This window comes from Anabrus simplex, chromosome 10 (assembly GCF_040414725.1).
Source record: "Anabrus simplex isolate iqAnaSimp1 chromosome 10, ASM4041472v1, whole genome shotgun sequence".
Taxonomy (NCBI): domain Eukaryota; kingdom Metazoa; phylum Arthropoda; class Insecta; order Orthoptera; family Tettigoniidae; genus Anabrus; species Anabrus simplex.
The window spans coordinates 94,071,643-94,143,731 of record NC_090274.1 but is presented as its reverse complement, the minus strand read 5'-3'; the positions used below and the strand labels follow the sequence as shown (position 1 = coordinate 94,143,731).

At 39.9% G+C, this 72,089-nt stretch overlaps 1 protein-coding gene across 1 annotated transcript; it reads right to left on the bottom strand.

Moving 5' to 3' along the window:
* Positions 1–43,827: 43,827 nt before the first annotated feature.
* Positions 43,828–69,629, bottom strand: LOC137502401 (oocyte zinc finger protein XlCOF6-like). Its single transcript, XM_068229472.1, has 2 exons — positions 69,553–69,629; positions 43,828–45,730 (listed from the first exon to the last, which is right to left on the bottom strand). Exon 2 carries the CDS (start codon positions 45,709–45,711, stop codon positions 44,236–44,238), a length of 1,476 nt encoding a protein of 491 aa, XP_068085573.1. The 5' UTR covers positions 45,712–45,730; positions 69,553–69,629; the 3' UTR covers positions 43,828–44,235.
* Between the last annotated feature and the right edge of the window lie 2,460 nt (positions 69,630–72,089).

The following is a 72,089-nucleotide window of genomic DNA, read 5'->3' as shown; positions in this document are numbered from 1 at the left end:
TGAAAACATGTGTAATGCTGGCAGGAAACTTATGAAATTAAAAGAAGCTTAACACGGGATATGGGGGTGGCTATATTCTTACTTTAAAATTGTATATGACCCTGGCTGAATTTCATATGGAATGGCCATTTATAAACTTAGATTGTAAATTAATGTACGTACAGAAAGTACTATTGTTTTACTTCAGCACGAATGCTGACTCAAATAGTTACCAGAGTTGGGAAGAAAATTCATTGTCATAATATTTTCAGCCCACATTGTCATGAAATTAACATATGAGTTACATATGAAAACTGGTAGAATATTTCAAACTTCTGAGTTTGATTTTGGTTCTCAACTCTGCTTTTGTTCCCTTTATTTTGGTGTACCTTTCTCCTGTGTTCTTAATGCCTTTCATAAAGGATTGTTGGCAGTAATTATTTTAATATTTTCAAAAACAGTAAATTATTACCTTCTTCACACATCCCACTTCGCTGTCAGGGTCATCAACTGTAGTGTATTTAACATAAACGACTTCACTCATGGAAATATATATGAACTAATACAGCGGTTATTTCACGTTGTTCTTCAATAGGACCGAGGAGAAAAGTAGGACAATGGAAAACTCAAGTAAGGTGGTAAGTTATTTGTGTTATCTCATGTAGTAACAAATGTGAAGGAAGTGTATTGTATGAAATAAATTTAATTAATTGATCTAATCAGTATATTTCAAATTACTTAAAAAGTAAAATTTTCAATCATGAAGAATTGTGGTGATTATTTGATTAAAATATAAATATCTAGAGACACCTCTCAATCCTCAAATTATCTGTTTATTTCCTCTGCATTTTCACGACGATTACTTCTTTTCCCGTCGCTCACGATTCGTAATATAGCTGGCCATATATGATGCAGAGATTACTGTTACAGTGTACGAATCCTTGTAAAACAAAGAAGGCCAGTCCAAGGATAATTCAAATAAGCTCAGTTGTTCGGCAAAAACTGTACGGGCCATGTGACTTCGCTCGTTCGTGAGCGCGCCCGCGCCAGTCTTTCTTGTTGTCCTTGGGCCGCCCCACCCCGCTAAAGAAAGGTTTCCTGAAACTAGAGAGAGGATTAGCCGTTGGTTTACGTATGGTACGAACAAATTAAGAACTTACGGCGAAATGTTAAAATTAACGTAGCGACAAAGAATCTGCCAGCAAGGCTCAGTAGGGCTATACGTGGTACTCCATATCTGTATTTCTTGAAGAAGCTTGAATGAAAGAAAAGTAGGATTATGATGCGCGGGAATATTTACTTGGAGGCCTCAGTATTCGGAATATAACCTTGTGTTCACAAATGCCAACAGATGAGGCGAAGGTCAATTAGCAAGCGATTACGCTGTAGGGGCCGGTACGTGACCACGGGACAATGGTAGGAAACAGTTGCAAGCTTACAACGTCGCGTAAGCTTTTATACATCGGTTCCAAGAAACAAAAACATCCAAGGGACACTTGCACAGCGCGGTCGCGATTGCCGGTTTGTACCGTGGTTGAGAAAATCATCTGCTGTGTTTGAGTTGCAATGTTGGGAAGACTGTGACAGAATTGTCAGCTGCACGTTAGTTCCTCATTTTGTGCCATGTTGGTGACTTTTGTAATTTGGACCATTTTGTCATAAAGAATTCAAAGCTATATCCTCGGTAAGTTATTCTAACAGCAGCACTAGCATGTATTAGTAATAAATGATCGCGGACGAGTGCCTAGGTTGTATAGATAGGCCAGTTCGTTTTCTCAAATGCCCGGGGACTAATTGGAACCTGAAATTGAACCATCAAAAGTGCGGGTAACTATTTTGTAATTGGCGGGCCTGATAACTCAGTTCCAGTGGTTCCATTGTCTCATCAAGACGGCGGAGGCTTGAATCCCAGCCGATGCATGCAAACATTTTTAAAATGGGATTTCACGTTCTATTGATTCTGATTCTACTTAAAACCGCAGATCCCGTCATTTCCCTTTCTTTAGTACTTTTGAACCATATCCACATCATTTATGGCTGTGTATATTGAGTATCCAACCATTCTTCGGGCTTACCTTGTACCTTAAATAGTGAGATGATGCAGTGGCGTACCCAGAAAATAACTTCAGTCGGTCCAGGCCAATAGGGTTGATACGACTTTTCCTTGGGAGGGAGTATAAAAAGAAAGCCGGTCCTACCGAGTGCGGTGACGGATCTTCAGTAGATATTGATGGTTTTGCTTGTTACCATGTGTGACGGCCATTCAAAAGGGAATGACTCGGAGACTATAAAATGAAAACCGATGTAAGGATCGCAATTCAATTCCCTGCAGAAAATGTGGGAACCCCATAAGAGTGCTGAGGTCCTAAACTGGCTGCTGGAGGGACGTGGGTTCACAAGAGCGAGCACGCGCACTACACACAGTCGTTCTGGAAACATTGAAATAGAGGCTTCAATAGAAGAGCAAAGGGGTGCAGAGGGTTTCCTGACAGCAGAAGGAGTGAGGGAACGAATATTCATTGAATAGTTGCACAAATGTACGGAGAACACTGAATGTCCGTTGAAAGGTTCAAGCGATTCAGGGAAGGACGGATGTCGTTGGCCGATGACGTACGATCTGGAACGCCACATCGCATTACCGATGCCATTGTCCAGCATGTGGATACCCTCACTATGCATGACTGGCAAGTTACGGTAGCAGCCATTGCCGCAGAGTTCGGAATGAGCATCACAATTGTTCACACCGTCATTAAGGACAGATTGAAATTTCGCCAGAAGTGCGCCCAATTGGTGTCTCACAGTATTCAACCAGCGCACGAAGCATGTCGAATGGATCTCTCTCTGGAACATCTGCTGCGCTATGCAAGGAAGGGAATGAGTTCCTGGCACGAATGGTCGCTGGGGATGAGACATGGTGCTATCACTTCGAACTCGACTCACAACGACAAAGCCTCCAGTGGAAACATGCCAGGTCGCCGCCAACGAAAAAATCCAAGGTGAGCTAAAGAATGCTCCGTCTGAACTGTTTCACAACGCAGCCGCAATGATTTCACGAGACGACAATTCACCGCCTTGTGTCGCAGTGGGTTGTCTCAACAGTGCGGGACAATACTTTTGAAATGACGGTACAAGGGCCTGTTTCATCAACGAACTTTTCAATTATTGCAAAGTGCAAAGTCTCTCTGTTCCACCATGATCTAGGCGTTGCTTTACAATGTCTTCGCAAAGTGAAAAGTCTTTGCGTAAGTGTTTAGTCCGTAATCATGGGCCTGCTCCACGAACCAACTTTGCAACTTTTCATTTTTCACTTTACACTTTTCAATTCATGCTTTTTTCCACCATCATTTTTCATATTTGTATTACAAAGTGAAAAGTTAGGAATATTTTCACTTTTCAAGCCTGTTATGTTCCTCCATCGGTACAAAGTGCAATGAAATGAAGTAAACATTTTTCAGAAATCTCGCATAGAATCGATTGCCTTTTCAGCTGTTAATTAACAAGTATCTACACGAGTTTCTTGGCGTAGAATTTGATTTTGTGGTAAAAACGTGTTACGACGAGAGATTGTTTTACCGTCAAGTGAGGAAAGTGATTAGGAATCCTAAAAGAGAATCTACAAAAAACAGGATAAATTTTCATAACATCACTTCGACGGAATTTCGCGAGTATTTTCGTCTCACACCAATACAAGCTGATTATATTCCTTAAATGTTTGGTCCTTTATTGAAACCTGCAGCAGAAGGAAGTCAATCCCTTTCGGAAAAATAAAAAAATAATTGTATGCTTACATTGGTGAGGAAATGGTGCCCGGCTCTACGGTGTAGCAACAAAAAATTGCAGGACTATTACTAAAATCGGAGATGCTATACTAAATGTTATATTTCCTACCATAGTACGTAGTCCTGATAATCAACATAAAATAGCGAAGGAATTTCTAATGAATGGTGGCTTATGTGTCAATTTTATGCTCCTACTGAGCACACACAAGTTTATATTGATAGACATGGGCATAATTTTCAAAATTTTATTCTTAAAGTTGCCGGAAAGGATGTCCCGTTTCTCGTTAACAACTTCTATCTTGCACAGCCAGCTTCTTGCAATTATCCTTCTTTCCCATTTTCAAAAATTAAAACTTTCAAACCACTGGTACCACAATTATTTCGCCTTCACTGTAAAAATGAAACATAACCATGGAATATAATAACGTTTGTTCATGGAATAAACTTCATCGAGTCTTTCTTACGAAAAGACTTTTATCTTTGTGAAGAAATTGAAAAGTAATACCTAGATCAGGGTAGAACAGAAAGACTTTGCACTTTGCAATAATTGAAAAGTGCAAAGTTCTAAGTTGAAAAGTTGCGAAATTCTTTCGTGGAACAGGCCCCCAGGCTTTATAATACTCCACGATGTTATTTTATTTTTTTACGGTGAAGACGATATAATAGTTTTAAAGCATTGATTTTAGATAATGGGAAAGACCGATAATTACAAGATGCTGGCTCTTTTAGAAGTCGTAAAGGAGAAAGGGACATTATTTTCGGCAACTTAAAAAATAACATTGAGAGAATGATGCCCATGTCTATCAACATCTTCTATCGTCATGCTCAGTAGGAGCACATAAACTATCGAGAATACCGTCAACATATCCACACACGGAAGGAAAGCCACTCTTAATTAGAAATTCTTCCGCTGGGAGTATGAGCTATGTATGTTCTAAAACGATGGGTGCCGAGACAGCAGTTTCCCACGAAGTCATTGACCCCTAGTTGAGTAGTAAGGCTATGTCGATTCTAACATGAGGTCATTGATCCCTAGTTGAGTAGTAAGGCTATGTAGGTCATAGACCACTGAACGCGGAATAACGTCATAACTTTGCGTACGAGAGCAAGCCTAACTTCACAGGTTCCATTGGAGGGGCCTAATTGGTCAGGGAATGTATGGTGTGCTTTCGACCCCTAGGTGAGGTTATCATGTCATATGCATACGTACGAGCGCATTTCTAACTTCATTGGAAAACCTGGAGTGGTTTTGACCGCTAGGTGAGGTTATGACGTCATACCATTACGTAAGAGGGCAATGCTAACCTCACGGGCCAATTTGGAGGAGACGAATCGGGCGTGCCCACATTGGGGGAGCTGAGTTGGAGAGGTCACGGGCTCCTTTGGAGGAGCCGAATCAATCGAGCGCCCGTAGAGGGGCCATAAATCGGTTAGGTGATCTGCAGGTGAGGTTAAGATGTCGTTATGGCGTGTTAACCTAACCTTGCACACGAACGCTAACCTAACGTCACACACAGGCTCTCCTTGAAGGAGTCCAATCGGTTAGGTGACTGGTAGTTGAGGTTTTGAGGTGTTATCCTAACATCGCTACGAGGAACGCTAACCTAACCTCAGACGTGTTCCATTTGGCGGAGTCAAACTAGTAAGGTGACGTGTAGGTGTGGTCAACACGTATGTTAGTGTTAACCGAACCTTGGCCTAACCTCACACAGACACTTTGTCGTCTCCCCCTTGGAGTAGTGGCGGAGCTGTGACGTAATAACTGCGGGAGATTTAAAAATGCCTGCTTACCTTTACATAACCGAACGCGCATGTCTCCTGCTGACAGAGCTGTGATATCACAGCATGACAAATGACTATCAGATCCCGCTACAGACATAACAGTGCGCTCTCGCTGCGACTTGGAAAAGCAAGGCTCTTTAGTCTCCAGCTAGTTCTTCCGTCCGGTCTCGTGCATTTAGGGCAGTTGCAAAATTCTCCTCATAAAACATTTGTAAAAATACGAACTGCCTATATTTGTAACAATCAGTATAAATGCATCTTTTTGATGCGTTCTGAGTCCGAGTTCGCAGATTCAAATCCCGGATTGGGAAGATAGCCCTTAAAAGGGCGTTGTCATGGCAACAGCTCCGTGTCGTTGGTTTCTGGCAGCTCGCGAACCCCGTACTTTCTACTTACAAACATCCCGCATGCACTATTGATGCATGGGATGCCTAATCACTTGCAGCATTTTCGAAGGAGTGCTACAACGTGCTGAATTTCGGACGTTGTGCAAGGAACAGCTGTCATTTAACCGCACATGTTCCATAACAGGGGTGCATTTGTAAATACACTAAAGATGCAGAAAAGGAAATTTTATAACTACTTTTACACGAGCAGACATTCCATTATATAAAGAGTTGTTTATATGAAACTAATACTGTTTGGCGAAATACGATTGCAGAAGGCGGACGTCTGTATGGAAACTCCTATGCATATCGTCTGGGAGCTTCGGCTGCATTCCGACCAGATTCTCCATAAATAAAAATGATGTCTGTGTATTCGTCGTTGCTAAACAAACTAGCCACGCAGACAGTAAGTGTAGTGCCGCTGTACCATACACCAGCCTAGTACTGTGCGGTAAAAACGAGATTTATTACTGCAAGGGTTATATGTATTAGACGACTAGCGCTGAGGAACATGTTGCGACGACCGTCCGTTTGTTAGCTCTTCATATTCTGACTTAAGCTGCCTCCTGGAAGTAGCGCCCCTGTGAAAATGAGTTAGTAGAATCCCATTCATCATTAGTTTAATGCGGGACATTTATAAGTAGAAAGTACGGCACTCGTATATTAGCGTCGCAAAACCGTAACTTTATGCTACTATATTCTGTATCCCAGGCTTCCGAAGGAAACTAATAGGACGAGGTAAACCCTACCCAGCATAGGTTGTGACAGGTATTTTTCTTTACCAACTAACAGAATATCTACACCTATAAGCCTTACTTCGCCACATTTGTATAAAACATCGCTTCTTTATAGCTTATCACACGACCTTTATAACAAAAATGTTACCGTATTTATTCTAAACCAGAATATTATATCTTTACTCAAACTCTTTATTCTTACATTCATTTCACTTGTATTCGGAATATACGAGGATGAAATGCTGCAGTTATGTGGGGATGGGAATAACAGATGAAGACAAGGACGTATCCAGAGTTGGGAGGGGGTCCAAGGAGTCGAGACACAACCGGAGTTTTAACGAATGTACTTTTATTAAGCATTTTATATATAACGTATATTATTATTTCGAGCATCCGGAGTCCGCCCCAACCCACCGCTCTTTCTTGGAGCCAAGGACACTCATTTCCTTAATAGGCATTGTCTATCACATAGACTTTCTGGAAGTTTGGACAACTATCAAAATGAAATTCTGTATGAAAACCTACCTTAATGGGCACCCTTCCAAACTGAAATACTGGACACGCTACTGCTATTAGCATTGTTTATCCATAACACCCCCTGACCCGCCAACCCCATCGGCTGATCCGGGGTACGCTACTGAGAAACTGATATACGTCACACGGAAGCAGAAACGGGAACAAATGATGATGATAATTTTTTTAGTGCCAGTTATTTTCTATGTAAGTAAATGGTCAAATTATTTGAAAGGTTACAAGTCATTAACAGTAATACAGTATTGTGGGTACCTTTTGGGAAACTGCGTGTTATTTTGTTAGTAGCATTGTCCCTGAGAGGAGGAAATTGAACATTCAAGGTTTAAGATAACCGATCCCCTCGGGAATCGAACCCAGAGGCTTTTCAACCAACGACTACACTGACCATTCAACCAAACGGACATTGAAACTAATGGGAGCTAAAGGTAATTAATTTCGAATGTCCCAGACTCACCTGGTGATGAGCACTATGCTAAAATAGCATATTTTCCATGCGAACATTCGTACCGTTACTGTTAGTAGCGTTCTGTAAATTAAGTGTAGTTGAAATTGAGTAAGACGTTTCTCAACCCGATCACTGCCTCTATTACATCCGCTCTCTTTGGACTTTACATCCACTGACCGCCGTTCTTAATCTTGTAAACAGGTTTAAACATTTTTTGAAAGGTTGGCATTATCCACCCGCATTATGTGACTCTCCTCTTCCTGGTCCTATCAGACATTCTTTTGAGTTTCCTGAGGCGCTTCATTCTCCCTGTGTCTGAACTCCCCATTTCAGTCTTTAATGCGCCCCACATTTTTCTTAAAATCCTTCTTACCTCTTCCTACAGCTCTTATATTTCTGCTGTTTTCATGGAGAACGTATACTCCGTAGCATAGAGACTTTCTGCTTTAATTACCGTCTTGTAGTGCCTGATTTTAGTTTTGATGGAGAGTCTCTTCTTATTATAGGTGTGCTTGGTCATTTGGTAGGCTTATTATAATTTCCTTGCTTTGATTTATTTGCTTCATAGTCTAGATCAGGGGTTGGAAACCCGCGGTCCACGGGGCTTACACAGATTTTGTCATGATATAATGAATAAGAAAGGTATGAACACTACACTGAATAAAACATTTCAGATGTCCTGCGACGTCAGGGAATCATAGAACATGTCTCAGCCTCCACCACAGTAACTCAAGACATTATTAGATATTTCATGACTTATCAAGGTTAATATGTGATAGATTACCAGTGAGAAAGGAAACCGATGACTAATTTGGTACATATTCTCTTTTGCGGTGTTCATGAGAGCATGCCTGACAGTTGCTTGACATGTATAGACAGTGGCAAGTGGTTGTGTGAAAACAGAAGGTAATAAGGTGCAAAGCATGACAGAAGTAAGCCATCATCATTGCTATTATTATTATTATTATTATTATTATTATTATTATTATTATTATTATTATTAGCCCGCGTGGTGGCCATGATCTTTAAGGCGTTAAATCTGTATGGTGTGACCCGGTTCGACTCCCGGTGGTCGAAAGAAATTCACATTCAGAATTTTGTCCAGCAGGGTAGGCCTTAAGCGTGCCTTAAGCCTGGATTTAAATCCAAATATCTCTGCAGTATTCACAAGGAGGGATGGGTGACGGTTCACGAACTGTGACTTCTCTCTGATATATAAAAATCAGGAGTGACGATTCTTACTTCCTACACTGTCACTGTGATTAACCGAGTGCTGATGTAACGGTATCCACGTAAAGTCAGGGGCATCACCATGGTAGCCAACAGTGTGCCTATTTGTAGTTATCTTAAATGAGGAATGTTATTGTAAGTATAAAAAGAACTTAAACCTCGTCATGGCTGGTAGTATCAGTTTAGGATTTTTCTCATGTTGACCAGTAGTGTATTATTGTTATTATTATTATTATTATTATTAGTATTATTATTATTATTATTATTATTAATATTATTATTAGCGTATTCTCCCATTAATGGAAGACGTTAAGCAAACAACTCAATCAAGCTTTCTTTGGGTTCTTCTTGTTCTTCCAATAGGCTTTCATTCTCTCTGAGAAGGCTTGTTTACGTTCTTCCGACCATTTCGGTCTGCACTGTTTTTGCTTTGGTTGCTCTGATGTAACTTCCCACTTGTTGACTTTGTGTCTGAAGGTGTCTCTTTCTAAAATGTCTGTTGCACATATGTTTGCGTTTTTGAGGTCCTTTCGAAGTTCGTCCAGCCAAGGTGTTGAATTCTTAAGTGAGCTAACATAATTTAATATTTTTGACAGTCGATTTTCTGGTAATCTTGTGAGGTGTCCAAAGAATTTCATTCGTCTTTTCTTAATGTCAATTTCAATGTTTGAAACTTTTTCTGTTGTTTTGATTGATTGTAGCCTGTAGCCATCTTGGATATATCTTGCTCCTAGGATTTTCCTGATGATCTTCCTTTCTTGCTTTTTTATTTCTACTAATTACTGTTTACTGTTAAGTGACAATGTTTCACTTGCGTAAAGGACTGTTGGTTTTATGACTGTGTTGTAATGCCGAATATTTTTCTGTCTTGACATGCATTTTTTGTTGTAGATGTCTTGAACTAACCCTAATGCCTTCTTGACTTTTTGGAGACGGTTTTGCTGTGAGATCTTCTCAAGGCCTGTCGGTTCGATGAATTCTCCGAGGCATTTGAAGTGCGAGACCCTGTCGATTGTACCGTATTTTGTTCTCAGGCTCGTGATATCTGTCTTTCAACAGAAGAATTTAGTTTTCTCAAATGAAATCTGTAGTCCCACTTTTTCTGCAGATTCCTTAAGTATCTCAAGCTGCTTGATGGCAGTCTCCTCATCCTCTGTTAAAATCGCCAGATCGTCCGCAAATGCAAGGTATGGTACGTAGAGGTTGTTTTTGGGAAAGCCCAATCCAAGATTCACGTTTCTTGAGTTCCTTCTCCCATTCTTCCATAACCTTGTCTAGGACGACGTTGAACAGAATAGGAGAGAGTCCATCACCTTGTCTCACACCTGTTTGAATGTCGAAGGGTTCTGAAATTTCTCCCATAAATTTCACTTTTGATTTTGTGCCCGTTAGTGTTTGTTTTATGAGTTCTAGGGTTTTGGGATCTAGTCCTCTCTCTTCTAGAATTTGGAATAGTGAGGGTCTGTCTATCAAATCATATGCCTTTTTGAAATAAACAAATGTGCATACTGTAGGCTTTTGTCTGTGGGCATGACCTGTTTGGTCTGAATCCTGCTTGAAATTCTGATAATTTGGGTTCTAATTGTTGTGTTCTATGCAAGAGACAGGCTGATAGTATTTTGTATGTGACTGATACAAGTGAGATTCCTCTGTAACTGTTTACGTCTAACTTGCTGCCTTTTTTATGTAGTGGATGGATTAGAGCAATCTTCCAGTCATCCGGGAGCTTTTCGGTTTGCCAAATGTTTTAGATTATTTGTGTAATTTCTCTGAGTGAATTTGGGCCTAAATTTTTCAGAAATTCAGCTACAATTCCGTCTTCCCCTGATGCTTTGTTGTCTTTAAGTTTCTTGATATGTGAATAAATTTCTTCTTGAGTTGGTGGTGACGAATTTTCCGGTATGATTTCTGGCTGTACTTTCGGGAATCTCTTTTTGGGTTCTGGAAAATTTAAAAGCTGTGAAAAATATGTAGCTAATTCTTGGCTAATTTCTTCCGAAAGCAAAGGTTCTGTAGGGAATATCCTTTAATTTGGTTCGCAAAGGTCTTGTAGAAATCGTGTGTGTTGTAATTTTTGAAGTTGTCTTCAATTGACTTCAGTTGGTCATTGGTTATTATTATTATATTATTATTATTATTATTATTATTATTATTATTATTATTATTATTATTATTATTATTATTATTATTAAGCGCACGCTCCAGACAATGCCTGCTAGGCAGGACTTACAAACACTTAGAAGCACTAAAACACGAAATATTTCATTCTTTGTTTAATAATGTGGTATGTCGTAGTGTAATATTTATATTGAACTTGACTGAAAAGCTTTTAGGTTACATTTAAAGCTGCACTTGACATAAAATTCAACTCACTCTTGTTTGTTAGATGTTTATGAAGAAAGTACTGATCAATTTGTAAATTCTAGTTGATGTTAATAATCTATATACCGTATCTTTGGGATAAAAATCACAAAATTCTGGCGATGAGCAGGACTAAACTCTATCTGCTATGAAATTATTCACTTCTCATGATGCTGTATTTTAAAAAAAATAATTTTTTAGTCAGCCAGTAGTTATCGTAATTTAAAACCAAAATCATGCCCAGAAAATTTCAGCGAATATTCATCTCAATGAATGTGGCTGTTCATAATCCTAGTGAAAACTTGCCTCTTTTAAAGTCCAGCATTAATTGCACTAGGTACTAGGTACAAGTGAAAAATATGTGGCTAGGTTGTAGGAAGTTTGGGTATGTAATGCGGAGTGCAGTCTACAGCGGTGGTGAGCTCAATGGGATTGCTTGTGTTATACATCAGCAGCGAAAACTGTTGTGGCATTTCTAATGCCTCCTTATTTGGTTCATTTGAGCAAATTGTATCCCTTACTCCTGTTAATTTCATGGGTGAAGACCTAACATCCTGCACAACTGAATCCTGCTGAAGCATGGGAGCTTAAAATTTGTGTGATAATTGCATACAACAACAGACTGAACATGTAATGTTTAAGGACCTGTCAACATGTGACAATTATGAAGGTCATCACTCACGCTATGATTTTTGAGAGTGTACATATCCTAAAAATTATCATAATCAGCCGAGCTTAACCAAACAGACTCTGAAAATGCTTCAATGTTTCCGTCATTGTATTAACATGACAAAATAATATTTGCCAAGTTCTCAGATATCAAACAACAGTGAAGTACTGATTCAAGAATTGCACATTTTCGGGAAAAGGTTTCTCACGAGTGGAAAATAATGAGTATTTAAAATAAGTAATTAAATTTGTCTCTGTTGAAATAAAGTGTGTATAAATATGTCATTCAGTAAAATATTTTATGGTAATCTAGCAACCGTGCGGGATGTGATGTGAAGTATTGATGGAGAGCCTCTATTGCTACTTCATCTCCCTTTATACAGATCCATGGCCTGCACAACTCTCAAGGTAGCAAATTAACATTCTGAGATAGAATCGGGGTGCAACAAAGCTTGTGCAGTGAACTGGAATTATTCTCTAAGGTGAAAGTCAGGTCCCGCACAACACTATCGTTGTGCCTGTCTGTTTGCAGACCAGTTTTGTTCTACGGGAGTGAATGGTGGGTGAATTCAAAGTATAAGTAACACACATGAAAGTAGCGAGAATAATCGCTGGTAAAAGTAGATGGGAACAATGGCAGGGAGTTAGAGGGAGGAGATAAAGTCTACGTTATGAATGAACTGTTATGGATGAAGGTAAACGCGTATAGCACCTTCGGTGGAGGGGTCATGTGAGGTGAATGTTGGAGAATAGGTAACCTAGGAGAATACTGTACTAAGTCGTGAAAGGTACCAGAAGTAGTAGGAGACCATAATACCAATAGTTAGACTGAGTTTCCATTAATTTAATGACAAGAGGTATAGACCTAATCAAGGCCTCAGAGCTAGTTACAGTAAGCTAGAATAACATAGAGAAGCGGAAGTGCTTTCTGGCTGAAGTTAACTTAACGTACGTCCGCCATATTTGCTGTGGTCCCGTAATCAAAGGGACGTGTTTCTCGAATGACGAAAAATGTTAAAAATATACATTAACAAATCACGGGTGAAGAATTAGAGACCATTAGTCGAAAGCTTGGAGCATTGCAATCGTATAGTGCGAACAGCGCCGTTTCATCCTCCAGCATCATTTGGAAAGGACATAAGAATTATCGTCATACAGTGACATACGATCAGCCCACAAAATCGGAATCCTGCATAACTGTTGCGGTTAAGAGTAAATGTCAATATAAATTAGTATTTGTGACGGAAATCCTTTAAAAATGAAGGAGACCTACGATAGGTTACAACCTCACTAGGACCATATTTCATTCCCGTGAGTAGCAATGTAAGTGACCCTCCTCACGATATCGGACTATTTGCTACTTGTTTGACGTCACATGGAAGGTTTTCGGTGAGGGTGAGATGGAAAAGGGCTAGGACTGGGAAGGAGGTGGCAGTGCCTTTAATTAAGGTATAGGCTGGCGTGAATATGAGAATCTTCGGAAACCGTCTTTAGTACTGCCGACTGTTCGATTCGAACACACTATCTCCCGAATGCAACCTCATAGCACCCTTTGTGAGTTGGGGTGGTAGAATAACAACCACCGTATCCCCTGCCGGTCGTAAGAGCCGACCAAAGGGCGCCCAACGGGATCTTCATTTGGGATTTGGCTTGGCCACCACAGGGCTCTTAGCTGAGTCCAGGTATTGCCTCTACTTACTTGTGCGAGTCTCTTCACTTTCATCTATCCTACCCGACCTCCCTTGGCCAACACTTGTTCTTCTCCGTCCACGACGGTATTAAGTTTGCGAATACATAGGGAGTCTTTAATTTTGTGCCCTTCGTCGCATTTGCCTCTTAGGGGAGATGTAGGAAAAATAAATGACTCGAAAATACATTTTTCAAAGAAATTATTTTTTCATAGCACAGAGTCTCATAAACATATTCCCAAAGTTATGTGGCGAAAAAATGTACCTAAGTGCCGCAAAACAATGAAAATTCACGTACGTGCGTTTCTGCCACGCCCACCTGAAAAAGAGTAATTGCCTGCTTGTAAGTTGTATTCCCATTTCCTGCAGGTACTACTTTCAAAAAGTGTTATATTTGTACTATTCTTGCAGGTAAGACTTGGGATATGATATAGAAGGCTGTGTGTTTGTTCTTACGTGATTTGTTATTGTTGAAACTGTTTCCATGTAAACATCAAGTAAAATACGTAACCTAAAATATTTTGCTATCAGTGTATTTGTTAATCAGCTATGGGTTGATTATCTAGGATTTTTAAGAAAGTTAAGAAGACTCAAATAGGGAATATTACATCAAGAAACAACACCCTTTTCCCAAACTAGGTTAGAAATCCTACGTTACCAATGAGGGGTGACTTTGCTGGAGACAATGCTGCAAATATCATTCCCCCGGTGAAAACCACACCACCAAATTCCTCCCGTCAGAAACGGAAACTTGGACTGTTCGGAGAGCGTGTGAAATGTGACATAGGCCTAAATAGTTGACATTGAACTTCTCTCTGCTATAAATATTGCATGTTGTTTTACACAGTGTTGACCATAGAATAGGTCTTGCTTGTAATCTCCAAATAGTGTGCAATAACTGCAAAGGTAGTAAGTCAGTGAACTCTTCAAGGTCTGCTAACTGGCAATATGAAGTAAACTTCGATTTGTGTACGGAATGAGATGTATTGGAGTATTTTGTGGCATTATGAATATGCCACCAACTCGTGCAAGATTCACTGCTCTAAGAACTGCCATTCGGAAGAGTGTCAGTGTTGTTTGTGAGAAGAGTATGACTGTGTACATCTTGTGGTGGCACATGGATGAAGTCCCTTCATGGTGTATCGACGGTAGTTTCTTTGGACAGAGGCAAAGTGTCGGACATAGAAGCAATTCGCAAGCACAGTCCTATGAGTGCTGTTAGGAACAAACATAATGACAAGTAATAGGAAATCGAGTAGAGTAAGATACATGAAGTGACCTGTGGTAAAAAGTTAAATGGTTCAAGTGGCAGTATGGAGACTGCTAGAATGAAAGCAATATTCAGTCGTTCTGTCCAAAAGTACAGTGTTCGGTGTGTAAAATAGTTCGGAGATGGCGACTCCAGTGTTTAATAGGCAGTGTGTGAAAGCCAACCGTGTGGAACTGACTGCGTATCTGAAAAACCGGAATGCATAAAGCATATTAAACGGATGGGAAGAAGGGTGAGGAAGGCGGTAGCTTTTTCGAAAGGGGAAACTCTGGATGATGGGAAGCCACTTGGTGGTAAAAATAAACTCAATGTCAAGAGAATAAATTATGTTCAGTGTTATTATGGTATGGCAATCAGGAACAACATACAGAATGTGAAAGCAATGCAAAAAGCTGTGTGAGCTATTTATTTCCAGTTGCTGTCAACAGGTGAGTACCGAATACATGGTTTGTGTCTGGAATGCTTGTGCAAATATAAAAATGCACAAATCAATGAAAACTCGTTTCAGCATAAATATAAACTTCTTGCAGCCGTGATGAATGAAATAAAGCCTACTTTTGGAGTCTTTGGCACCCAGACTTGCTGAAGAGTTGTGTCCATGGAAGAACGCAAAATCCAAATGAGAGTCTGAACAGTCTCATTTGGAAAAGGTGGCCAAAAACCACATTTGTATCAGCAAAGGCTGTACAGATTGCAGCTTTTGATGCAGTAGTAGTTTACAATTTTTATAGTTATTAATAATAATTGTTGCAAATCTGGAAGAGTTGATACAATTCGTAACCTCGGTTTCTCTCCAGGTGAATTCATTTTGAGGATTTTTTAAAGACATTGATGACAAACGTCTTCCTGCAGATGCAGCAGTGGAAAGAATGTCTACTTGAAGACAAAGACTCAGAATACGCATGTGATGAATTTTAATGAAGAACACCAAGTGTGATATATGTTCAAATTTAAAGTCATTTTTCTAGGAACGTGACTTTATCACATTCCTGCGCATTTGTCTCAGAAACTAACGGAGAATTATAACATTACATTTTGTACAGATGCAAATATAAGTTCAGTAAAGGTTTTGGTGGAAGAATATTTCGATAAATTAAGGGGTACCTATGTTACAGCCATGGAAATATCGTTAAACAGGACCCAGAAATTTCTGAAAATTTTAAATACCTCGTTCTTAAACTACTTTACTTCAAACATTTTCTCGTCCGTCGATTTCTTTGTACATACATTGACTAAAGATACGCTGAATTTCAGGCGTCTATCGCCAGCGGTGTAAGAGAAAAAGGTACCGGTACATACTTTTTTAAAAATTTCAAATTTAATTTTTTCAATTATTTTAAATAGTAAGTCATGGCACTGAATAAATTTTGTAGGATTCATTAAGCTATACTGTTTTCAGTTTTCTATGTTTAATAATAGCCAATAAATTAAGAATTGCTGCAGTGTAATTTTGCCTACATCTCCCCTTAAGGCAGACTTGTTTTCGAAGCGACGGACCCCTTCCGTTATTTGCCTTTGATTAGTGTTGAGAGGTGCACTTCCCCTTAAAACAACCACCACCACCACCAATAAGTTTACATTAACAGCAAGGTCAACTCGCTCGGTACTGGGTTTACTAGGTGAAATGTAACTTTAAAACCGCAGCCTAATATTAATTATTAGTGCGACTGACACCCACAGTAAACATTTCACAAACAGCTGTAAAATACGGTTTTTACTATGCTTGGTGCACGTTTGAGAGAAATAGGCCTACATCGAATCAATGCCCAAGCACAAGACATAGGGAGTGACACACAGCCTTCAGGACCATTACGGAGAAAACAAAGATAGAACTAGAATATCAAACTTCAGTGAATCACATACCAACAGCAGATGGAAACAAAATAAACTCTCAGCGACAAAAGATAAACAGGTAAGCTAACAAGAAATAATCATTTATGATAAGTCGGAAAGAGGGAATATTATCTACCGTAATACATACAACTCAAAACATATCTGCACTTGATGAAAATTCCTGAATACAGCCCCCCTAAGTTGCTCTAGCCTGTTGGCTATTTACAAATAGAGGATTCTGGGGGGTTTAGTAAGTTCACAGAGGCTGCACGAGCCGTACGATCGCTTGCTGGCACAAGTCAAACATAGACAAGATATTTAAAAAATACAAAAGTAAACTAAATAAATAAAAAGTTAAAACAACACAATACTCACCACAAGTGGAAGAGGTGGGATCAAAAAGATCCGAAGATAAAAATAAATGGCACTGTAAGAAATAGTTGAAATATCTCCAAAGAAGAAGACAGACGTCTGTTCTTGGTAAATAGAGTAACTATTTAATTAGTGGAACAAGTGAATTAAAGTACATTCATGGAAAATATGCCCTATAAATTAAAAAGCAAGTAAGTAATTAAAATCATTTAATTAATAAATTAAAAACTTAATGAGGACTGCATTAGTGAAGCACGTGAACTAAAATACACTAATGGAAAAGCCATCCTGTAAATTAAAATGCGAATAACTAATTAAAGTCGCTTATTTACTAAATAAATTAAAGACTTAATGAGGACTGCCTTTAGAAGAATAAGGTTTAACATGACCAAGGTCTTGATTTTCAAAACTAGTGTAAATTTTGGTAAAGTAAAAGAAACGTATTTTCTACTTTACAAATCACCTCGACGTTACATTTCACCACTTCTTTCTTTTTCCTTTTTGATTATACCAGAATCATGAAAATAGCGATCACAGGGGTCAGATCCTAAACTACGTTTAATACATATAACCTGTCCCAAAAACAGAAAAATGTGACCAAGAAATGAAAGGAATATCAAACAAGTGACATTAAAGAAAGGATCACTTGCAAATCTCCACAAGGAGCAATATCTAGGTCACTCCCAGTCGAATCAACAAAAAAGTCACTATCACCAAAACTGCAGTTGTCAAGAAAACGAGTGACCAATCACGAAAGAAGGAATAATAATGGGATAAATCCAAAGAAGGAAAGAAGTACAACAAGAAGTTAAACGCATAAAACAGTAATAAATGAAATTAAACAAGAAGGAAAAGAATAGTACTGAATCCAAAACCCAAACTGAGATTTCGAATTCCAGGCGAAATCTCACGTTATCTCTGTACCTTGAATAACTTAAATCCATTATGTTGCTCAAGACCATTAATGATTAAATTATTTTCAAGTACCGTATTCTCAATTACGCAATTAATAAATAATAATAATAATAATAATAATAATAATAATAATAATAATAATAATAATAATAATAATAATAATAATAATAATAATATATTGTCATCAAGGTGTATGTAGCAACATTACCAGCATACGATTTACAATCAAAACTCCTTAGGAGGTATTAACTACATTAATCATAATCAACCGTTTTACATTTTAGTTACAGCTGGAACGAAGACTACAATTTCTTCTTTGAGATCCTAAAGATGCAAACAGTTCAGAGGAGAAAACAAATATCCAGAAGTCATATTTGACCAGTCCCAGAAGGAAGAATAAAATTGGAATGACGGTGAACTTACATGGTGTCTTCAGATTAGTAGCAACACCCTGGCGTCTGTAACGTAATACTCAGGTGAAATGAATTCAGTAAGAATAAAATAAAAGGAGGACACCTTCCAACTAACCAGTAAGTAAATGATTCTGAGGGTATAAAACCCTCGCACAAACGAATTTTATCTCGGATTCATAATATAGACTGAAGCCAGACACTTATGTGCCCACCAAACCCATCTCACTCGCATCATGGCTGATCGTTCACTCAACTCGGCAGGCTAGCCCACACCAAGCAGAAGCCTCTCCAAGCCTGCCCAAGCGTACCAAATGAGACTCGGGACCGCAGAATATTACTCGTCGTGAGCAAATTAAATATATGATACATTAAAGATAAAACATACCTCGTAGGGCGGAGTGGATATTTTCGGCCTCAAGATATAGTGGGAGAGGTCTAAACACACGTCATCTAGGTTACAAGGCTTGCCGACTGAATGCTGAAAAGCTTAACAATATATAATTAAGATGTTTGTATGGTTGTGAAAATGTGTAAAATTTACTCTGCACAGGAATACTATGGAAGCAGATTTCAGTTATTCAAATGATATACACCTCACATTTCTTTAATATTTCTCATCAAGGCTTAACCGTTACATAACACTTCATTTGAGCCATCGCTCACTAATGACAGATACTTTCAACTGTCACGAGGGAAGCTGAAAACCGACAACGTTGAGCAAACATTTAGCTGTTACCAGTAGCTTTCAGGGAGATAATTATCATGTATCAGTCACTCAGATCATGGAATGGGAAATAAAAAACACGACGGTGAACATGGCATGTATAAACGACATTATCACTCTGATACACGATATACTCAACTAATGGTTGCTCACTTAATGTCATTTGACAATTCCTGGTGTATAAGTTAGTTTTTCACGTATATTGGTGTTATTTAAATTACCTGGGGCATTAGTGACGAGATTTCTGTTAATTTCTTCCAACTGTTCCGAGTCATGAAGTGCAGACATACGGTATAGTTTAACTTTTCTTTGACATTCAGCATGCACTTGGAAGATAATCATCTACAAAGCCGCGCTCCGAAGTGAAGAGTAATTCAAACCAAAACAGCATCAGCTAGTTGGCAAGAACTCGAACTGTTGACTGTTACATAGCACCGTCACAATCCCCTCTTGCACAACCCATGACACGCCATTTCTCTTTTAGCACACGAATAGCGCTGTGTCGGAACAACTTCACATATCGTGCCGAATTTCCAGACCAGGAGAACACTAAAAGCAGAATTTTATTACGGTTTAAACGACCACAGAACATTTTAATGCCATCTCTTCTTTTCCTTCTGGATTTGCTGGTGGAATGGATTGCCTTCATCCGTTGGTCCTGAAATACCTTCCCCAATGTCAAAAGTATGATTCTAAGGAGCAACTCATGAGATCTTCCCGAGGTCTACTTGACTTCATCATTTCTGGCGGAGTCCCATTCAAGCTTCGCCTCTATTTTTTGGTTCCTCACTCACCGCTTTGAAGATTAAAGGTGGTGGCACTCGCCCTACTGCTGTCGGTACCGGTTTGGGTCGACTAGCTGCGAAAGTCTTAGGTTACAGAATTCGTATACCTGCTATGGACACACTTGGGGTGTGTGTTCCCAATGCTTTCCGTGCCGCACATATCTATGGATAGGCTCCTCATCATTGCCAGAAAGCTTTCGTTAAATTAGACTTTAGTAATGCTTTCAACGAGTTCCATCGTGATGCTATGTTGTTGGCAGTGAAGAATGACTTTCCTTGCTTCCATCCATCCTTGTGTATATCAGTGCAGCTAACAGACAAGTGATCTTTCCCTTCACAATGTGGAGTTCAACAATGTGACGCACTCGGTGCAGTTACTCTTCAGTCGATTGTCAACTCCATTAATACCGAGTTAAACGTTTGGTATTTGGATGAAGTTACCATTGATGATGAACCTGACTACGTCCTTTCATCTCTGGATTACATTCCCACACAAGCTGCAAACATTGGTCTACATCTTAAATTTTCTATGAGCGAAGTGGGTTTTCTTGGCGTCCATTGTACGAGAAGTTTAATGCTTCTTCACCTTGAATTCGTCTTTTAATAACAGCCGATACTTTCACAGTTGGCGCAGCGCTATCCCCTGGAGCTCTGTGCAAATTATTGGCTGAAAGTACGACGAAACTTTAGCATTTTATCACGTCTTTTCATGGTTTCGTCACATTAAGCCTTCTTCTTGCTCCGCACTTCGTTTTCCAACCCGTGATTGATGTACTTCCCGCGTTGATCGCCGTCTCAGCGTGAGACCCCAATATTGGGAGAATTCGATTTTGTGTTAAAAACTGGGCGCGAAACCATCCTCAAGTGCTCCGTGAGTGGAAATGCTTGGCCACCGTCTGTTTTCCTCTTCGTTCTGAAGGCCTCGGCATTTGTCGTGCTGCGGATATGGCGATTCCGCCATTTTAACATCTTTCCACGTTTCTGTTCGCCTTGTCGAGACTCATCTTCTACCTAGTGGATGCCTGGACCCTGGTGCTGCCCTACAAGAGAGCGCATCTTGGTGGTCAAGCTTGGTTGGCGTAATTCCCCCTGATATTGGCAAAAGAATTATTCAAGCTGCTTGGGATGCTGCTCTTATCAGTCATCATCACTCGCTTCTGCAGCAGCCAACTAGTAGTCTTCAAGACAAAGCCTTTCTCCTCGCTGCTTCTTCTCCTGAATCTGCTTCATTGTTCCAAGCATTACCGTCGCCTTCTCTTGGTCTTCATCTTTCCAATGAGAGTTGTGGCTTTACGCTTGGGAGCAGCCGTCTTCGAACCTCACCGGTGCTCAGCTTTTGTGCCTGTGCTGATCGACATGGCCTCCATAGCCTTTCCTGTTGGGAAGACACATAGGCCACTCCACTATAAACGATGTCATCTTGCGGGTTCTGATTTCGGCAGACTTTTCTCCTGTGCGAGACCCTACTAGCTGCTGCCATTCAGACGATGAATAGCCAGATGGTATGACAATTGTGTCATGGTAAAAAGGTAAATCTCTCTTGTGCGATTTTACCTGTGCCGACACATTTGCCCAGTATAATCTTCCCCTTTCATCACTGACTGCTGGAGGAGCACCCGCGAATAGGAAATATGCTAAAAAAATAAAATACAGGGATTTGTTGGACAAACTCTTCGTGCCAGTAACCATTGAAACGAATGCTATTTGGTGTGACGAGGTCTTCAATTTTATCAAAGAGACTAGCCAACGGAATGCTCGTATTTCCGGCGATACGCGATCAACTGCTAATCTTATTCAGCGCAACATCATAGCTCTAATGCGTGGTGACGTCGCATCCATTCTTGAGATATTACGACCTGGTAAAGACTTGGATGACGTTTTTCTTCTTTAATGAGTGACCTTGTATTTTATGATATCCAGGATATATTTGATTAATATTTTAATAAATATTTAAACATATTTAAACAGATAAAATACGTTTCTTTCAATAATTCATGTGATTTGACATTTTTACAAAAGGAACAGAGGTGTACTGTACCGCTGGCTGTTTAGGATGAGAGATTATCTATAATGAGCTGTATTTGATACACTACTGAACCACTTTCTTCTACCCAAGCTCTTCTCATGAAAATCAACTGTAAAATGCATCCAATTTCCTGGAATGAATACGTAACTATTTAAGAATAGGCGTTCCAGTTTAAAAATACCAGGAATTTTTACATATTTATTCATAAAACCTTACAATAATATAACAATATTTTGGAGCCGCATCACGAGTCATAATAATGGAAATTCAAGATAGAGGAAAATTTCAGTTCGTTTATAATTAGGCCTAATCTTACACTTTTCAGGGAAAAGAATACACTTCAATGGCAGCTCACCGTTGGATCTTTCTCTGGAAGTGAATGAACAACATGCGCATAACCTAGGGGTACTGGGATGGATAGGCATATATTCAGCCTTCTCATCACCACATTATTCTCACTTAATTTGTTCAGAGCTGTTGATTACCTAGTTGAAATTCCTCTCGAAACAAAAATCACCACCGCAACCAGCTGACTTTGTAATGTAGATTCAAGCGAATTCGCCCACCATTGATGGATATACACTTCAAGATCCCTATATCCCCGGTTCCACTACCTTGTATTGCTATCAGTTCCGTATACAGCATTAGTTGAGGCTTGCAGCAGAATTTATAGGAAATGTACAATCAATAATAACGGTATCTAAGGCAAAATAGGGCATTCGAATATATAATTTGAGGTTATACTGTAATACGCATTGTTATATTGAACTGAAATATACAATGTGAACGACAAAAATAATGTAAGAAATACACAAAGTGTTTGTTTACACATTCCTACTTCAGTCTGCTGGAGGTCAAATCATCCAGTCTCGTGTATTAGATTTTTATTCAAGGTAAGGAACTGAGGGAAGGAATTTTGGCACTCGGTGTATCTCAAAAAACACTAAAAGGTGATATAAATGCATAAAACTATTGTTATGCAATGGTGGAATTAAAATATCCAAACACCAAGAAGGAGTTATGCTATATTAACGACTGATGGTAGACGTGTTTACACATGTGAAAAATGAAGGTGATTCAAATTCCCCGCAAATCGCATTAGCGTGGCCCTAGTAGCGGCAATATGACTTTGCACATCAGGTTTGTTTAAATACAGACTGTACTGTGAGAGAGCGCTAGTTACCTGTGAGATTCGACAGAGTGACTGTGAGTGGGTCAAGAATGCCTTTACGACGACGAAGAGGCTCACTGTTGATGGAGGCCGAATAAGAGGGATACGTGAAGGTGGATTTTCCTTCTGCGCTACTGCAGAACGACTAGGCCGGAATGTCTCCACTGCGCATGCGTGCAGGCAGCATTGTTCCGACAAGGTACGCTCACCAGAAAACCGGGCACCATCGAGAGCGAGGACCGCCGTATTTGGCGTATGGCTGTGGTGCAGCGGACTGTGTCTGCAGTTAGCACCACAGTAACATCGCCGCACTACGGTGTTCATTCCACTTTTCAACACAAATTCCGTCTTCTCGCTGCAAAGTGGCCATATGAACCATTCAGTGACAAGTTTTTGTCCTAATATCCAAGATGAAAAGAGCGAGTGTTCACTTTATCCATTCTAACGAAACCGCTCATGCTCTTTCCTCCTACATCTGACTACACTTCTACAAGTGCACAATAATAGAAAACGAGTAGAACGTGGTGCCTACAGGCTTAGAATAACCGATTGCGTTTAGGGAATGGAATCTCTTGCTTTTTGCAGAATGTCAAGCGAGACCTCATTGGTGTTTGGAGTGGAGGTCCACTGTGTTTTTAGATTAAAGCCGGTTCTGTCTCGGTGCCAGTGATGGACATGTATTGGTTAAAAGAGGCCTGGTGAGCGCCTGCACTCCACCTGTCTGTGACTTCGACACACTGAACTTACACCGGGAGCAATTTTCTATGACATTAGTGGTTATCCCACGCACCCTCACTATACGTCCGTCCGTCTGGTGATTCGACCCGTTGTGCTGGCGCTCATGACCTGCATCCCCGGGGTGTTCTCCAGCTGCCATGCTGCTGTTGTAACCCAACGTGCTCTACAAGGTATCGAGATGTTGCCTTGACCGCTGGATCCACCCCATCTATGTGACATCACTGGACGACAACTTCAGCGTCATCCACAACAGGCAATAACCGTCCCTGAATTGATCGACCAAGTGCAAAAGGCATGGAACTCCAACCCAGCACCCGCATGCCACAGTGAATGTACAATTGCATGCCTGCATTCAAGTTTAGGGCGATTATACCAATTATTAATGGACCAGCATTGCACATTTGCGAAGGCTCTTCTCACGCGGATATTAACATATAGTCTTGTACCTTAAATCAATGTAATATGTTACCTTGACAACATTTCCGTATGCTACATTCCTTACTTCATTGTGTTTGGAAATATTTTTCGCCGGTGTCATATTATTATTATTATTATTATTATTATTATTATTATTATTATTGATAGTACATAAACTTACTCTCAACATTCCCTAAATATATCCTTTCCCACATAATTCTGGAAAAATTAACAATCATACACTTACTATGAAGAGTTTGTTTGTTTGCGGATTTCAACAGAGTGTCAGCGCATTTTCATCGGTGCTGCAGGGCAGACTAAATTTAATGATAAAAAGGACCACATTGGTTGATCCGAGTATGTAGCAAAGTTGCAAGTTGGATGAGGCTGAACGAGTAAAGTAGCCCAGCAGCAGTGAGACACCTGCCGTCGTCTGCTTGCCGGAAGTATGGATGTTTTTCAAGTATGTAATTTCTCAAAGACAACAAAGTGCACAATAATAGAAAATTATACGAGTAGAACATGGTGCTTACAGGCACAGAAACAGGATCAAGGGAGACAAGGTCTTGATAAACATATTGAATAACCGATTGCGTTTACAGAATGAACTCTCTTGCTGTTTGCGGAATGTATTCAGTGCGGAACACACACACTATAACCTGCATCACACAACTTACAGTGTTAGCGTATTTAGACAATCGTGCTGTGTGTACTGACTGCAAAGGAGTAAATCTCCCTTCATGAAGAACTTTATCGTTGAATAAAAAGGTATTACTCACTGTAGAGTTGCGTGCTGAAACTGCGCCGAAATTACAATTTGCACATCAAAAATATCTGAACGCCAGGGTAATTATTTTAACAATAGATATATTCTCTGAACACATCACGACTGGAGGAAAGCTCTTGTGGACAGCGATACTATCAGGCCTTCTTTTCCGAGCAGCCATTTACCCAAATATATAAAGAACTGAAATTGCAACAATTACTGTTGGAAAGGGAATACTGAAACAACTAATACCAACAGATTCCAAACGAGACTTAAAATTCTAGCACACTGGGAATTGCTTTCCAGACACCACTAATTACATACTTATTTCTCAGTGTAAAAGCTGGTCACAAAATAACTGCAAAGTGGCCGTATGAAACATGCTGGGCTGATTTTTATCCTAACATCCAAGATGAAAAGAGCGAGTGTTCATTTTATCCATTCTCAGGAAACATTTCCAGTAGTTGTCAGCTTGAATGTTAATCACAGCACTGAAGCTTAACACATAAACCTATATGAGAGAAATCACGAAGCCTACGTGCTGTTGGGTAATCAAATCTCCTCGCACGAGATTGCAGGTGTAGAGTTTATATTTATAAATAAAGTCGCCAGCTGTTAGGATATGATCTGTAGTGTTTGCAGGTTTATCCATCTTCTTATTGGCTGTCATAGTGGGATGGAGTGATCTGTTTTGTTGCTACCTGGATTGATAATCATCAACAACCCAAAGCTACCCAAAACGAAAGAGTAAGGCTTAATGCATACAACGTAGATACTTTGTCCCTTATGCGAGCAAATCAGACAAAATTAATAATTAAATAAAAAACAGCCTATACATAATATCATATCTAACGTTGAGTTGTAGATTAGGTGCACCAGAATGAACTACATAAGCTAATCAGCATCGGTGAGGATCGTGTCAAGACAGTCTGTCCTCTCATTTGAAGATTCCTCGTGTGGCAACACATACGTTGACTGCGAAAATTAATAACTTCACTGTAAAATAGCGAAGGTTCAATTACTCGTCCTCTCTTAACATCACTTGATGCCGGAACATTCCAGGTTAAATGAGACTTGGGTGTTCTATGATGAGTGTAGTGAACTCGGGAGTGTCCTCCAGAAGATTTGCAAGTAGGAGAAATATTACGATAAAGTACACTTATATTTCATTCTTACGGACCTTGTTAGTACGGTCTTCGAATTCATAACTGTGTCACTGTAATTGTCTCCACCATCTACACATGTAGGTACATTAGCAGAGAAAATCTGATGTGTTAACAGCAAGACAAGATTCATATTGCGATGAAATTTATGAAAGTGAAAGGTACTTTACCGTCATTTAAGAATTCGTCTCTTTATTGATCACATTGCACAACACTTGAAAAATTTGCCATCTCCGGTTGGTTGTTATTTTTTCACTACTTTCTCGATTGTGTTAATTATAACACCAGATGTTTCCAGTCGCGTTATAGATTATGGAAAATTTCCATAATCGGTCTTTGTCCAACAAATGTTCTGAACTCATGGGTTGTACCTTTGTAAAGGCAACTTATTAAGAAGTTACTGAATAAATGGTTTGAGTGATTTTGCTGTAATGTTCTGCGTATTACAAGTTCGCTCATGTAGTAAGTACAGGCTGTGCAGGATGACTAATACGCCGCGAATCGTCCCACATTTTAATATATATCGTTCCATCTGTAAGTTTGCCCATCATATTGCCACAACCAACATGTGTGTGTTTGCATGTAATGTTGGTACGCCTGGGATTGAACTCAGGTAATGTACGATTGTAATAGCAGCTGAGTTAACAACTTGTGAGAGTTAACCGATATGTTCTGCCTATCACAACGTAGCTTTAAAACAAGTGCCTCATCTTGTAACTATACGATGAGGTGGTATCAGAGCCCCACGCCATGTGGACAATTCTGTACGAATGCCCTTACTAATAAGCAACATAAAAATTGGATGGAAGCAAAGAGCAAATCTCGTTATTCACCAAGAGAAAATTACGTCAGACTGATAGAAGTATAATGAATTTATTGAACTCGACCAGGCAATGATCCCATGACCCAATACAAAGTGCTTTTATCGCGCCGATTACATTGATCAGTCCGTGAACCAGTAGCCCACAACGAGGGAAGGCTCCGTTTCTCAACCGAGGTAGACAAAGAGCAGGGCGCGTCAAGCCCCACTGTGTGAGAGAGAAACACACAAGCGAGACAGTCGCAGAAATTGAATAACGCAAGCTTGTTCAATTTGTTCGGGGAAATACAATTGCCAATTGTGAGGAGGAAAATATGAGATGCTTCAATGTTCGAAAACCCAACGAACTGATTTCTGTCCAGCACGGGCACCCGATATGGGCGAAACGAAAAGGCAAAACAGCCAAGATATAATTACTTGCTGAGAACGAAAGAGTTACAATTCAAAACATGAATTTTTGAGATTTTTCTGTCAATGTCTACCATATGCCGACCTCTACAACCTCCGAAATAACAACACAACATCTAATGCATTCAAACAGTTTTCATTGTTCTGAAATTCGTCGCTTTTCTTCATTCAAAAGGCTAGCCTTAAGAGTTGTAACTCTTTTCCACATTATAACAACCAAATCATATTCGCTTACACACCAATTTTCATAAAAATTATGAAACATGTCAATTTTTGAGAAGCAATGTTTAAACTGCTAAATCTCTAAACTCTCCTCTTGAAAAGCATAGATGTTGAATTGTAACTCTTTCGTTCTGGGCCATCGAATTATGCAGCCATGCCCAATCATGTTTTAATTCATCATTCCGGTAGAAGATATGAAATAACAGGAGGTCGGCTGCCCGCAGAAAGAAATGTTTGTTAGTGTCTGTTGAGGGGGCCGTGACTTCAAAACTTTATTACCGGCGTAATAATTAATACCCTCCCCGTAAATATTTTAGTACTGGCCGCATGGCCATTGAAATTCGGGTCTTTAAAGTGTTTACTCCTACGTTATTCCTCAAGTGATTCATGGTCACAGATACCATGGCCTTCATTATTCATGAACATAAGTTTCCGCCGGCTTGAGTCATTAAAGTATCCATCGGCTGTGTGTGGGGAGCAAATGTCGTCTACAGTATTCTCCTGCATTCTAGTGTCGTCGGTAGGAACTACTCCACCGAGCGAGTATATTGCAACTGTGGACTGACTCGTAGCCTTCTGGGTAGTCGCCATTATCGTTTTGTGAGTGAGTCGAGATGGAAGGACAGCATGCTTCTCTACTTGGCGGGATGGACATTGTGTTTATCATGCATCCAGGGTGAAGATGCTTATGCCCTCGTGAACTTCGAATGTTTATTATACTTTCACTTTCCCCGCCTGGAACTTTTGAGTGCCTTCTAAGGATTTCCTCTACCATACGTAAGTAAGGATATGAGGCTGAAGCGACCTCACGACTACGGCAAGATGCGTACACTGTAAGCGTTTTTCAACTCTCCTTTTACTGATTCCGTGTGGGGAACTGAATATTTCGAAATGTGAAGTGCTAACTGGGACATAATGTAGCTTTACGTCTTTTAATTTCTGTACCTTAGCCTGGTGGTTTTCGAATATTTTTCGGTTTATAAAAATGGAACTTATATGTAAACCACCTTTGTTTACTAGGTGCTTACGTCTACTGTAAATTAATATTAATTCTTATTCTTGGATATTGTAAATTTAGTACTTAATGTTTGGTTGTGGCTTTCTACGCCTAATAAGTTGGTGGTAAACGCAATGTTTTGGCAGGCATACCAACCAAGCGAGTTGCTGCAAGGGTGTGGAATTTTCGTTCGTATTCCATTATAATGTTACCTTGATTTCCTTCTTCTTAATTTAATTTTTAAATTAATTTGTTTAGTATGTGCGTGATATTTCGGCGTCCTGTTTTTATTTTGTCTCTTAATATGTATTTGCCTATTGTTGATTGGTGGCTTATGATTGGCCCTTTTCCTTAACAGACATAGCGCGTTTTCGTTGCCATGGGAATGCTAATATTGATGGATGGTGATGCTGATTGTTGATGGATGTGGGTGGAAATGAATTGATGTTCCTGTTATGAATTTAGTATTGTGGATGGTTTAACCTGTTTTTCATTTAATTAAATTTGGCTTTTTTCTCTCCCTGCTGGCATACTTTCCTATCCCGTGTTGCGAACCTGATTTTTATTTTATTATTATTATTTTGGGGTAAACTTATTCTTGGAAACTTGATCGTGATATTCCACCCTTCCTTGTAGGAGTTCCTTGGAATATCCCCGCAAATAACGTTTTAGTATTAAGAAAAACTCAAGTGAAAATTGTTTTAAGCTTGAATAACTTATATGTTGGTGGTATGAACCTTGCAAAAAAATGTACTGGCAATTAAAGGATATCTTAAGGTTGAAGAGGCGATTAGAATTGTGTGTAGTCTTTGTTAATTTATTCATTAATTTATTTATTTTCTTATGAACGGTCGACCGTAGGATTTTGATCTTTGAGTACTAAGATTTTATGGTTTATTTCCAGCGAAGATTATTTTTTATTTAAATTTTAAGCTACTTAAAGTCTATTATTAGATCTCTCTTTGTTTCCAAGTAAGAGGTTGTTCTTTTTTGAAGTGCGTAGATATTTTACGATGATGACCAAGTCTCCATGTTATCCATCCCTCTGGTGTCACCGGGTCATGGTGAGTACTTGTACATTTTTCTTATTTGCTATTTGTTTGGACTCACACGTTTCCACTACACTGATCTGTACATATCCATTTCATGCATGGTCAGAGCATTTGTGCTGTCACTTGGTGTAATTGTGTAGTTAAATGCGTTATGCGGTACACCATGAGAGTGCGATGCTTCGCCTTTCTTCTGCGCAGAGCTGCTGCTAGAAGTGCGTGTCGCCTGTCGAGAAGTCGGAGCTCTTTGTGAGTTGTACATTTTGCTCATTGCTCAGAGCGGTTAGAGAATAGAATCCAGTAATTAGTATGGAAAAGCTAGAGGTGAGTACAGTGGATTAGAAAATAGATTCAACAATAAACGCACCCGTTAATGTGGGCGCTGAACTATACAAGCTTATACAATTTGTACTACGGAATATGTACTTACGATTGGACGAACTAAGACCATGATGATGATGATGCTTGTTATTTAAAGGGGCTCAACATCTAAGGTCATCGGCCTCAACTAAGACCATTAGGTGTTATCTGCTTATGTGTGGGCGGACTAATTCCAGTGAGGTAAGTAATCACACCAAACACTATCTCGTACTTCTTCAGATCAGGAGCCCTCATGTTCGAGTGTCACGCGCGGTAAAAGTGCACCATAACGTTTGTGCGAGCCGCTAGTTGGGAGAAGTGTAAGTGTAATATGAATTAAAGCTACCCTAAACAATTGGACATATTTATTTTGTACTGAGAACTCATCTCCAACTATCATCCATTGTTTGAATTGCCGTTAATTTGTGAGAATGAACTATGTCTATTTAAATGTGTAATCTGCAATTATTACGTCAACAGCTGCGATTTTCCTCATTCGATCAATAAGCAACTCCACTGTGCGCGCGTGCGCACATCTCTCTAGAACTGGGCGCTCTGCGCTTGCTTCTTGCTTGCCTGCGTTCAGTGGCGTTGTAGAGGTGGGCTTTGTGTGAAACAGTTTCAAAATAACTGTTTCGCTTCTCCTTATGACACGATTACTACAGTGTTGTTGCACACTGCTATTCTAATAGTGACTTAGAAACTACTGTACAGAAGGAATTAACATAAAAATAAATTGAACTAAACTGTTTTTGTCAGTGAAGTGATGCTGCGAGAGCTACAACCAATAATTAAACATCATTACTTTTTAATAACTTGTTTAATTGCTCTCGTTAATGCTTTTAAATAATTAAGTAAACATTGAGGTTAGAGTATACTGGTAATTCTTGCATTTTAATTTGGCTTTTTCTCCTTGATACCAATATAAAGACACGCTAATACTGCTCATAAACAAATAAATTTCCAAACGGCTATTAGAAAATTTTCGGTCGTAAGTGGGACTCTGCCTGTGGCTGGGTCCAATGACTTGTTTTTAGCTTTGCTGTGTTTTTACAGTTTATACAGAATAACCTTTCCCAATGATACTAACATTTATTATATCCATTAATATTAAAAAGCCATAGATACGTACAGAAGAACTGTACACATAATTTTGGGGTGTGCCTTTAAAAATTGAGCTCAGTTAATTAAGAGGTACTAGTACTAAGACCAGGATGAAATTTAGATAAAGTGGTGGATTAAGTATGCCTACAAAAGTAATATAAACATTCATAATAGAAAACGAATTATCACAAAATTGGGGCACATACAGTGTATGAATAGAAGATATATCCTAGTTTAACTTAAATGACAGACACACAATAAAATGAATTAAAGAAAAACAATGATGTTAACATCGCCTCACTAGAGGGGGAGATGTAACAGATTTAAACAAATTTAAATTCTGCTTGTATAATCTGCAAGGATAGTTGTAAATATATACGAGCATGCTGAGAATATAAGTTAGGCCTACATTAGTTTTTAAAGAGTAATCAACATTACATGTAATATTTTATTTTCAAATTAAGATTAAATAATATAAAACTAATTACCAGAACATTGGAATACTTGACTTAAGTTAATATGATTCATTGTATGGATAGAAGCTATCCTTGTTAAATGATCTACATAGATTTAACTGGTAGACACAATAAACTGAATTAACATAAACACTATATTGGCATAGCCTTACTAGAGTGAAATACAAGTAATTTAAATTGTAAGTCGATCTGGGGAGATATTTACGAATATATACAAGCATGTTAAGAATGTACCTACATAATTTAAGGGCAGGGTTACATTATATTACAGCAATATTGCAGCTAACATTTTATGTACAAATTAAAATTAAATAATAGAAAACTAATTACCAGAAAACTGGGGTACCCGACATAGTTAATATGATTTAATGTGTGAAGAGAAGATATCCTTGTTAAATGATCTACATAGATTTAAATGGCCGACACAATAAACTAAATTAATGTAAATTCTGTAACTTCTGTTGCTCATTTATCTCAAGTTGCCATCGCATTTGTGATGCTTTCCAGCACAAGAATTCTAATTCTCCAATAATTCAAATTCTCGTTCACTACTGTACGAGGGTATTTACTCCTCTTATGTTCTTTCATAAAATAACATTTTAATCAATAATTACCTGCTTCTGCCCCTTCCGCCGCCCCTCATGGTATGACACATAACAATTACAAACAATACAGTTGGCTACACATTTAATAGATTTCAGATAACTTAATAATTTGTAGACTATAGCACAGAGCACTATTATAGAGAAATACACGTGCATAATATTATTTTGGAGCAACATCGAGCTTGAAGTGTAAAACTATAGGTTGCATATCGGCAACAATATTATTCTATTCATACAAGAATGCAAAGATCTACTTCCACTGTTGTTTTCACACAATTAACCTTTAAAGATATTTCCACAAATTGAACATCTAATTACTCCTCAGTAAGTAGATAGAAGGGCATTAAGGGGAACTTATTGGACAAACATACTTTCAGGCACAGCAAAACTCCATGACACTTCTCCAGAGAGATTAGAATGTTATGTAATAATAACAATAATTTCCACATCCCAGCTGTTGTTTAAAGAAAGACCTGTTAGAAAAACTTGGCGCTGTTTACATGTGAAAACTGCGACCTGAAACTTGTTAGTGGACTAGTAACATCGACGATTTTACCACTGAGAAAATTTACTATTGTATACATCGCCATGGATGGGCGCTGGCCCAAATCATGTGAACTCCAGAAAAATAGTGTGAAAATCGTAACATGAACGGTCAGAATAGGTGTGATACCACACATCCCAGGTGTTGTTTAAGGAAAAACCTGTTAGTAAAACGTGGCACAGTATACATGAGAAAAGTGCGACCTGAATCGTGTGTTAGTTGACTGGGTAACATGGACGATTTTACCACTGAGAAAATTTAATATTGTATACATCGCCATGGATGGGCGCTGGCCCAAATCATGTGAACCCCAGAACAATAGTGTGAAAATTGTAACATGAACGGTCGGGCTAAGTGTGATAGACCCAATAACAAAACAATTACGTAAACCGTTTTATTGACTAATTTTGCACCAAACATATTATTCAATAAAATAGTATGTCAATACCCTGAAAACGTTCTTAGAATAGTCGACTCAATTAAAAGCTATAAAACGTCCACTGAAAAATATGCATAATATTTGGGGTGCAAAACACACATGGATTTGAAATTATGTGGCAAGCAATATGTACTTAATACATCTATCTGTTAAGAGTATTGTCAAAAATTGAACACAATGATTATCAATATAGCAAGCAAAATGTAACATGTATATGACACTTAGAAAAGTTCCAACTGGATCACATTCGTCGGGTTCTTCTGCCTTTATCAACAAAATAACGAGGACAGTTATTTGCTTTTGAAACCTTAGTAATTACCGTAAAATTGGAATTAGCCATAGTTCTATCTCCAATTTCTCCTCCTCCTTCAATAAATTAGCTCTTGGATTCAATATTAGTGGTTATCACAAAATCTGGGTCAGGGTTTGAATCATCATTCTAGGGTCAAACAGTCATCAAACAAGATGAGTCTTCAGTCATAAACATATCTGCATATTGAATATGAGGGTGTAGCCATCCTCTAAAATCTTTCCTAAGATTAAGAATTCCAGAAAATAACACGCGCGTTACCGAATCTTTCCTAAGATTAAGAATTCCAGAAAATAACACGCGCGTTACCGACAGAGTCCAAATATGTTTTCATAGCAAGTGTACTTACAAAAAGAAAAAACGACCAATGATTCATAACATCAGTGTAGATATTCACTAAGGTGAGCCACAATGTTTGTCCGAAAATTATTATTGTAATAAAAGGTTTTTAAATCATTTATTAAAATGGCTTTATCGTTCTGCAGTGTTAGCTGGTGAGTTCTTCTTAAGACAAAACTTCTACGAAACCTCCTACACTTATAATACAGAATCATCTATTATGGGGACTGAGTGAACAGGTGTTTAAAAAATGACCACCCTCGTTATATGAGTGAGAGAGGTTCCACCAAAATCTTCAGAAGAACGTCCCCGTTCCACATCACAAGTCGGCATATGTGGTTTCAGTGCACGCTTGAGAAAATTTACATTCACATTGAGAACACCTGCGTGACCGTAGCTTGGGAGGACTCACCGGTTGTTTTCCAAATTGCTTCTTCCCTAAATCTTTTACCTCATTCATTACACCAGAGTGAACGTTTTCCGTTATAAGTGACCGTGTGCATTTGAACAACAGGGCCCGGTTTCTTCAACGAATGTTAAGTGTTAACTCTGCTGTTAAGGAGACTTAAGACATATTTTAACAAAATGGTCGTCTCATCAAGGATTGTTAACTCAAACAAATTGTTAATACATGTGTTAAATTAACCTGGCAGCAGCCCTGTGTTAAACCTCTTAACAACTGCTAAAAGTTCTAAATTGAGGCATGTAGAAGACGTAAGTTTGAAGCTTTACTGCTGTATGAAGACTATTTATAAACTGAAGAAGGCAAAGGACGACCCATACTAATGAATAACTACTTTCTAGAGTTGTCAGAAGATATATTTCTAATTACCAATGTCATAATGAACAAGATACCAGCAGATATTGAAAAGAGGTTAGAGTTTCCAAAAGTGAGGACAAATATCATGAGGCAGGATACGCTTCGGACCACATGGAGGTGATAGAACACTAAAAAGCGAACATATTTTACACAAACTTGTCAGGTCTGCAACCTAATAATTTCCGAAAAATTTATGGATCCCCCGATTCTAATGCAACACCTATGTACTTAAAGAGTTGCAATCTCGACAAGTCAACCATTGGCCGAGTGGTCATCATACTTATCTCCGAACCGTGACGACTTGAGTTCGGGTCCCACCAGAGCAGTGGCGGTGCGTTCTATATGTTCAGTGGTTCAGTGAACCCCCTAGAAATAGATAAATCTATGTAAAATGGTTTATTACAGCCTATTCCTTTAATAAACTCTGTATATCCACGCACGTAGCGGTATTTTTGACATCAACACTCTATTGCTCTTCGGAACCAACGAAGAGGTTCAATTTCAGGACTGCGCGAGCGGGGCCGTGAGACGTAAGGAGGGTGCACAAGGCGAGGGGCTGTGAGGAGCAGGGAAAACATAGCCCAGGAATCGCTGGCGACTGGACCAGCGATACACACGAGTTATATCGAGCAGTTCCGAAATTAGTCGAAGCAGAGTCAGAGAGCGCGGTTCAAAGTTTGCCGTATGTGGTAGGTTTTGGAGGGGTTTTAATTTGACGGTTTTGCAATTCTGATGTAATTAACCGCAATGAGCCAGAATATTTCGGAAACTACGTTTTGTATAGCATCAATAGGCGTACGTAGCCTAAGTTTATGTAATTAATGAAACGTTTCATTAGTAAGTGGCGATTGTTTTAAGAGGAAGTACAACCATCCTCTACATAACACTAAACACAGAAAAGAAATGGAAGGGATCCTACACTTCGAAAATGAAGGTGTAGGCCAAATAAAAACAAAGGCCACGAAGGGCGTGAAAATTAAACACTCCGTGGGTCTCGAGTGCCCTAATACCGTCGGGGTAGTAAAAGAACAAGGCTTGATCAAGGGAGATCGGTAGGATAGATGAAAGTGAGGAGCCTGGTGCAAGTAAATGGAAGCAATGCCAGGACTCAGCAAAGGGCCCCGTGGTTGCCAACCCACGCTCCCAAGTTGAGCGCCCCTGGAGCTTTTCATTAGTAATGCGTGTTTTACGAAAAGTAAGCAGCAAAATACGTCAATACATAAATAACAGTAGTCTGCCTAACATGTTCTTGAAGAAGTTATTTGTACGCAAGCAACGTCTCCAAAAATCAGAAGAAATTGGATCGGCTTTAAGTAATTGCACCTCATATTGTCCGTCTTTCATCTTAATTGTTTTGGTAACTTCTTCGAGCTGTAGCCGTGTACCTTCAAAGGAAAGTCGCGTTTCTAATCAAGCAATGTCACTATTTTACATCTACGTAAACATCAAGTAACAATAAATCTCAACACGTTATTTTCGACAGCAGTGAACCCCCAGACGCTTTATCCACGCGCCGCCACTGCACCAGACATACTTATTAAAATACATATTATTGTTTCAGGGTATGTGAAGGTAAAATGCAAATAAAATGAATAATCAAATTGCAGTGGCACTTTATTTTCTACCTCAAATTAATATATATATATAGAAAGAGATCCAGCAGTAACTGTGAGAACGTTTAGGCGTATATTAATTTCAGGTAGAAAATATAACTCTACTGCAATTTGCGTAATATTTTTGTTCCAATTTTTATCTTGACGTTCCCTCAAATAGTAATTTAATCGTCTTCTTCTTTATCTGTTTACCCTCCAGGGTCGGTTTCCTCGGACTCAGCGTGGGCCTTAAGGGCAGTGTCCTGGAGCTTCAGACTCTGGGTCAGAGATACAACTGGTGAGATGACAGTACCTCGTCCAGGCGTCCTCACCTGCTATGCTGAACAGGGGCCTTGCTGGGGGATGGGTAGATTGGAAGGGATAGAGAAGGATGAAGGAAGGAAGCGGCCGTGGCCTTAAGTTACGAGAAGTGGGAAATCACGGAAAACCACTTCCAGGATGACTGAGGTGGGAATCGAACCCACCTCTAATCAGTTGACCTGCCGAGGCTGAGTGGACCCCGCTCCAGCCCTCGTACCGCTTTTCAAATTTCGTGGCAGAGCCGGGAATCGACCCTGGCTCTCCAGGATTGGCAGCTAATCACACTAACCACTACACCACAGAGGCGGACATTTTAATTTATTTTGTTCAAAAATCATAGCTGCGACGAGACTCGAATTTACGTCTACGAGGTTCGCAGACTTGGCCATCACTCCGCCCCGCTGTGTTACAAGTCCCTTGCATTGGAATCGGGGATTCATCAATTTATCGGAAGTTATTAGGTTGCGGACCTGACATGTTTAAGTAAAATTTGTTCTCCTTTTAGTGTTCTACCACCTTCACTTTGTCCGAAGCGGATCCTGTTTAATGATATCTGAACTCTTTTTTCGAAAACGAAAGCCTGTTGACTTAAACCCTTTTACACAAGTTACCGCTGAGTGTCTCCCCACAGGTACATTGAGACTCGGTGAAATCGGTTGACCGAAGGGTCTGACCTCTACTTGTTAGATATTATGCTTGATACACTTATCATGTAATTGTAGGCAACTATGTTCACGAGTGCAACAAAAAGTGGGTAGAATCCTGCAAAGAATTCCTGCTGCCATTGTAGCATTACATTATTTTCCCCGCAATAAAGTAATGCCAGAAAACCATTCAAAAGACATCAAGTATCACGTTTTCCCGGTGATAAGAATATGAGAATAGGCTATATCGAATGTTGTGATCTAACAGTCTGTTCTTTTATTTTTAAGCACATTCGCATAATTTAAAATTAGAATTAAATGAAATATAATCTCGCATTTATCATAACGCTTTTGTTCCTCTTACTTAACATGTTTACGTCTTACCGGTCACCGTCAACCATAACCTAAAATAAAGTCAACCATGTGTCCATTTCAGCACACCACTAGGAGCGCTTTATGTAAAGAAACAAAGGACGCCCACTGCCAAACGCGTTCAGAAATCTCACTGAAATGTGTTAATTTGTCTTTAACAACTGTTTCGTAACCAATGTTGGAAACGTGTTCGTGAAACAGGGCACTTTTAAACAAAGTGCTAAATTAATAACAATTGTTAGTTAACATGTGTTAAGTAAAATTTTACATGCAGTTGAAGAAACCGGGCCTAGATAACTTGAATTACTTAATGTCACATTATTTACAAATTTGTAGGCGCCCAGCAATATGAGAAAGGCAGGTGTGGTAGAAGACGAGATAAAAGGGGAAACACTCACCAAAAGAGTGCGGAAGCTCTACAATATCTTTAAGCAGTTGCTCATTAAGCGTGCAATTTTCACGAAATCTCTTACTACATTATCTACGGGAGTATGAGCGAAATTCAGTATGTATGAAGAGGTGTTTCCCAAAATTATACATGCAGGAAATGCGCTACGACAGCCAAGAAAGGAGTGACATCAGTCGAAACGTTCACCATGAGATTACAGAGGATTATACATGTCTTTTAGCAGGTGCTCATAAGATGTGCACTTTTCACGAAAATTTTTCCACAGTTACGGCAGTTTGGGCGACAGATGTTTCCGAAAAATACGAGGGCAGATCAAATAATAAGTTGCACTTCCCAGTTATGGCCATTTATTACACCACCTATACAACAGCAACACGACTATAACGACATACACTGTAACGTCACTTTTCCACATAATTTCCAAGAGACACCAAATATTTCTGCGAACGCACAACCAACTTGTCGATGCAGGATGCATAGAAATTTCCTACAGCGTTCTGCAACCACACGGAGACAGCGGCCTTCACCTCGGTCTGGAAACGCCGACCACCGAGCTCCGTTTTGAACTTACCGAACAGATGAAGGTGACATGGCGCTAGGTCAGGACGGTAGGGTGGATGTTGCCAGACCTCCTACTTGAAACGCTGTAGCGGTTCTCTCGTTTGGCGGGCCTTGTGAGGTGTTGCGTTATCGTGCTGACGCCACGTTGATCGTCGTTACTTTAGGCATGAATTCCACGTGCAGCAAACCCTCCATGTCAAAGAACATAGTCGCCATAACCTTACCGGCTCACGGTTGAACCTTGGCCTTCTTTCGTTGTGGTGATGAGGGGTGCACCCATTCCACTGATGTTCTCTTCGTTTCGGGGTGACCCACGTTTCGTCGCCTGTGACGATTCGCCGCAGAAACCCCTTGCCGACTGCGGCATAGCGTGGCAAAAATGCCAGGAATGATTGGAAACGTTGTCCCTTGTGCTCATCAGTAAGATGTGGAACCCATCTTTGACACAGCTTAGGATATCCAAGGTCCTCGTGAACAATGGCGAACACACTGCTATACGACATGTTCAGCTGCGTAGGGATTTCTCTGTTTAATGCACCGGTAGTGTCTAATGATCGCATTCACACTGTTGACCTTTGCACGGGTCATGGACGTTGCGAGCCTGCCTTCGCGATGGTTGTGCGTGGTATCCGTGCGCCAGGCTTCGAATTGCTGACACCACTTTACGATATCCAGCCGGAAAATGGCCCGCTCCCCATACACGGCACTCATTTTACGATGAATATCCGTGCAATTCTTTCTTTTGGCCCATAGGAATCGGGTTCCATCCATCCATCCATCCATCCATCCATCCATCCATCCATCCATCCATCCATCCATCCATCCATCCATCCATCCATCCATCCATCCATCCATCCATCCATCCATCCATCCATCCATCCATCCATCCATCCATCCATCCATCCATCCATCCATCCATCCATCCATCCATCCATCCATCCATCCATCCATCCATCCATCCATCCATCCATCCATCCATCCATCCATCCATCCATCCATCCATCCATCCATCCATCCATCCATCCATCCATCCATCCATCCATCCATCCATCCATCCATCCATCCATCCATCCATCCATCCATCCATCCATCCATCCATCCATCCATCCATCCATCCATCCATCCATCCATCCATCCATCCATCCATCCATCCATCCATCCATCCATCCATCCATCCATCCATCCATCCATCCATCCATCCATCCATCCATCCATCCATCCATCCATCCATCCATCCATCCATCCATCCATCCATCCATCCATCCATCCATCCATCCATCCATCCATCCATCCATCCATCCATCCATCCATCCATCCATCCATCCATCCATCCATCCATCCATCCATCCATCCATCCATCCATCCATCCATCCATCCATCCATCCATCCATCCATCCATCCATCCATCCATCCATCCATCCATCCATCCATCCATCCATCCATCCATCCATCCATCCATCCATCCATCCATCCATCCATCCATCCATCCATCCATCCATCCATCCATCCATCCATCCATCCATCCATCCATCCATCCATCCATCCATCCATCCATCCATCCATCCATCCATCCATCCATCCATCCATCCATCCATCCATCCATCCATCCATCCATCCATCCATCCATCCATCCATCCATCCATCCATCCATCCATCCATCCATCCATCCATCCATCCATCCATCCATCCATCCATCCATCCATCCATCCATCCATCCATCCATCCATCCATCCATCCATCCATCCATCCATCCATCCATCCATCCATCCATCCATCCATCCATCCATCCATCCATCCATCCATCCATCCATCCATCCATCCATCCATCCATCCATCCATCCATCCATCCATCCATCCATCCATCCATCCATCCATCCATCCATCCATCCATCCATCCATCCATCCATCCATCCATCCATCCATCCATCCATCCATCCATCCATCCATCCATCCATCCATCCATCCATCCATCCATCCATCCATCCATCCATCCATCCATCCATCCATCCATCCATCCATCCATCCATCCATCCATCCATCCATCCATCCATCCATCCATCCATCCATCCATCCATCCATCCATCCATCCATCCATCCATCCATCCATCCATCCATCCATCCATCCATCCATCCATCCATCCATCCATCCATCCATCCATCCATCCATCCATCCATCCATCCATCCATCCATCCATCCATCCATCCATCCATCCATCCATCCATCCATCCATCCATCCATCCATCCATCCATCCATCCATCCATCCATCCATCCATCCATCCATCCATCCATCCATCCATCCATCCATCCATCCATCCATCCATCCATCCATCCATCCATCCATCCATCCATCCATCCATCCATCCATCCATCCATCCATCCATCCATCCATCCATCCATCCATCCATCCATCCATCCATCCATCCATCCATCCATCCATCCATCCATCCATCCATCCATCCATCCATCCATCCATCCATCCATCCATCCATCCATCCATCCATCCATCCATCCATCCATCCATCCATCCATCCATCCATCCATCCATCCATCCATCCATCCATCCATCCATCCATCCATCCATCCATCCATCCATCCATCCATCCATCCATCCATCCATCCATCCATCCATCCATCCATCCATCCATCCATCCATCCATCCATCCATCCATCCATCCATCCATCCATCCATCCATCCATCCATCCATCCATCCATCCATCCATCCATCCATCCATCCATCCATCCATCCATCCATCCATCCATCCATCCATCCATCCATCCATCTATCTATCTTCGCACTGTATTCAAATGTAGGAGATATTAAAATTGCCAGTATTTGATTTATCATTATCATTATTTCATTTGTATATTTATTCATAATATTTTAAACTGGAAGGTATCCATATGTGATATGAGTAATTTGTTTTGTACAAACGGAGGGGAAACAGTCGTAATTACAACTCGGAAATTTTTATGAGTCATGCGGACATCCCTGGGTCCGATGGGGTGATTATGTTAACCCATTGCTGTACAAATATTTTCCTTGAGAAATGCACCTTGGAATGCGATTATTTTCTCTTCATTTTATGTTATGGTTTCAAAAGCATCAAACTAACAACAGTACACCTTGAAACATCCATCCATGTGCATTTGTTCCACTTCCTGATTCCACACTCAAAACAGAATTTACACCTCCTTGATGTGGCTGATTTACTTGCTGTAGGAGCGATCATTTCGGGAAAATGGTCTCAGTGCATTCCCTGTAGTCTCATTGATGTAATACTTTGAGATGAAGGGTGACATCTTCCAGAATTTCATTCGTATTGCACTGGTTTCCTTGCAAATTCCCTCCCCGAAAGTGTCACCAAGGAACTGACTCACAACATCATATTCTTAAGCATTATCACCCAGACGCTTCCTGACTACAGTATTTAGCTCCCGAACAATTGCACACGCATTGCCCTTTGGAAAATTATTGGCCAAACTCCAATTTTGAATTGTTGGATGCAGTAAGGTTATGTACGAAGTTATCTTCATCCTCACTATCACGTTCACAGTGGAGTCACAGTTCTCAGACGCAGTATCACTGCTACAACTACTATTACATAATTCTGAGATATCTTCTCAGCACTATCAAGCGGGTCTCTCCTCCTCCTCCTCGCAATGTTTACATGACATCTTGCTCCGTGGTAGCATTCATTTCATAATAATAATAATGTTATTTGCTTTTCGTACCACTAACTACTTGTTACGGTTTTCGGAGACGCCAAGGTGCCAGAATTTAGTCCCACAGGTGTTCTTTTGTTAAATCTACCGACACGAGGCTGACGTATTTGAGCACCTTCAAATACCACCGGACTGAGCCAGGATCGAACCTGTCAAGGCCAGCGCCTCAACGTCTGAGCCACTCAGCCCGGCAGCATTCATTTCGTGAACAAGATAACCAACTTTAGAAGCAAAATAAACATTGACAAAATAGCCTTCGGATAATAAGACACTAGAACAGACGTACACAGGGACAGTTGTACCCGTCAATGATTGTTAATGAATGTGGAACTCTTCACGGCTATACTCGTCATTGTAGCGGAATGGGTTAACGTTGTTGACGGGAAGTTCCTATGAGTCATGTGAATAGCCCAGAGTCAAATGAGGTGGCCTTGTTGAAGTCATGTGATCCGGAAGAGGTTCGGGGCGCATCTTGACGATATCTTTTACAAGTGATTGGATGGCCAGGATCAGCCCAGACGTATCATGTAAGAGTTCTATATAGGCATGTGATTTAACGGCGAGAAGCATTCTAGACTTGGCTTGATACTGGAATTTGAACTTTGGTAGAGAAAACTTGACTTCAAACAGCGGAGGAGAGATGCACCTTGTAGAAACCTGGTTTTACTGTGTTTGTGAAGTGTGGTAACAACCTACAACTGAGGAGTGCTTAGGCACTTGGTATTGTATGTTGGTGAGAGGTATGGGGTGCTGTATTTCAGACTTTCCACAATTTATATTCCGGAACAACAAGCGTGTGTTGGTCGAGTGATGTACCTTTAAACCAAGTGTTAGAGTCAGTGAACACAGTATTAGTGTGATATAACAGGTGCCATTAATGAGAATATGCAAGTTGTGTTGATACACAGACAGTGAAGGGTACTTCCATACGTATGTGCTTTATTCAATGGGTTTACTGCAAGCGATGGCTTGGTCCTCGCTTTTGGTCTCCCACGGGTTTATTTATTTATGTGTAAACATGGTGTCTACCAGCAATATATTTTGAGTGTATTTTATGTATATTTTGTTCTGTTGACGAGGTGCCTATCACGGATACTTTTCAGAATACACTTAACTATTTTGAAATCAGTGGAGTCATTGATGAAGCTAGCAGAAGTCCCTACCTATTGAGTAGTTTCCCGAAGGCTAGGAAAGGCTTGAAGAAGATGTACCAATACACAGCCTTATGTTCACGCCGTGGTAGAGAAAGGATTATCATGCTCTACTAAAATTCGAGGAATCCATTCTGGTGAACTCTGACGCCTATACTGTGAACATTTGCAAATACCATGTTATTAATTTATTTTATTTTAATTTTTAGTAATTTATTTAGATAGATTTAATTGGACGCCGAAGCGTGAGGCGATTAATTATTTTATTCGCATTTGAATTTACTTTAATCATATTGGAATGGTTAATTATTAACATCTATTTACAAATGGCGGCCTGCGTGAGGCGTTCAAGTATTTTCCTTGATTTCAATATTTTAGTAATATGTATAATGGTTATTAATGATTTTAATTTTTTATTCACATATACTACAATAGGTGTGTTAAGATATTGTATATCCAGTTGGCACTCTTCAATTATCTTCCTACCGCATCTACTACGACTATCTCTAGTATGCATAAATGGGTCTTCCTGAGTAGAAGTCTTATCTGGGCAGTATGCGTACTTCGCTGGTCAGGAAGATGTGACTTGTTAGAAAACTTACTGCCACACTGATAACAGGAATTTGGGCGACTACCAGTATGCATCAACAGGTGTTTCCGAAGTCTTGCCTTTTTATTGAGCTCACCAGTATGTGTAACTAAAGTGCCTCCTAGGACATGACTTTTAAGTAAACTTGGAACCACATTTATCACAATAATGAGGACCCTCAACAGTACGTGTAACTAGATGGTAATGAAGTCTTGATTTTCTGGAAACCTCTTTAGCACACTGATTACAGGATAAGGACGCTCACTAGCATGTGTATCGAGATGTTTCCGAAGACCTGACTGTCGAGTAAACTTAGAACCACATTGATCACACGAATGTGGACGCTCACCAGTATGTGTGACCAGGTGTCTTCTAAGACTTGACTTTTCAGTAAACGTAGAACCACACTGATCACAATAATATAGACGTACACCAGTATGTCTAACCAGGTGTTTCCGAAGATATAACTTTTCGGAAAACGTTTTACCACACTGATTACAAGAATATGGACGCTCACTAGTATGTGTGACCAGGTGTCTCCGAAGACTTGACTTTTGAGTGAATTTAGAACCACACTGATCACAGGAATGTGGACGCTCACCAGTATGAACATATTGATGTTGCCGAAGACTAGACTTTTGAGTGAATTTAGAGCCACACTGATCACAGGAATAAGGACGGACACCAGTATGTCTAACCAAGTGTTTCTGAAGACATAGATTTTCGGTAAACATCTTACCACACTGATTACAGGAATATGGACGCTCACTAGCATGTGTAACCTGGTGTCTGCTAAGACCTGACTGTGTAGTATATACAGAACTACATTTATCACAGGAATGTGGACGCTGAGCAGAATGTGCAGGCAGGTGACGCCGAAGACCAGCCTTTTCAGTAAACTTATAGCCACATTCACCACAGGAATATGGACGCTCACCAGAATGTGTAAGCATGTGACGCCGAAGATTTGATTTTTTAGTGAATTTAGAACCACACTGATCACAAGTATAGGGCCGGACACCAGTATGTGTAACCAGGTGTTCCCGAAGATTTAACTTTTCGGAAAACGTTTTACCACACTGATTACAGAGATATGGACGCTCACTAGTATGTGTGACCAGGTGTTTCCTAAGATGTGTCTTGCGAGTGAATTTAGAACCACACTGATCACAGGAATGTGGACGCTCACCAGTATGAACATATTGATGTTGCCGAAGACTTGACTTTTTAGTGAATGTAGAGCCACACTGATCACAGGAATAAGGACGGACACCAGTATGTCTAACCAAGTGTTTCTGAAGACATAGATTTTCGGTAAACATCTTACCACACTGATTACACGAATATGGACGCTCACTTGCATGTGTGACCTGGTGTCTGCTAAGACCTGACTCTGTAGTAAACACAGAACTACATTTATCACAGGAATGTGGACGCTCACCAGCATGTTGACGCAGGTGACGCCGGAGAAGCGGCATCCGAGAAAACTCAGAACCACATTTATTACAACAAAGTGCCTTTTGTTTAAAAGGATGCATTGGGCTTTGATCAGAGTCGGACAACATGTGTAGGTTGCAATCATTACACGAGGGCAAAGTGCACATAACCTCACCTCCTTCATTCCATATGATACAACTACTGTTACGTGTACTCACTGGACCCCCGGTCATTAATGTTATGTTCCCAAAGCTAGAAGACAGAAAACAAAAAAATATAACATTTTACAATTAACATCACAAAATCAAATACAATATCCAGAAGCAAACGCAATATATGTACCAATATTGCTTCTTATCACATACCATAGCACTACAAATCTCATCTCAACAATATCAGATAAAAGCTCTAACACAATAGCCCATATGATTTCCAAATGTCAAATAGAATATATGATAAGTTTGCGCTTAACCACAGCACATCGAAACAATTCAACTTTGTTTTAACTGAGACTCAAAATATTTAGGATGCCAAATAAGAACTAATATTTTACTAGGTTCATCCTTAGTGAAGTTACATGTTGACAAGATTTATCTATCATCTACAGGGACATTGACAAAGGCTTCTGGGCCGTATGGCGTCGAATTTCTGAGATACGTATGTATACTATAAAGCCGGGAAGAAATTACTGACAGAAGCTCCTCAGGTACTTCAACTGAGCTAGTACATGTTAACACATCAAGGTAAAAAAAAGAATATGAATTAGGGTGAAATTCTGTGCGCTCTTCAGAAAGATGAACTACAAATCTCAGAACAAGAAATGGGGCAGAAACTGTAACAGCAGTAAGGTGGTAGTCCATGATCTCTTCATCAGAGGATTCGTGCCATGCTATATTCTTAAGACTCAGTGGTCGGGATGTATTAACACAAATTTGTATATCTTAGGAATATCAGCAGATTGAGTAACAAGATACATATTGAACATCAAAGTAATAGATAGGAAATCAGGCTGAATTTCAGGGCCAACCATTTACAAAGAGTTACCAGCTATACCATTTCAAGATTTACACCTGTCAAACTCAACTCTTGGCTTGGTTGTCATGCTAGAATATTTGAGCACACAATGATGGGGCATATGAAAGCTTGATGAGTTCGAAGTCACAAGCGGTACGTTTCCCATGTGCCCCGTTTCACTGTATTCATGCATGAAACTTACATGCAGCTGTTTAAAATCTGAAAAACTAGAAAACTTATTTTCAATGTGTTCGATTATTTTAACAGCATTATGCTTAGAGTAAGCTGCAGGTGACACTTCAAGACGAATAGGAAGTTTGTCATTAAACCTACCAGAAACATCCATTTGATCATTATTCAAGAAAATGTCCTTCACATGCCATTTCTTCGGGAGTATGAAAAAGTTGATGGAGTTCTTCAAGCTTCCAAAACCTTTGCAATTTTGTGTAAAGAGAATCAAGATTTATAAGCCCAGCATACCGAACCTTGGCGTTATTCCTTACACAATACTCAGGGATGGTGCCTGACAATCCCCAACCAAATTTGGTCATCTAACAAGATGAGATAACCTTTCTTATCTATATATATAAAAGCAAGTCGGGCTGGAGCTATGTATATATAAATATTTAAAAATGGAAAAAGACGTGAATTAATGACGCACTTCCAGAAATCTCAGAAATTTGAAACTTGGTACGGGAGAAGCTGATGACCCCAGGATACCTAGAAAAATCGGAAATTCTCAAAATTCCCTGAAGGGGGCACGCTGGGGGGCTCAAATTTTTGGGCTCAGCATAAGAACGCAGTCGTATAATATATCCGGAACGACAACCTATAGGTTTCGTGGGCTTAGAAATTTTCGGAAATTTCCTAATTTTTATCCCCCATCCCCCCAAATCAAGATGGCGGCACAACCTGCCAGACGAGGTAGACAATTGAAATTTGGTGAAATTATAGCTTTTGGTCCCTAACCGACGGGAAAATTCCAAGATGTTCAAATTTTTCACTCTTTACCCCAAAAGATATCGACATATGGAGGCAATTTTAATGACTGCAGACATTCCTTATGAGCTATTTTTTGGCTAAAAGGTAAGTCGTATCACAAAACGCATGGCACAAAGCCGCTTCAATTCGGAGTGATATACAGCTTTGGTCCTGTGATGTTTTGTCGTATCTCTCTCCCTTATACCTTAAATTTGGCCGTATTTCTGAACAGTTCCTAAATTTGGTTGATTTGTACACGTATATTTCATTGTTTGACACACTTATAAGAATGATAGGATCCTCACGTTGGGTACGAACATTGGCACGATTAAGGGACATATGTGAACCAAATTTCATGATTCTAGCTTATACATAAGTAGGCAAAAAGTAATGTTGAATGATAAAAATGTACCCAAATTTTACCCTACTCAAAATTTGAACTCAATTTACCCCCTTAATATGGGAGATACGAGGAAATGGTGTAGAAACAAACATGTAGAGCGATAAATGGGGCGTCTGATGGCGCAAACCGTTTTTCAATATCATGCACCGTTTAGGAGATATGAATCTCGAAGTGGAAGTCTGCACTTTTCAACGTGCTCATGCTTATCCGTCATCTATATATATAAAAGCAAGTCGGGCTGGAGCGATGTATATATAAATACACTGACTGACAGTGACAATGCAACACCAGGGAGGAGTGGTTCGAAAGGGATGAAAGTTGGGGAAAAAACAGAGACGGCACTGACGAATAATTGATGTTTATTTCAAACCGATATGCAGGTTACACAATGCGCACGGCATCGACTCAGTAGGATGTAGGACCACCGCGAGCGGCGATGCACGCAGAAACACGTCGAGGTACAGAGTCAATAAGAGTGCCGATGGTGTCCTGAGGGATGGTTCTCCATTCTCTGTCAACCATTTTCCACAGTTGTTCGTCCGTACGAGGCCGGGGCAGAGTTTGCAAACGGCGTCCAATGAGATCCCACACGTGTTCAATTGGTGAGAGATCCGGAGTACGCTGGCCACGGAAGCATCTGTACACCTCGTAGAGCCTGTTGGGAGAAGCGAGCAGTGTGTGGGCGGGCATTATCCTGCTGAAACAGAGCATTGGGCAGCCCCTGAAGGTACGGGAGTGCCACCGGCCGCAGCACATGCTGCACGTAGCGGTGGGCATTTAACGTGCCTTGAATCCGCACTAGAGGTGACGTGGAATCATACGCAATAGCGCCCCAAACCATGATGCCGCGTTGTCTAGCGGTAGGGCGCTCCACAGTTACTGCCGGATTTGACCTTTCTCCACGCCGACGCCACACTCGTCTGCGGTGACTATCACTGACAGAACAGAAGCGTGACTCATCGGAGAACACGACGTTCCGCCATTCCCTCATCCAAGTCACTCTAGCCCGGCACCATGCCAGGCGTGCACGTCTATGCTGTGGAGTCAAGGGTTGTCTTCTGAGCGGACGCCGGGAGTGCAGGCCTCCTTCAACCAATCGACGGGAAATTGTTCTGGTCGATATTGGAACAGCCAGGGTGTCTTGCACATGCTGAAGAATGGCGGTTGACGTGGCGTGCGGGGCTGCCACCGCTTGACGGCGGATGCGCCGATCCTCGCGTGCTGACGTCATTCGGGCTGCGCCTGGACCCCTCGCACGTGCCACATGTCCCTGCGCCAACCATCTTCGCCACAGGCGCTGCACCGTGGACACATCCCTATGGGTATCGGCTGCGATTTGACGAAGCGACCAACCTGCCCTTCTTAGCCCGATCACCATACCCCTCGTAAAGTCGTCTGTCTGCTGGAAATGCCTCCGTTGACGGCGGCCTGGCATTCTTAGATATACACGTGTCCTGTGGCACACGACAACACGTACTACAATGACTGTCTGCTGAGAAATCACGGTACGAAGTGGGCCATTCGCCAACGCCGTGTCCCATTTATCGTTCGCTACGTGCGCAGCACAGCGGCGCATTTCACATCATGAGCATACCTCAGTGACGTCAGTCTACCCTGCAATTGGCATAAAGTTCTGACCACTCCTTCTTGGTGTTGCATTTGCTCTGTCAGTCAGCGGATTTAAAAATGAAAAAAGACGTGAATTAGTGACGCACTTCCAGAAATCTCAGAAATTTGAAACTTGGTACGGGAGAAGCTGATGACCCCAGGATCCCTAGAAGAATCGGAAATACTCAAAATTCCCTGAAGGGGGCACGCTGGGGGGCTCAAATTTTGGGCTCAGCTTAAGAACGCAGTCGTATAATATATCCCGAACGACAACCTATAGGTTTCGTGGGCTTACAAATTCTCGGGAATTTCCTAATTTTTATCCCCCATCCCCCCTAATCAAGATGGCGGCACAACCTGCCAGACGAGGTAGACAATTGAAATTTGGTGAAATTATAGCTTTATATTCCTAACCGACGGGAAAATCCCAAGGTGTTCAAATTTTTCACTTTTTACCCCCAAAGATATCGAAATATGGAGGCAATTTTAATGACTGTGCAGGCATTCCTTTTGAGCTATTTTTAGGCTAAACGGTAAGTCGTATCACAAATCGGATGGCACAATGTCGCTTCAATTCGGAGTGATCTACAGCTTTGGTCCTGTGACGTTTTGTCGTATCTCTCTCCCTTATACGTTAAATTTGGCCGTATTTCTGGATTGTTCGTAAATTCGGTGATTTTTACAAGTATATTTCATTGTTTGGCACACTTATAAGAACGATAGGATCATCACGTTTGGTGCGCACAGTGGCACGATTACGGGCCATATGTGGACCAAATTTCATGATTCTAGCTTATGCATAAGTAGGCAAAATGTTATGTAAATTTAAAAAATGTACCCAAATTTCACCCTGTTCAAAATTTGAACTCCATTTACCCCCTCAATATGGGAGATACGAGGAAATGTTTCAGAAGCAAGCATGCAGAGCGATAAAATGGGCGTTTGATGGCGCGAACCGTTTCTTAATATAATGCACCGTTTAGGAGATATGAATCTTGAAGTGGAAGTCTGCACAATTCAACGTGCTCATGCTTATCCGTCATCTATATATATAAAAGCAAGTCGGGCTGGAGCGATGTATATATAAATATTTAAAAATGAAAAAAGACGTGAATTAATGACCCACTTCCAGAAATCTCAGAAATTTGAAACTTGGTACGGGAGAAGCTGATGACCCCAGGATACCTAGAAAAATCGGAGATTCTCAAAATTTCCTGAAGGGGGCACGCTGGGGGGCTCATATTTTGGGCTCAGCATAAGAACGCATTCGTATAATATATCCGAAACGACAACCTATAGGTTTCGTGGGCTTTTAAATTTTCGAAAATTTCCTAATTTTTATACCCCATCCCCCCAAATCAAGATGGCGGCACAACCTGCCAGACGAGGTAGACAATTGAAATTTGGTGAAATAATAGCTTTTGGTCCCTAACCGACGGGAAGATTCCAAGATGTTCAAATTTTTTACTTTTTACCCCAAAAGATATCGAAATATGGAGGCAATTTTAATGACTGTGCAGACATTCCTTATGAGCTATTTTTTGGCTAAAAGGTAAGTCGTATCACAAAACGGATGGCACAACGTCGCTTCAATTCGGAGTGATTTACAGCTTTGGTCCTGTGACGTTTTGTCGTATCTCTCTCCCTTATACGTTAAATTTGGCCGTATTTCTGAACTGTTCGTTAATTTGGTTGATTTTTACAAGTATATTGCATTGTTTGGCACACTTATAAGAACGATAGGATCCTCACGTTAGGTGCGCAAATTGGCACAATTAAGGGCCATACGTGGACCAAATTTCATGATTCAAGCTTATACATAAGTAGGCAAAAGGTAATGTAAAATGTTAAAAATGTACCCAAATTTCACCCTATTCAAAATATGAACTCAATTTACCCCCTTAATATGGGAGATACGAGGAAATGGTTTAGAAACAAGCATGTAGAGCGATAAATGGGGCGTCTGATAGTGCAAACTGTTTCTTAATATCATGCACCGTTTAGGAGATATGAATCTCGAAGTGGAAGTCTGCACTTTTCAACGTGCTCGTGCTCATCCGTCATCTATATATGAGCAAGTCGGGGTGGAGCGATGTATATATAAATATTTTAAAATTAAAAAAGACTTTAATTAATTGAGGCACTACGAGAAATCTCAGAAATTTGAAACTTGTACCGGAGTAGCTGATGACCCCAAATATGTCCAGAAATTGCGTCTTATCGTACAGTCCGTTTTTCGATTTGATGTACCGTTTAGCAGCAGTTATTCTGTAAATGATGGTTAACATTCCTATACTTCCGTATACGGACTATATTCTTTCATTGACGTCGATTTGTAGCAATCTAGAAAGGGTTTGTCTGCCATTGGTATTAAATACATTGCAAATTGATTGTGACTGTCAGAAGGAGGGCTTCTGCTATTGTTTTCAGTCCTTCCCACATCGACTTTGACAGGCAGTAAGAATGGGGTCGTCCTCCATCTCTTGTTCACTATTTTAATGCATAATTCCCTTCTCGATTCGACTAGCAGAACTCTAGGGAGCGTGCATTTTTTTTCAAAACTATTTTACCCGATCGTGTTCGTCAGTAGGCAAGGGTGTCTTCCATTATAAACAAATTGACCCATCTAAAATGTGACTGACGATAGGCATAGTGGCCTGCTATTATAACGGAATCTCAGCAACTCGGTGTGACTGGCAGGAAGCTGACTGGCATTAGAAAATGCGTCTGCCATTATAAAGATAAGAACGCAACTCACTTTTGACTGGCAGTAAGGAAGGTCCTTGCAAATATAATAAAAGTTCCTCAACTGTAATCTATCTGAAAGTAGGAAGTGGGTTCTGCCATTGTAATGAAACCTCCCCAAATCGATATTGGCCGCGCACTAGGCAATGGGGTCTGCCGTTAAATGAAAATTACCTTCGTCGTTGTGAATTGCAGTAAACAAGTGGACTTGCCATTATCATCGCAATTCCGCAAATCACACTTTCATTGGAAACAACGTCTGTGGATTTCACAATACTGATTCTCGGATAAAGCCAAGACAAACCCAATTTAAAAATCTTATTCACTTCATGTGCACTAATTTACTTCGATATCCGTATACAATGTAGTGTACCGTAGCGAAGCATGGGTACATTTGCTAGCGGAAGATATTAGGAGACAAAATATTATACTTGACTTCAGCTCTTAGCAAGATATAAACAGCAGAATGCTGCAAAAATATACTAACACCTAAATGACTTCACGAGCAATATACCAACTGGAACAATCAAGTTGCTGTGCAGGAAGTTGGCTTGTGGTTGTATTCACAGCTGCACAGTTCAACTTCAATGTATAATCTGACACATTGGAGAACGAAACAAGATTGCATGTAGATCATTTCAGGCGATACACCTGTATTGCCTACGCCAAATATAGGCAGCAAGAAATCTCAGTACAAATGCCAAGCTTCGTGATAAGACTACAAGGCACTAAGGATAAATGACTCCCCCAGTCCAAAAAATCTTTAACTAGTACAACCTCTCCTGAACTGTTCTTCACTGCTACACAAGCTGTGTTATAATAAATATTTGAGTGGGTGGCACAATTGTAGAACTTCTAACATTTCTATAATTATTGGGAATTGTTTGTTCTTCACACACCAATAAGGTGTGGGGTCCATTGTACCGGGGTCACTTGTGTTGCTTACACCGTTTAGATAAATGCAAAGCAAAAAACATAGATAACAAAGGTTACTTTGATCTCAAACTTGCTGCGATAATCAATGTTTTTGTGAATTTCTACATTCAGAATTGCTGATTATCAAGTATTCGACACTGAGAATTAAAGAAAATGCTCTTGTTGGTACTGTGGAATAAAATCTAAAACGAACGACAGTGACAAAATGACCATGATTCATAGACAAGAAGTGGATACTATTCACAATGCCTTATTTTCAGAGATAATGCTTGTTGTCCAAAAGGGTCCAAAATCTACGTAACTGAACCTTGCATTAGTATTAATTACTGGTAAAGCAGAACCATGGCCTTCCCCCTCTAGTGGTATTAATCACAGTTAACACAGACCAAGGGTGTTCCCCACATTAGTGTGCTACTCACAAGCAATGCAGACCGATGGTGTTACTCACATAGAGGGGCTGAACACAGTCACCGACTAGATCAATGATGATGATGATCATAATCCTGGTTTAAAGGGGCGTACCCCTGGGTAACCAAACCATACTGGTATGAGGTGCAACAAATTGAAATGATAATTAAAACTTCAAAATGTATTAATTGACAAGAATATAAAGTAAAATAAATTATGATTAGCATGATTTCAAAACAATCAGTGGATCCAATTGACAATGCTTTAATGACTTCACTATGCAGTGTCGGATTAAAGTAAGTTTAGGATAAAACATACAACTTAGCTAGTTAGCTAGGAGTCCCAATGCTCAATACTGCATCAGCCTGTTTTCATCCAAGGGTCGGCGTGCTTTTCTCTTCCATAGAGCAAATTTGCTAAATGTTTCTTTAGGTCCTATAGCCAAAACATCCACTCGAAGGATGGTAGGTTCGAATCCACAGTTACGAAGATAGTTTTAAAGTGGTTTTACATTTTCATACCAAGCTGGTTAACATAATATCAATGTAGTGTGAAACTCCTTCTCCTCAAAGACGTAGCAGCGCTTGACCTCCTCTTTATGGACAGAGTAGTGTATGACCTCTTCCTACTCAGTACTCATGTCTGTTACAAAATTGAGTCAACCTCAGATTTATCTCTTGGACATCTTAACAGACAATCAAACTTACACCTTTATCGAATAGACCTTAACGAATTGCTGTTAAAATTTATACTTCATCCATTCAGATTAAAATAAATGCCTTCCTCGCCACCACCACTAAGAAACAAATGAAGAATCTCTGAGTTCTGAGATGAAGATTTGAACCCCAAAACCTAAAACAAAAACTACACCCGTATTCACTTAGCAAACTGGTAATGATATAATCTTTTTACAGATAATATGTTCATCATGGGATTCAACTACTGAGTAGTATCACTATTCAAAATAAACTTATGTTTTAATGGTCCCTATATTGTGCAATGTGTATAGACTATGTAGTATTGCAAAGGTGGACCATTAAAACATAAGTTTACTTATTACTGTGATCACAATTCAATACTTATCAAAACCATGAAGTTTATATCCTATGATATTGAGTATTATGGCAAAGCAAATATGAGCTGCCACGTACCAACTACAATACAAACCAACAGAGAGCACCAACAGAAAGAAATATACTACTTGTGGGAAAAGGAGAATGAAGAGAAGCAGGCTAGGTGCCTGGAAGACAGAGATTCTCCAAGCCCAAATCATAACACGTAGCTTGCTATTGCTCCAGAGGAATAAATTCCACTTGCATTGACTGCATGAACACACAAACCACTCTCAATCAGGCGGTACATCACATCTCAACATCGAGTGATATTCTAGTACAGTTTGATTTACGAGCTGCGAACCGCTTGTTGGTATTTATCCCATTATATATCAGGAGCTAAGCAGATGTAACAAAAACCTGCACTGCTCACACAAAGTACAACGCAGTGGCACAACATCAAACAATGGTCTCCTTGTCCCATTCTGCACAATGAAGATGAGAAATCTGAACCCGGATATCAACAACTTGCTCCAAATGTGCAATATAATCATCAAGCTTCTGCCCAATGCCACATGAAATTTCCCCTAGAAATTCAGTAAAGCAATGATGACCACCCCATCAAAACTTCTAGAATTTTTTACACAGTCCTACTCAACAAAACAGGACTGGCACATTTTTGACACATGCGGCACAACTAACCGCCTTTGCATCCAGCCTCCGCCTGGTCAGCGGTGCAACATGGGGTTGACAGCAGCTACACGCAGGACGTTAGATCTTATTATAGCTGGAGACTTTAATTTGACATTAATTACTGGTGAGCAAAGTATTCTTGTAAATTTTGGACCTGCACATAGATCCTTAGCTGTGTTTATGTCATTCTATCAGTTGCACTTGGTCAATAATATTCCTAATACAAATGGAAATACACTTGATCTTATTATTACGAATGTTAACACATTAACAGTATATAGAAGTGAGTGCCCTTAGATGAGGAGGATTGTTATCATCCTGCAATTGTAGTCACACTACTATTAAACAGAGAGCGTAACCATGTTTCACAACAATCTAAGTAGTTATTTGCCTTTATAGGGGCTAATTTCTTTTAGATGTATAAAAATGTTTGAGCAAATGGATTGGTCTAAGATTGTAGAATTTACGAACACTGACCAGGCTATTAAGTATTTTTATGCTCAGGTACACTCCGTATTTTGTGAAACGGTACCAATCAAGAATATTCACAAAAAGAAAAATATATGGTGATGTCAAGATACATTGCTAGGTTAGGGCTGAGGATCAGAAATTTGGGGCTCGTATTTGATGAAGAGCGGGTTGGAGTAAGGGAAGGGTAAGTCTATCATGTAATAGTTGTATCATGATTTACTAGTTTTTACTAGTATGTTGATTTACTAGTTGTCTATACATATGTAATAATTGATCGTAAATAGCTTGTTGTTGTTGTTGTGTATATGAAGTAATTTTTAAATCTGTGATTGTGATGTAAGTACTGTATTTACGATCAGTATTTTCTACAAATTTCTGAGGTGGGGAGTAGCCAGGAGGTACAAAAATTGTTGCTAAAGCTATTATTTGATTTCCATTATTGATTTCTATTTTTAAATTTTCAGATAGATATTCATTTAAAGAATGATAATGTTGTTCTGAAGGGATGGATTTATGAATACTAATTGCTACCCTCCGTCACATCTACTGGGGCAGCAGTCACTTGACCTTTTAAGAACACACATTAATGTCATAAATATTCATTTACTACAACAGCTGAATAGGATCAAGGAGAAATGATACACAGTGCATTCACGTCCCAGAGAAAGTTCCGTCAAAGTGAGTCTGGAAGATCAATCGTGCCGCTAGCTGGATCTCAAACAGAATATCAGGACGTGGGAATGGGACAATATTCCGGAGCTAAATAGTGATGATTTTCAGAATGGTCTCAGTGGAAGGAGGGGAAGAATGGAAGGGGAGGGTGGGGAAGGGATGTAAATTGGAGTGATAGGTAACACTTTTTCCGGCTGAGTGGGAGAAGTATGACACTTACCCTTACATTTAACTGAGAATGTTGGATGATTTTCACTGCAAGTGTTGCATTTGAGTGATCCCTTTCTGCTGCAAGCACTTGAGGTTTGTTGACCACTACAAATAGCACATACATTGTGAAGAGAGCAATATTAGGTTGATCATAGAACTGGCAGTGATCGCAGTGTCTGCGCTGTGGTCAAGATGACCAAGAGGCTTCCACATGATGCCGCTTCACATAGATCAGCAAACCATCCCTCAGACGCTGGTTCATTGTTGCCATAATCCAGGACAGGATACTCATCAGCAAGGTGTGTCCGTTAGAATTCCGGATCAGGATGGCTCGGAATATGTGATGTCCTTTTCCTGAAGACGGCCAGTGATAACGTCCTGCTCAAAAGGTTAAAATCAACAAGTGAGTGAATCCGTGGTCGCTCAGCTATGATATTGACCTGCATTACGTCCATATAAGCAATTAAATGTGATAGGCCTTACACCACATCCTTAGTCCCATAAAAATTTATACTCACTATCTTGTACAGCACTACACAATCAACTCCGATTCCCTCAGGTTGCCTTCCATTAAGCCCCTATCAGTATTAAACGTTACACGATCTCGCCAGTTCCATTAGCAAAATGTGTAGCCACCATCTTGTTCCAAGTCCACCACGGAGTCCCGAAGGTCACCTTCCAATCTTTCCCCTCTATGAGTGAAGCATACTTGTTAAGTCTTAGACCATGTCCCTAGTCTCATTAGTACAATGTGTAGCCAAAATTTTGTTCCAAGGTCCGCTCCAAGAGAGCTAACGCTTCTGCACATTGCACAAAATATAACTGGAGGTATGTTGTCAAGGTCGGAAGCAGTATTTTGAAGGCTGTTAATTACCTCGATCTCTGTGAAGTAAAGGATGGAGAGGGAGATAGGTAATGGCTTAGCTGTGTTTGGGTACATATTCGTACTTTTCCCTCACCCATTATTGGCCCCTTTAAATTTCTCACAGAACGTTGAGGCAATGGCCTCGGGGAATGCAACTATTAACGTTAAGGTAGCATGCACTTCGTGCTGATTTGCCGTATTAAGGTATTAACACATGTCACTGCTGTTGTTACTTATCAAGTTTATGTAGTTCTTGTGTGCTTCATGGATGAGTTTCTTGGTGGCATTCCTCACACATTTACATTTGTTCCTCATAAGATCGCTTGTACCCTGTTTCCATTTCCTGTAAACCATATTCCTTTTGCATATCATTTTGACTAATATTTTGTGATCTATGAAGAGTTTTTACTGGTAAGGATGGGTAGATGGCTTCTTAGAAGTTATGATAGCAGTTCCCAGCCAGCATTTTTGTAGTAATAGACTATTCTATTACATTTACTTACTGGTGGATTCCTGTATATTTTGGTAACTGTAACTGCTAGGTGTTCGGAGGAACGGGGGATTACTGCAGTCTCCAGTACTGAGGATGGAGTGTTAGTATGGAGAAGTGTTTTCATTATACAGGTTGGTTCTTAATTAATTACTCAAGGAACATGTAGAATTCTACAACGAAAGTTGCTGTTAATGGACTAATGGGAAGAGGCAGGAGGTGAGGGCGATCATGCTGCCAGAACATTTCCAAGGTAAAATCACCAGCCTTCTAGATACTTTGAATCAATATTGTATATTTTGTACATGGCTTAGAGACAGTAGTAAATCCTCATTGATGTCACCGGTGGAGTTTGGAGTCCGGTAGATGGAACCCAAAAGGAACTTGCTTCCAATGAACATGAATTCCACCGAAACAAACTCTGCCTTTGTTTCGAGCAGCTCAAAGCACACACGGTTGAATTCGGGTTTCATGGCAATAAGTGATCTTACCCCTGAGGTTTTCTAAATACTGTGTATGACTGAGGTACCATTTCTATGTCATAGATTGATAAATTCAACCAGGATTCACTAACGCACACAATTGGTGGATCTATAGCAGCAAGAGTGGCCAGAACTGCCTGTTTACACTTCACATATTTCAGGCTGTGAGTACTAAATCAAAACACAGTAACTGTCCTGTCATGTGCAGCTTAATGTTATGTTAAAAATGATTCTTAGATTGAGGAGAACTACATTTCCAACATGACCATGCCTGCACCGCTGAGTTAATTTTCTACAGTAGAAATGTATTAATCATTGCACATGTTCTCTGGACTGCTGAGTAAAAAAATGTACGTGTCACGTATAGCTAATTCACATTATGTTTAGAATTACGCAGGTTACACAGGCATTTGCATGAGACTTCTGAGTTTGGTCCTGGGTAAATTCCACATCTCCACTAAAAGCAACTGAACACATGACAAGGTGGGGAAATGATACGGGCGGTTTGGCAACTTTGCACCCTCCTGCAATCCTCCAAATCCCCAGACGTCGGATACCCATTCCTACGGTGGACTCACATTAATCTCACATTTACATACTACTAAGAAGCACTTACTAATTTCTAAATCTGTTATACAATTCTCTGTTTGTCAAGCAGTACTTTGATACTACTTTTGTAGATGTTATTACAATTTTTACCATTGAACTCGTATCACTACCGAGCTACTTGCCACTGCTTTGAACTATTTTCTAGTTATTTTGTTGTGACGAGCTGCAAATTTCAATATTCAATAATAGAATTCTTGCAAAACTAAACATTTGATTCCTTCACTTTCATGCAAAACAGCCAGACAGGAGACAGTGTTGCCAATATTCATATCCCAAAATATACTTTCCACTGGCCTGAACACTCAGGATGCACAGGCCAACCTTGCTCTGAATCAACTCCACCTTTGTTTTCTTTTACTCACGTAATTTAACGTGTACCAGGATGCATTCCTCAAATAGGTTGCTTACCTGTTACTCATGACCATATTTCAGTTTTATTGATTTGATAGTCCTTGGAATATTGTGATGTGTGAGTGAGTGGTGTATCATACATCGCCTGTGATTGTGCAGAAATCAGCTATTACAAAGATTGTGAAAGGGCAACAGGAGGCTATGTTAAATGTTGGAGAGCAAAAAAGACTTGACATTTAGACACTTAAATATCTCCAAACAGCTTGGAGCAGTTTATAATGTGGTGATAGAGATGAAGAAGAATAAACACAATACAGATAATGGGATATAACGCACCAGCCACTGTGCATCATTGTTGGATTTTCAGCTACTGGATTTAAAGATCAAATTTTCAAAGGTCAGAATAAATTCTGAGTATGGAAAACAAATTGAGTATATCAGAACGTGGTTTTTCAAAGGAAAATAATCAGGCCTTGAAATATAAGATTCTAGGCAGGTTTTTGATGTTATTCTTCCACCTGAAACAACTTTAAAAATATGTACTGTACCAGGAAAGCATAGGACCTGGTCCATAGTTATCAAAAGAAATGTTCCAGCATATAAGATCCGTCCGACGTACGAACATCTAAGTAAAAGAATGTTCCAGTATGTACCAGCCTCCACGAGAGCGCCAGGCGGAGTCAAGTGACGTCACCTATAGTTCAAAGCTCACCTCCCCTAGAGATATTTCTCGTAAATATCTTTCTTTTCGCATGTTTTCGACGGCTGTACCAATTTTAATGGAACAAACGCTAAATGGTAGCGGACGTCATGAAAATTAACCTCTATAAATTCCAAATTAATCCATCCTATGGTTGCTGAGTTACAATGATTTAAAATCTAACAGAAATTACGCACTCACGGTCACATGACCGAGAGAAACTACCCCTCCCAGCGCCAGCTATATATGCCACTGGGTCAAGGCTAACAGGTAGTTGTGTGTTGAGTTGAGTTCAGTTCATTGCAAGCAGTCCAGTCTAGCAGTGCAGTATGTGTATGAGTAAGAGGGAGGGGAGACTGGCCCTCACATAGTATGTTCGTGCAGTCTCGAAGACAGTACTTTTCGTCGTGTTTCGCGGAGACGAAATTACGAGCTAGTAAATCGCCATCGTACTTGAAAAAAAAAAAAGACGTCGCACCGTAAGTAGTCTATTGTGCCGCGACTACGATATAACTTACAGACATTTCAAAGTATAACACGTACGAAATCAGTGAAATTCGAAGTTATATATTGGACATTCACAACATGACGTGTGGACTTAATTAATTGCACACAATATTTAATTACCAACAGAAACTCTCGTGTACAGTAACTTTAACTACTCTAGAACTTATTTTCTAACATAGCACATCCTTGGACTATGTCTTTTTATTTATGTGCCATATTAGGACTTGACGTGTTACAGTGATAAACTTAGTGAAAGTTAAGAACTTTTTCTAAAATAAGATAGTTCTATCAACATTAGAGAATCAGTGTTATCTGTCAGGACAACGATTTAAAGACTGTGGTTAGAGACGGTCATGAGAAATATTACGTGTTGGCACTGTGTTGGACGTTCTCAGTGACAGTTTAAAATAGTGTTTTTTGCAACAAGGACTGTGATCACTCATTGGACGTCCTAAAATTAACATAGTATCTGTAAATACTACTTGCATGTTCCGTGTGTTAAGATCATTTCCACGAGCAGCAGAAATCTTCAGAAAATTCTACAAGATCCAACTACCTTCAACATCATTTCATCTATAACGTCAACGTGGTTTCTTCGTGGAACTTCAAGTTCGAGTCATCATCCGCACCCGCGGAATGTTCCAGATTCTCATCAGTATTCGTAAGCCAAGTTTTTTTTAATAAGTGAGTAGTCACAAACTGACTTTCTTTTTTTTCTCTTACCAATCTTGAACAGTGGTTTACCCAGTGCTGCGTGTGACGATACTTTGTAGTTCTCCATCATTACTCAAAAATCATCTTTTAATGATAAATCTATTTTCAAAATCTATTTCACTGAGGAAAGACTCTAGGAGTTTCAAGTGTTCTAAGTTTCAAGGCTAACAAACTGAGAAACTCTCAACAGAAGTTCAAATTCTTATTTTCAATTATAAATGTGTTCATGTCATGTCATAATACTTAGAATGACTTTAGGTGAAACTGACACTTTATGTTTTCGCAAAAGACTATTGGATCTGTGAGATTTATTTATTTTCACAAATTGCATTCAACGTTAACCCTTTTGATTTCAACAAATTATTTGCATTCTATATCAACATTGCAGGGTGGTGAATTGATTAACATTATTAATAAATTGTTTGAAAAATGGTATAACCATCTATTATTCGCCCTGCGAGTCTATCCTGCTCTGTACCGGCTCCAAACCAACTTCCACTACCTGAGATCCTTCTCATGCCTTACGCCCCGAACTTTTACTGGTACAGAGAGGATAGAATATATAATAGATGGCGCCCAACGTGGGGCTCGATTTGGAGCCGTGCCATAATAATAGATGATGCGCCAGTAATAATAGATATCATCGCAACATTCAGGGTTAGATTCAAGGCATAATAAATTGCAATTTGAGTATAGGGTTCGACTGCAACTATTACGAACACGAAGAACGTGTTTTATTTGACTTATTCGAATATTCCGGAAACATGGATAACTTACTTGCAGCAAACAAAGCTCTCAGGCTTAGCATTAACGATCGGAATGCTAAGATTGATAGGTCCAATAACCAGATAACACAAATGCAGGCTCAAATGAACACGCAAATAGATCGAATTAATACGCAAATGGTAGAGTCTAATAACCAATTGCAGGCTCAAATGATCGAGTCTAATTCCCAATTACAGGCTCAAAATAACGAATTGCAATCACAAATGCAGGCTCAAAACACTCAACTTCAACAACAAATGAAGACTCAAAATACTCAACTTCAACAACAAATGCAGGCACAAAATACTCAACTACAAGCGCAGTTAACTGAGTCAAATAGTAAGGTTGAAGACTTAACTTCTCAAATTGATAGGACCTTGAACACTAAGTTTGCAGAGGCCGATAAAGTTATCAATAAAAGGCTCAATGAATCCAGTGCCCTTATCGAGCAACGATTCCGTGAAGCTGGAACTCGCCTCGAAAAGAAACTTACTGATTCTAGTGCACAAGTCGAAGCCACATTGAAAAATATGCGGGATCAGTTTGTTGAAAACCTAGTCTATCAAGGAAGAAATAAAGCCAGAGGTCGTCATGTCTTTAGACAAAGATCTTAGAAATGTTCTTCCTTCCGTTCAAGCATTTTCAACCGAACTCAAAGACTTACGAACTGAATTTCAAGAATCCCATGGTAACATCTCACAAGCTCAAGCAAAGTTAGCTCAGGTGCAGGAAAACCTGCGAGATGCATTAAAGAACGATGTGGGCAAATTACGTAGCGAGATAGGACTAATTAAGAGCACGCAAGGAGAACTTGACAAGCGTATTACAGGACAGCTAGACAGCACGCATACCCAGATAGCTGCTTTCTGTAAAGACGTACAAGTAATTAAAACTGACTTGAGAAATGAAATAAAAAATTTAGACACCTCAATTAATTCCAAAATTGAGAATTTGTCTGAAGAAGTGAATCAAATTAAACTCAAAGAATATACAACTGACGTCACAATCCCTGGTTCATCGAGGGAAGTACACAGCACAACAACCCTTATTAAAGTACCAGATGACAAACCAGTCAAATTTTCAGGACGTGACGAGTATACTGCTCGGGAATTTTTGTTAAATGTCGACGATTACCTGGAAGAGAATAGGGTAGATGACGATAGAAAACTTAGAATAGTATCCAAACTTCTAGAAGGACGAGCCTTGTCATAGTTCATAGCTTTTAAGAGCAACTTTAAAAACTATGACGACTTTAAAAAGGCACTTCTCAAACGCTTTTGGGATTCTGAAAGACAACACCTCGTCAAGATGCAACTCTACTCTAGTAAATACAATACTTCAGTCAATACTTCCCGATATTCTGATTATTGCTTAATGCAATTAAAGAAGCTACAGTTTTTAGATCCACCTTTGCCAGATATTGAACTCATACAGATCCTGACACTTCAATATCCGCCTCATGTTCAAGAGATACTAGTCGCTGCCAACACTAAAACATTGGAGCATTTCGACGCTACTTTGCGCAGGTTAGATACGGCTAATATCCAATCTAGTCCGAAAACTAACAGGAGTCGAGAAATAAATACGAACTCTGCGGAAATAAGACCGCCGGAGAGAGAGGAACCCAGGACACGTGAAGAAGGCAGATTAAGCCCTACCAACCCAACCAGATTCCGGAATTTTAGACGTCAGAAGGATCAGGATAGACAACCTTACCAACCTAGGAATTCATGGAGACAGCATGAAAGCACTCCTGAAGAAAATCTTGAGTCCAGACGACGAGAACTCGAAAGTAGATGGACGGATACACGGGAATACATCAGGGAGAGAAATCGTAATCCTGATGAACTTGGAGACACATCCCTGAAATACCAACGTCAATACGGGCCGAGAGAACAAAAACCACCTGATCCTGAATCAACAGGCGCTATAAAAAAATGCCGATCCCACAATAGCGAGATTGACTATAGAACACGATGAGGACGAGATTTCAAACTATTGTACTGCTGTTATCAATTACTGGCACATTGACGATTCCGAATTACTATTTGAAGATGCACAAACACCAAGGCCAATTATTACACGTTCATTACCTGTCATAACAGTACGCACAGGCAACCTACAGGTGATTACGCTTATCGATTCTGGAGCGCAAGCTTCTTTAATTTCTGATAGGCTTGTAGACTCACTTAAAAATCAGAACACTGTTTTGTTAATGCCTGTAGCCCAGATCAAAGTAAGAGGGATAGTTCCTGATAAAATTGTTAAGTGTAAATCCCAGGCATTTTTAGAATTTGAAATTAACAGCCAGTCATTCGAACACATATTTTTGGTAGTATCACGTCTTAACTTCAACTTAATACTTGGATCAGATTTTATGATCAAATACAAAGGAACCATTGACTATGATGCCAACCTCGTAAGATTAAAGAATAGTTCCGTAGGACTACAGCTGATAGGACGAAGTGACCTGGAAGTTCAAGAGAATGGAGCCCGCTTCCAAGAAGCCGGTGGTGACTTTATTGAGCCCGCTGTAAGCGAGGTTGCGCCAGCCGAAGCAGAATGTAGAAAGGGTGACCAAAGCAGGGATGATGCAGAGTCCCTATTCAATGAGAACTCCATTATAGGTCCAGATTATATAATGTCTATAGCCAGTGTGGTTGAAGATCCGGAATTTAAAGTAAAATTGGAGGAAGCCAAAAATGATGTTCTACAAAAATTTGCATGTGTATTCGATGACAAGCCTGGAAAAGAAAATCCTGCGTATTTTCTTTTCGTCCAACCAAGGGGAAGATGTACCAGGAAAGCCTAGGTCCTGGTCCATAGTTATCAAAAGAGATGTTGTTCCAGCCAAGACCGACTCCAATCCTCAGACCGTAATATAAGAAAAACATGGCTGCCGAAGTAGCCGAATTGCTGGTATTGGCTAACACGAAAATATCACGTGCATTTTATATAAACGGCCGTAATTTAATATGATAAATGTAACATCGCCATCGTAAGGAAAATCACTTTTACACGTATGAAATCGCTTCGCCAACAAGTACGCATAACATATAATCAACTAGAATCACATATATTCTAATAGAAAAGAGACCAACAAGCTGATTATTTAGACATTTCAATTCGTCAAATAACGTTTTCTCTTAGATTTCACTTCGCTGGATAGATGAAAATACGTGATAAAACTGTTAAAATGATATTTCTAACATCATTTTGAATGTTTCAAAATAAATTAAGGTGCAAAATTCCTCGATTTATTCGCTCTCATGAGAACTGTGAAACACAAACATAACTTGTTGCCTGAGTTTTGAAGTGGTAGATAATTTCTTAAATTCACCACCCAATGAATGGGAATTACACCCGAAATCATAATGTTATTCGTTTTACGTCCTACTAACTACATTTTTACGGGTTTCGGAAACGTCGAAATGCCGAAATTTAGTCCTGCAATAGTTCCTTTACGTGCCAGTAAATCTACCGACACGAGGCTGACGTATTTGAGCACCATCAAATACCACCGGACTGAGTCAGGATCGAATCCAGCAACGTGGGATCAGAAGGCCAGCTCCTTAACCGTCTGAGTCACTCAGATCATTGCTAGTTTTTTGCTAATTGCTTTACGTCGCACCGACACAGATACGTCTTATGGCGACGATGGGACAGGAAAAGTCTAGGAGTGGGAAGGAAGCGGCCGTGGCCTTAATTAAGGTACAGCCCTAGTATTTGCTTGGTGTGAAAATGGGAAACCACGGAAAACCATTTTCAGGGCTGCCGACAGTGGGGTTCGAACCTACTATCTCCCGAATACTGGACACTGGCGCACTTAAGCGACTGCAGCTTTCGAGCTCGGTGTCACTCAGATCAAGTACACCCGAAATGATTATGTTAACATGATGTTAATATAATGTTGACATATGGCATAACAGCACTTCACGCAATGATAGTAACCTTAGTAATGAAACGTTCAGACACTAAAGATATGGCCTAATAGGTTTTTACCCATTAAATAACATGAGTGGAAAAACTCTATTGACTAAACATTGATATTTAACCACATGCACGAGCTTCAGTTCGGCACAGTCTGCTTGATAACTGATAGCCACAGCATGAATCGGAAGGTGTTGGTAGTGTAAAACCCTACGTTACAAACCCAACTAATCCCTCTAAGTCACTATTTATTTTGTGTAACAGTATACAGATTGCTCCATCTGTCACACTTATAAGTGTTATACTCCAAGATCCAGCCAAACATTTCAGCAGGCAAAGCACAGATTATTGTAAAATACACTTGCATCTAAATCACTAGACACTTTGAAGCACATAGACACTGACGGAAAAACACAATATCAATTATATTCTATCTAAGTTAATATTTTTCGAGGAACACGAATAGTTTGGAAGTAGAGAACTAGATTTCCTTACCTCAGACCTATTCTCAAAATGATGTATGCACGCTACGGTTCTGCCATGGACTTCAAAATAATCACGATATATATTCCTAATCGATTTCTCTTCTAATGTTCTATTTCGTAGGAAACTTAAGAATAGTTGTATGAGAGGCATTGCCATAGTTATACTAAAAACTGGTCCTCCTAGTGCACTCATGTTTTTTAATGAGTACAAATACGATCAAAACAAGCACATTCTCACATTACTGCGTATAATTACAGATCCTATGTACCCACCGACTCATATAAATACACTCGCACACTTATATTCTACAAATAAACTAACATTTATCGTCAAATTTAATAAAATTACACCAACTACATACGATAACAACAAACCAAAACAAACCCACATTTCCAACAATTTCGGCTACTCGATTCGCCATCTTTGAACGATCGAGAGTAGCATTAAGGTCTGAGGATTGGAGTCGATCTTGTTCCAGCATATAAGATCCGTCCGACGTACCAACATCTAAGTAAAAGAATGTTCCAGTATGTACCAGCCTCCACAAGTGCGCTAGGCGGAGTCAAGTGACGTCACCTATCGTTCAAAGCTCACCTCCCCTAGAGATATTTCTCGTAAATATCTTTCTCTTCGCAAGTTTTCAACGGCTGTACCAATTTTAATGGAACAAACGCTAAATGGTAGCGGACGTCATGAAAATTAACCTCTATAAATTCCAAATTAATCCATCCTATGGTTGCTGAGTTACAATGATTTAAAATCTAACAGAAATTACGCACTCACGGTCACATGACCGAGAGAAACTACCCCTCCCAGCGCCAGCTATATATGCCACTGGGTCAAGGCTAACAGGTAGTTGTGTGTTGAGTTGAGTTCAGTTCATTGCAAGCAGTCCAGTCTAGCAGTGCAGTATGTGTATGAGTAAGAGAGAGGGGAGACTGGCCCTCACATAGTATGTTCGTGCAGTCTCGAAGACAGTAGTTTTCGTCGTGTTTCGCGGAGACGAAATTACGAGCTAGTAAATCGCCATTGTACTTGAAAAAAAAAAAAAGACGTCGCACCGTAAGTAGTCTATTGTGCCGCGACTACGATATAACTTACAGACATTTCAAAGTATAACACGTACGAAATCAGTGAAATTCGAAGTTATATATTGGACATTCACAACATGACGTGTGGACTTAATTAATTGCACACAATATTTAATTACCAACAGAAACTCTCGTGTACAGTAACTTTAACTACTCTAGAACTTATTTTCTAACATAGCACATCCTTGGACTATGTCTTTTTATTTATGTGCCATATTAGGACTTGACGTGTTACAGTGATAAACTTAGTGAAAGTTAAGAACTTTTTCTAAAATAAGATAGTTCTATCAACATTAGAGAATCAGTGTTATCTGTCAGGACAACGATTTAAAGACTGTGGTTAGAGACGGTCATGAGAAATATTACGTGTTTGCACTGTGTTGGACGTTCTCAGTGACAGTTTAAAATAGTGTTTTTTTGCAACAAGGACTGTGATCACTCATTGGACGTCCTAAAATTAACATAGTATCTGTAAATACTACTTGCATGTTCCGTGTGTTAAGATCATTTCCACGAGCAGCAGAAATCTTCAGAAAATTCTACAAGATCCAACTACCTTCAACATCATTTCATCTATAACGTCAACGTGGTTTCTTCGTGGAACTTCAAGTTCGAGTCATCATCCGCACCCGCGGAATGTTCCAGATTCTCATCAGTATTCGTAAGCCAAGTTTTTTTTAATAAGTGAGTAGTCACAAACTGACTTTCTTTTTTTTTTCTCCTACCAATCTTGAACAGTGGTTTACCCAGTGCTGCGTGTGACGATACTTTGTAGTTCTCCATCATTACTCAAAAATCATCTTTTAATGATAAATCTATTTTCAAAATCTATTTCACAGAAGAAAGACTCTAGGAGTTTCAAGTGTTCTAAGTTTCAAGGCTAACAAACTGAGAAACTCTCAACAGAAGTTCAAATTATTTTCAATTATAAATGTGTTCATGTCATGTCATAATACTTAGAATGACTTTAGGTGAAACTGACACTTTATGTTTTCGCAAAAGACTATTGGATCTGTGAGATTTATTTATTTTCACAAATTGCATTCAACGTTAACCCTTTTGATTTCAACAAATTATTTGCATTCTATATCAACATTGCAGGGTGGTGAATTGATTAACATTATTATTAAATTGTTTGAAAAATGGTATAACCATCTATTATTCGCCCTGCGAGTCTATCCTGCTCTGTACCGGCTCCAAACCAACTTCCACTACCTGAGATCCTTCTCATGCCTTACGCCCCGAACTTTTACTGGTACAGTACCTAATAACACCAAAATAAAAATCTATTATACCATAATACGAGTCATCATACTTAATGCCTTTGAAACTTAACAAGCCACTGAAGGTGACCGTAAATATACCGATATCACAGAAAGAAGGTGTATGCGAAGTCTCTCTAATGAAGGAAATAGGGGTTTTGAAAGAATCATATAGATGTACAGAGGTATGAAAGGAGACAGAATGAAGTGCCTAATACATAGCAGGTTGATTCTCTGGACTGGTCATGTTGCAAGAATAGTCAACAGCAAAGTCACGGTCAAGCAGACACCCCAAGAACACCTATTACAATAAGGAGAAAAGAACTGGGATGGTAATTTTAATAATAATTGTACTGGCTCAGATACTGAGTGGTGCCAACTAGGCGGCCTGCTGATCACTAGATACTACAGGCTGACTTCTTTTAATTTTGTGGAATTTTCTCTAGGGCCATGATCAAACCAACAAGTTCGGAACACGAGTGAAGTACAGGATACAGAATTCAGGAATGATGTCGATGGATCTGTGCTCATCAAGAGTCTTCAGAGGGAGTTACTCAACATATAAATAGCAATATCCATATTGTCAAGGTTTAGGGGTGTAAAATCTAATTAAGCTAATCTGTACTTACTCCTCTTCTCCTTTTTCTTCTTTGAAACAAGGGACCAACTGACCTACTGTGTGTTCATCTACACTTATTTCATTCTTAATATCGCTGGAAGGCTGTAAGGAACAAAAGTGCAAAACAAAGTAAGAAATGTAGAGTAAACAGAAAACTAGAGTAAAAGTTTATACTTAGACATGGCATAGCTGACAAAATAAACTGTACAGTTGCACAATACAAATATCAATTTATTCTCCCAATGTAAAAAAGAAACAAGCAAACAAGGGTCAAGTCAAAATTATATGAAGAACAGGAACAAGAAAAGGAACTCATAATAGAACAAAGGGGACAGCACTGGAAGAGGGAGCAAAAGAAGAAAAACTTGAAGGAGACAATAATCTGTGCAATTTTTTCTTCCCTTCCTACAACTTCCTGTCAACATGTTCATCCTATTATGTGCTATTAAATGACTGGTCACTTGTTTGTTTCTTTGTGTACCCACAGATGACTGATTGTCAGAAAGACATACATTGGATCTTCACCTGAGAAATGTCAATATATTTCCCATCTTCAAGTTCGTATAACAAATAATCAGTTGTTGGACTTTTCATTGACTCTAGACAATCTGAAAGCTTTATTAATATAGACTTACAACATTTACATTCAGATTTTAAAGAACTATGCTGGCCATGTTTTCTACGGATAACAAGTACACCGCATTCCCAGAATTGACTCTGAAAAGTCAGAGACTATTATCAGACTCTGACAGCTAGTTGCTGGTTCAGTCAGGCTGTATGAGGACAAAGAAGTTGTCAATTGATAGAGGGGTAGAGTCCTTAGTCTAAAAAGCCAAGAAAATTTGTTTTGCTCACCACACACCAACTTATAAATTCCAGGCCATCAGGCTGAGCAGAGGTTGCTTGACAGGGTAATACTCATCAGAGCTGTAGAGCCACAGGTTTTGATTTGGTCTTAAAAGGACTCTGTTCAGAGAGTTTAAAACCACCTATTATATTTTCTAGACATGACCAGAAAAGCCAAACATTTTTCCTAAATTATCATTCAAGTGAAGTAGTCTACACTTGACTTGCAATGTTAGATTAGTGCTATCTCTCGGGTTTTTTGAAAGAGAGAAACCTTACAGTTCGCTTCCTCACAAGTGAACCTTCCACGGTTCAAACAAAGGTGAAAGGTTTCAATTTAGTTAAATGTCATTGATTATTTCATCAATAGAGCAATATTCAAATTAATTCATCAATCTAAACCTTGCTAATGTTAGTTGAATGATCATAACTAATGTCGTATATTTTGAAACCAACAACGAGCAAAAGAGAAGAAACTCCCATTGTCCTGTGTAGCAAATGCTGCAAAATAAATCAAGGATCCAAAGCACATGGGTAGCACTTCTCTGGAAAATCTCAAGGCTCAATTCTTCTCAGATGAGTCTCTTCAGGCTCAGCTGCATCTATGGATAGGCTATGAAGCACGTGTAGAAATATACTTTAATGTAAAATTTTATACCGGAAAGGCAACTCCATTTGTTCACAACAATAAAGTTTTAAACAACAATCTATATTAACTTCATGAGAAGAAACATGCTTGAAACAGGCGATTCCCCATATGTATTCATACAATACTTGCAATGAACGGGTCATATGCAGATTAAGTGGGCCACAGGTGGATGAAAACAGAAATGATGTTTAATTAGCTCTAGAATATGAAGGCGAACTGAAGTATGGGAGATGAGATGGTTGGAACATTAAGAGTGACAAAACTGCTGATGAGAAGCCATGCAATGGAATCTAATAATGTCACTGACAGCAAACGTTACTTGTATACCATCCTTACCTCAGAGCATACCTTCTCACGTCACACGCATGCAAACTGGCGTAGTGAACACAGCCTTGGGTTAGCTGGAAAGCTAAGTCAGTGTTGTCGCGATGTTCTTGAATCGTACAGCAAGAGTGTGTCCTCAAGGTCTTCAAAAAGCTTGCTGCGAAACTGCATAGCCTTACAGGACAGTGGCACTGTGGGTAAAAGCTTTTAACGAGGGACGCCAATAAGTGGCAGACGTGTGTCAGCCAGGTCGTCCTAACGTCAAACAATGAGAAGTGCATATTCATGCCGTGTTAATGGACACTGGACGATGCCATATGATATGTGAGCTGGCCGGAGACACCAGGTTAGCGAATACGACTGGGCTTCATATTAGAGGGAACACCTGAGCATGAGAAAAATTTCATCAAAATAGATTCAGCGGAAATGCAGAAATGATTACGATACGACGCTGCTCGTAACCATCTGGAGTACTGTAAGTACAAAGAAGAGGCCTTCTTATGCAATATCATTACGCTGGATGAGACATGGGCTGAACTGTATGAGTCACAGCCGAAATGCTGATCGAAGAAATGGCATCATTACGGGAAACCACAAAGATTGGGAGTTCGTGAGAACCTCAGCCATGTGAAAGTTATCGTTATACTCATGTATGACTGTGATGATTTTATCCTAAAGCACTATGTTCCTCGAAAGCATACCGTCAATGCGCATTACCCATCATTTTC

What these genes read in the sequence shown, in the direction of transcription:
- LOC137502401 (XM_068229472.1), bottom strand. Translation starts at nt 45,711, where the DNA reads ATGACCGGGGGTCCAGTGAGTACACGTAACAGTAGTTGTATCATATGG.